The following is a 72,089-nucleotide window of genomic DNA, read 5'->3' on the forward strand; positions in this document are numbered from 1 at the left end:
GCGCTCTTGAGTAACTTTTAGGGTGTATATTTTATTCAACCTCATTTTTCGTTCGCGCATTTACCGAAACCGTGGAACGAATGTCCAGGAAACGACATTTTAATCCTTCATCTTCCTTGTAAACTAGTTCGTGGTCTGCAAGGTTAAGTGTAACCAATTTATCCAGCAACAAAATTATTTTAAGCAGAGGTTGAGATGAAGTGAAGCTGAAAATAAATTAGTTTGGTTTTGTAAAGAGTCAAACTAATCTAGAAGTACCTCTACAACGTGAAACATGTTTGCAATACGAAAGAAATTCCATGAAATTTAAAACGGTCGAATGAACTAACACAAACCAATTGATTATGTTTTGAAAATCCAATGTCCTACACATACAAAAATATAATACACATATAAAAACAATGTTTAGGGACGTTTGAAATTAAGAATACGATGTAGATGAAGAGTTCTTTGAAAGTGCTTTTAACATTATCCACTCAATCAGATATAATTTTCCGGCGCTTCAGGCTCTAGATTGCTATGAAGATGTTATGCGGCACCGAGTCAACTTCGACGTGTCCCCCAGGGGGTACACATACGTGTTTAAGAGTGTGTTCTCTTCTGCAACTACCCTTGGCCGTGGGGATGTCATCAAAGCACTCTCAACTACCAACCTAACAAATGCGGCTTTTCTCTGGAGCGCCTGCGAAGAACGAAGAAGGTAGCGTAGAAAATACGCAACCCGGGTTGACAGCTGTGATTTGTGAGCCAGCATTAATTTATTGATGTATCTTAAAGCACGACTAATTATTGGTTCAATTATTAATTCATTTCTTCGTACGGAGTCTCGATGCAACCGCTCCGGGTATGTTCAACATTGTGTGCTCCCTTTGCGTGGTGTCCATCGGGGTTTTTTTTTATCAAGCATCAGTTATAAACTGCTTTTACGACGAAGAAAACATTCAGAGTGCGTTAAACGATGCTTCTCTGACGGGGAAGGATTTTTTCTGCGAACGATGATAGTTCCAGATCATATTTATATCCCGTCCAAGCTCCTTCAAGCAGCGATTCTTCGGCAGCAGTTGTCACTCAAGCTGTCGTACCTGACATGTTGGAGGAAAAGACACGTGGAATCGGACGCAATCCAGGCGCGTCCATCTCTACCCCCGCGCCGATCAGCAGAATGGCATAAAATATACGACAGCAAAGATTCGCGTTGACCCCCCCTCCCACGTCCCCCACCCACCGTTTCCTTCCTTTTTCCCAGCCGGTTGGGGTTTGGGTGCGGTCCAATGCCGATGACAGCTTTGATTAAACCGGTTTGATGGGTAACTGTTGCAAAAGCAAGCGTCGGTGTTAACGATGCTTCCGTGCAAATGACACTCATTAATTTTACATAATAACTAATTTGTTGCACAGATAAGCCCCTCCCCCCTCCTCCTCCCTTCTCTGCCTTTCACGTGATAAAACGATAGTCGTTTGATGTTTTATTATATGTAACCCAACACCAGTGCATTGGTTCCGCAGCAGAGTGGATCAAAGACAGCTGCAATTGATTTATGCTCATTTTTAATAAAAACTAGAAAAGTGTGTCCCTTGATTATGGCATATGTCGACTCCATTTGATTGAGCACTGTTGCTGTATGAAAAATGGATCGACATGTCGAAGAACTTAGGAATAGTTTAAGAAGTCACTAAAGCTCTCAGATGAACTGGACGTGATTGATATCTTCTTTTCAATTCGGTGCTTACAATCCTCTTAAATATTGTATGTTTTCAAGACGAGCAATGCATGGAGTTAAATACTTAACACAAATATGATTTCCAAATCCATTGTTTCACTGGCTTTATGCAAATCAACTCCAACTTCATATTTGGATCTAGCATCCTGACAGCCGCCCCTCCCCGTCCCTCCGGCCATTGTATCTGTTTGGCATTTAAAAATATTCGTTTCAGGAACCAAACCTGACTCAATTCGCGCAACGTGAGATGCCACCCTTGGCAACCTCAGTGCTCCCTTACATCCGATGCATACGATTACGGAGGGCACGCAAAAACCGGCACACCGGCAAACGGCCATAAATCAATACTGCATTATTTATGATTTATTTTCGCAACGCGTTCCAAATCCCCGAACCACCCGCTAGAAACATGATGCCCCGAGGGCGCATATAGCTCGCCAGTTCCGAGCACCCTGGCAAATTCCCACCCGTGCGCTCCTGGAACGAACATCCGCCGCAGTCACATTCGTTCGCGTCCTCGTCGGGGTACATTTGTGGCCACCATTCACGAGAGGCACCACGCGAACCACGGCGGCAGCCAGCTGGAGGGAGCAAATTGCTTTCCTTAAAATCATACATCAGAGCTCGAGCGTCCGAACCCGGAGCGTGATCTGCTCGAATGCGTGCCATGCAATGCCACTCTCGCGGTGCAACATGCATCCAGCTCAAAGGGAACAAACGAAAAGAAACCAAGAAACACTCTAAGATGGTGTCAAGTCGGAGGAAGCGAAACAGAAGAGAGTGCGAGGCGCACCACACACTCGTGAGTTGGGCGGCATAAATCATGAGGCAACGAACTTCTTTCATCAGCGCCTTTGGGGGAAGCTTGGGAGTGCTGCTGCTAATGGCAAGGAGGGCCCTCGGATTGACACTTGGCTCTTCGAGTGAGGCCAAGTCAAGCGCTGTCGATAAATCAGTTAGTTGGCGAGAGTTTCTCCCCGAGCTAGTGGTGTTACTTCCCGGGAGCTGATTATCTTTGCATGGTATTCAAACCATCCTACCATCAGTATAATTGCTATCATAGTTAGGTTCGGTTTTAGATAGGTATCCATGCAAGGAATAATTTCCATCGTCTAACCTTGGCATACGTCTATTTTCTTACAGGTGTAAGTGAAAGAAACCTTAAATTAAAGGTAGTTTTCTAGACCTCCAGGGTTAGGGCTTATGAGATCTTTCATTGGGAGGTCTCGACTGAGGTGTTTCTGGGAAATTTCTTAGCTATTTTTATTCGTCAGGCATTTCTTGGAATATTTGTTAAATTTGATTGAAAATAATTTGAATAAAAAACTCCAAGGGTTAATAAAAAGTTATCAGGTATAATTATCAAAACATTAGCAATGTTTGTTATGCCGAAAATAATCCCTCCTTTGAACCAGCCTTTCCGAACACCATAATAGTTTGGCATGGAGACGCCCGGTTGTTAATCCAGGCATGAACCATCTAACCCGATTGGATGATGTGTTGAACACAACCGGAGCAAGGTCGATTACTTTTATTGCCATGTTAAAATGTACAGAACTGCGGATTCTGCCGGCTTACCTAATCAATGCATAAGCGCTACCGCGACATAACCAATTGAAACGCAGCGTGGTTTAGCAACACAACATCGGCAGATAGTAGACTAGCCTCACGATTGTGCGTTCAGTTTGGCGATAAACTGACGCTTTTTGTTTTGTAGATTTTCCATCAGACTCCAAGCACCGGGTCCAGTTTCTGCGGGGTACGAAACCAACGGATAGCCTTGTAATTAAATTAATGTCATTATAAACATGCAATTATCGAACACCAGCATATAGATTGAAAATAAACGATTTTCTACATGCCACCTCCGGGTTTGTTTTCGGTATGTTTTCGAATGTGGAGCACCGGGCACCGGAAATCCGTAAAGTAATGGCAGAGCCGTCGAAGCGACCACGCTTCGATCACCGAAAACATGCATTAGCGTCCACGGTCGACACGGCGAGCGTAAAACGACCCATGCTGACCCCGGTAACATGTGATTTAATTTGCGTTTTTGTACGACCACGGGTTGGGAGCAATTTTACAGCGACGCCTCAACTGCATCCAACCACTCCGATCCCTTTTTGTCCGCGCATAATGTTTAGGGGAAATTAATTGACCTCTAAAGTGTAAACAGCCAGTACCGGAGAGGGTTGGGGAACGGATCCGTTGGGGGAGGACCATCGAGCGGTGAACTACTAGACTGGAAAATTTCTAATCTCGTGGTCACGGAACACTAACGCCAGGTGTGTCCGCATTATCATCGGGCTTTTGGGGAGGTACACCCTGTATCCTGAAAAGGACGATGTAGTTTCTAACAAAATTAAAGGTTGTGTTATTGATTAGTTATGTTTTGATTTTTGTGCTTGTTTTATGATCATCAACTGAAAAAGTTTTAGTAAAATTTCTTTTTACTTGTTCTATGCAACTTTATATGTTTCCATGAGTCAAACATGTCTTATAACATAATTATGCAATTGTGAAACATTTTATTATCCTCTTTTTTTCTTCTTCTTCTCCGATTTGAGTTTATATGCTCTGAACATTAAACAAACAGCTAAGTATTTCCTGTTCCTATCAAGGTACAAATCAACATTTGTATGAGGATATTCTTTAATTATGCCTATACAAGCCCTACTTTAGTAACTTCTTTGTCGTTATGAAAGCTAAGCTGTTACGCTCGAACTGTTAATTAAATCCTCCGTCCTGCGTTCGTTGAGCTTCACGGGTATTACCTGAGAAGTAATCGCACCTCTATATACCACGCAGCCACCGATTAGTGTGTGAGCAAATCGATTCACAATGTGTTAATACTTTTACCATGCAAAAATCACCCCCCTCATTCAAAGGAAAAACCCATGGCACGGGTGTTATCAACACGGTGTGCGGTGGATTTGGAACGAGATGGCGTGAACGCAATAACAAAACCCCCAACATGTCGAGTAGCTCAGCGCGCCGTTAATCCATGCATAGATAAACCAGCATATGAATGTTAATTTTTCAATTAATTCCTCCCGAAAAGGCTTCGCCGATCTCGTGCAGGAAGAGTTGAAAACGGTCTTCCAGGCCCGGGCTTATCGCATCATGCACACATGGGAAGGTGAGCGTGATTGCTGAGAGGAAGAAAGGGAAGGAAAATGCGAGCTGGAATTATTTTACGCACGTTAAACCGTCAACAGATCAAAACCATTAACTTTTCGCGGGAGATTCCCTTTCGAAACCCCGGCATTGGTGTGATGCCCTGACATGAGCGCTCTTATCAACGACCTCCTGATCAGTTCATTCCCATCCCGTGGAACATCGTTTGGTCCCATTCAACTCCTCACACGATAGGAAAACCGCTCCTGCTTCCGTAATGTCCTCACGTTTTTAATTAGCATAATGAGCAGAAAGCGTATTAATACGCGGTTACAACCTCACGACCAGCGAGTATGTTGATGATGTGTTCGATGGCGATGGTAAAGGGGTACTTTGGGAAAAAAATTCTTCATGGACTATGAATTTATTTCCATTGCTTCGTGGATTGTGTAGATAAATGCTGCGAGCCACCAAATTTAAACAATTTACAAACAAACTTAATTATCAATGGTTTTCAAATCGCACTATATATTTACACATCATTTTAAAATTATAATACACCATCAAACAGCTAACATGCCTTACGTTAAAGCTAACGAAAGTGTCCGAGGCCATTGATCAAACTCACGGCAATGCAAATTTTGATAAACATTTTTTTCCGCACAAATGCAAATCAGTCTGAAACATTTATTCACCGCCTCTTTTGTCCGGGTGTGATTTGTTTGAAGAAGTTTTTCATCTTTTCTTTTGTTAACCTTTCACTGTTCTTTCCACAGTTTAATGCATTCAACCTAAACTTTTAATTTGTTTCTTTCAACAGAAGTTACAAATGTTCCTTGCGCTGCGCTGCTTATCTGGTGAAATTAATCAAATTATCATTGTCTTAACGGGGTAATTTGCTGCGGGAAAACAAAAGAGCCCCAGCGTAAAAGAACACCCATTAGCAGCATGCCAACTGTCCGTGCATGATTTAGACATCGTGGCTCCGGGTGGTTGCCAGCCCCGTGCCGCAATCCATCTCTGTTCCGGTTAGTTCCGCCCGAAGTTAAAACTCCGGTCGAATTTGGCGTTAAAGTTTGGAGTTTATTGTGTTGCTTCTTGTTGCACACCACGCTGGTGCAAGCGCACGTACGCCTTCCAGACGGATGATATTGCGCCGCGGAAAAAACGTCCGAACTCCCGTGGTGCAAGCGGTCAAAATCAGTGATACGAAACCGAGCGATGCATGACCCCATCACAAAATTTTAAAATGCAGCAACACCGAACCTTAGATAAAAATAACACATTACCCTCGGCTGGGTGTGTATTATTATTGTTATTGCTGCAGTTTTTCGGAGCCATTCCACGAATCACGGAACAACTTCTTCATCTCGGTATCGCTTCATTCCTCAGATTGGAACGAAACGCAAGCGCATGAAAAGCAAAATAAATAATTGCCAGGTTTATCGCGAGACATTGTCCTTTTTTTTCCGACATGCGTTTTAACTGAAAGGGCGTTGTCTATCCGGATGATAAATTGTGTCTGAATTTTTTTTTGACTAATTACAGTCATGAGCCGTGATTAAAAGCTCGGAACGAGAAGGTTGTAGTTATCATCACCGTCCACGGTCACGGCAGTATACGTCTTCGACCGGGGTATATTCGTTACCATGCACCTGTAACAGCGTTCAAAAACAAAAACGTAAACTCTCGACACAGTCTAGTAAAAGTGAATGCATTTTTCGTTCTTTTTCACATACATCCGTCTGTGTGATGACGATCTTGTTTTCATTTTCCATCCATCAAATAGTTTTTTCACTTAACGTCAAAGTGTTTATCGCAATAGACGACATAAGTTACCAAAAAACAAGTTAAAGGGTTGTGCAAAGAGATTGTAACAGAACAGTTAATTCGATTGTACACAAACTATAATGATATTTTGTGATTAAGATGTATTCGTTCCAGCTTATCGCGAGTCCTATCATGAGTATGAAATGTACTAAATAATAATCTGAAAAACAGTCAGGGTGAACAGTAATCAGCAATAAATCGTGTGGATGTAGAAATAAGTTGAACTTTTGTAATTATTAAAGGAACAGCTTTGCAAAAAAAAACCAAGACACATTTAAAACGCAGATAACATTAAAACAATAAAAAAAATGTTTCACGTGAAATGACATAATAAATTGTAAGAATAAACATTTCATGTCATTTTAATAATCATACAACAACGATTCAGAAAATTTTGTGATTTTAAAAAGGAGGCTAAAATATCTGTATATGACGTCATGAAAGTAAGCTTTCTTCTACAAACACAAAAGAAAAACCGGCAATCTCCGGCAACCGACTTCTTCTCATAGACCCTTTTTCCAATTCGACGCCATGCAGTTCATTCAATGTAATAGTCAACATCATTACCATCATTAGTGTAAGTAATCGTGGACCCAAGCGCAGACGGTTTTCCTTTTCTTCCCGAGCATCAAGTAACAGTTTCCCGCTTGTGCAGTGCATCTCCGTCCTGACCATGTTTCCGAATTCGTCCAGTCGAGTTCCTCGCGGTTACGGTTCACGGGAGAGTATACCATTCGTACAAAATGGCGACGATCTTGATGGTGCCGGTTCCAGTTAGAAATGGTGATGGTACCATCTTTAGCACACACGCACACCCCAACCTTCGACCTCAATTGCTCCGCTTTTCCGTTGGCTTGTACGTTTCTTTTCGATGATTTCGTTGCGAAATGCTTTTCGCAATTAATCAACCGGTTACAGAAAGTGTTTAGTGAATACAATCGGATTTTGTGCTGCTCGTAGTGGAATCTGTTCCGTCCGTTGCCCTTTTGGCTCAGCTGTTTAGATGTAGAGTATCAGGCATCATTTACCGGATATCACCATCATTGGCCATGAATGGGTTGAGCTTTGCAATGATAGTTTGCGGTGAAGCGAATGGGTAAGCGGATAGTTGGGAATATGATAGATCATGGATATGAAATATGTTATTTTAATGGGTTTTTCTTCACAATAAACATAAAAGTGTTGCGGTATCGGTGGAAACCGGAATTGTTATGTTTTCTTTTGATACCAATATGAAGATTTACTTTATTGTTGTTATCAATTTTTATATTAGTTTATTTTCTCGTGATACGATTTATTTTCGAAAACTTCAGATCAAGAACTTTACTCATAGGCAACATGAAACAAGTTATAAATATTATTTGCCACTACCGTAGGCATTCATTACTTCAACAATTGGCGTTAGGTGATATTTTTTGCAAAATTCTATCGTAAACGACAATAACTCGACGATAGCAAGGCAACACCTAAACGCAAACGGATGATGACTCATCAAATCTTCCGTTGCGAGAATGATGGTGAAATAAATTCGTATGAAATATTAAAACCTTCCACGTCGTGACAGCTCCTGTCAGCTTATTGCCACAAAACTTTCTTGAGCTGCTTTTCGCTTCCCGCTGCGCCCCGAGCCGCGCTCTTCAGATTTTCCCTTTCTGTCCTGCTACATTGCCTTGATCGTCTCCAGGAACTGTACACCCATTTGACGGTAAGTCTTCCCATGCTGTGTGTTCTGTTTTGTTTTGCTTTTTTTATGTTTCACCTTAAGCTATTCCTTCGCTCATTTCGTCCGTTGCTCCTTATGCTCAAACTTTATAGCGGACGAAGGATATTTCCTGCTCTTTAACTTTTCCTTTTTCTCATCGGTGTCCATTTTTAATACGCCTGCTGCAATTCTAATTTATGGTCCTGTTTTTTTCTGCTGTGCCCATGTAAAAGTACATCACTTGTTTCAAGCGCAGCTATCAGGCAAACAAATTGCTTAATTTGCTATTTCCTTTCCTTACCACAAAAAACACAGATATCGCGTTACAGTCAGGACCAAAATCGCTGAGTATGTGAATTTTTCCGCGCAAAATGCTTTGGACACTGCTCCCAATAATTCATTATTATTTAAATGAACTGCAAAATAATTTATTCTTGATATCTTTCGTTCTATTCGTCGATGCCTTTGCGCCTGTTTCAGATATTCATCTAAGTTTTTTTTCAAGGAATGGAAAAGATGAAAAATAACACTTTAAGAATATGTTTATCCAGGAAATAGCTCTTTTTTATAGAAAAAAAAGATTCTTTCCTGTACGATGGTGCCGACGGTACCGTAAAAATGATCCGATTTAAGTTATATCCTGTTTTGTTCGAGCTTGCTCTAACATTTAATTGTTTCCTTAAGCCACCATTTTATCGTTAGGGCAAGTTCAAAAAATTGTGTCATTTTGAATTTAAGCTAATAAATAATTCCTAGAGCCATGGAGCTTATCTCAAGTAAAGGTTACGAAAACCTTCTTGAAGTGACGGATACATCAATCTCAGCGCGCTTCAGTACTCACACACTTCTCCTCACAATCAGTCAGGTATCATCTTTATACCAACATCCTACCTCGTTGGAGCTAAATCAATGCGGAACCCCCACCCCGCCACCACTCCTCTGGCCAGCCAGTACGACAAATACCGGCTTGCGTCATCAATCAAGGACCGGACTCATGTGCATTTATCTCCAATTGTGTCTTTTAATTGCCATCCCGGTGCCCGCCCAGTGGCATTGGCTCGTTAATTAGCCGTCACCGGCAGGGAGGAAGAAAACCTTCGCGGCTAAATGGACACCCTGTCGCCGGGGAACCTCCTCCACGTCGATGCTCGCTGAATCCCATTGTTTTCGCAACAGTCACACTGCCGGAATTGAAATGTCCAACCGTTTTCGGTCACATTAATGGCCAGTGGGGTCGTGTGTGTTTGTGCGTGTGTCTTTTCTTGAAGTCCAGTATGAAGGTTTCGTCTGTAGTTAAGGAGCGTACGGTAAATGACTTCATTTTCATTCAATTACAATTCTTTTCTTCTCCAGACGGCGACCGAATGAATCTCTTCTCAAGCCGCACGCTCTCGCGCGGCAAGTTAATGACCATCTACCCATTTGCGTACGGGACTGCAACCACTTCCTTCATGATGCACACCCTTTGTGCTCGGGGTTGCATTGGCCATTCCTCCGCATAATGCATCGGAAACCGTGCAGTCATGGGAGTACGTTTCATTTGAATACAATTCCTTAAAATCCGTGCGTCTTTAAAAGTACATCCCAAGCGTTATGTACATAGAGTCGTCTTTTGGAAAAGTGTCATTCATCATCTATGCTTTTAGTTAGGGAATATCCTTGAGATAATTAAGTTAGAGTTATTGTTAGCAAGAGCACAACTTCTCATATTTACGTTCAAGCTGCAAAGAAAAAGCAAATCGAGTCCTTATGCATTAATTTTACTAGTCTTCACTATAAATTAAACCAATTTTTTATACTACTAACGTTATTGAAAGCTAGTTGATTTGACTTGCATTTCTTGAGCGTTTAATAAAATGTTAGTCAGAGATAGTGGAAGAAAAAAAATCTCCTACCAATTTTTATTCAAAGTAATAATTTTTAGCTTTATAAAAGATCCTTCTCACACCAGATAATAACTCTCAATTACTTGCCGTAACAGCTGGCACACACCACGTCCGGTGTGTTCTTTTCAGATACTTTTGAGCTCCTGATGAGCCATGGAAAGTGCTAAACGGGCAGGCAACCGTTGCTATAATCAGCTCGATGGATCGCCCTGGCGCCCACCGTAGAGCCTCTTTCGCAGTGGCGGTCGCTTTCCCGCTTCGAGCAAAGAAGGGGACGAGAAAAAAAGGAGACATGGGAAAATCCCAGTAACGGACACCCTATCAGAAACCGGAGCCCCAAGGAGCTGACAAACGATGCAGTAACAGTTGACCGAAATCGGCAGCAGCCACTCGTAATGGTGGATAATGGCAATTCATTACGTTTAATTAATGACAAGTTTTGTCATCTTTATGGCGCCCATAAATCTCGCCGGCGTTGTCCTCACGTGCTCCAGATTGTGCACCTTGTTTGCTGCTGTGGATATTTATTATTATTATGTTGTGTATATGCCTGTTTTTTTTGCTCGTACGACCTGCCTGCCAGTTTTTCCAAGCCCCATTTTGACTTACTGGGGACCGGCGTGGACACTTTGGGTGGATCTTTCCTGCTGGAGTTCGCGGTTGCGGTCGCCGGCCGGGAAAAGTCTAGCGCCCAGTCTAGGGCAGTCAATGAACAGATTTATCACATCGCTTGGCTCATCGGTCATTGGCACCGGTGTAACGGGGGGGTAGCAGACGGGTGAGGGGACCCGAGTTGCATCTGTGAAAATTGGCTTACCCTGGAGATGGAATTGGAGGAAGTGGTTTTAAATCATTCGATGCAACATCCCGATTAAAGTTTAAACCCATTTCGAAAATGAAATATTTGTTTCTCATATTCAGAATCCTCCAATCTGTGCTCACACGCACACACATAAAATACGCACGAAGAATCATCACACATACAAATGAATATCTATTTCACGATGCATCAAACATTGTATCCTTTCATCAAATTTCATAAGGTTCCTTTAGGTTCATTTAGATTTGCGATTCACGTGAGCATTTCAACACACTCAACAGCTGATAAATTTTACTGCGTTAAATCATCACCATGAAAAATGGTTACGAAACGACTGCTTTTTCTTTTTTCCCCGTGAATCGGCCACCCAGAGGTGTATTCGGAAAGCTTTTCCCACTGAACACAGGAAGCAAAGTCGTGTGCATAATTAGGCTTAATTGAGTTTTAGGGCTGATGTATGACAACAATTAAGCAATCCTGCGCGAAGATCCACCGACGGAGCTTCAAAACGATGTAATGAACACGGGCAGGGGAAAAAAAAGGAGAACAGCACAAAACCCGCTCACTAGTAAAAGTAACATGTAACCGTGCACAGGATTAGCGAGGACCAGCGTTTTGGGGCCGGTTTTCGTTCACCTTCTTTTGGAAATTAACGGACTCCGCAGGAACGTCACTCGTCGCAGTGTCCTTTCGTGTTCGAAGGAAGTAGGATGGGCTCCGGGTGGGCTAGTAATAGTACGGCGTTCTCCCGACGCGCAGATCTCGGGCAATTATCAGAAGCCATTTATTTCGAGGGTGACATAAATTATTTTAATTGGGGTGGAATTAGCACACGCTCCGCGGCTTCACTGCCGATGGCTTCATGTCTCATGGGCAGACGGACTCGAAAGGACACGACGCTCGAGGACTGTGTCAATCGTGTTTCGCGGACCGTGTTGGTATATTTTTCGCTACAGCTACATAATCTCTGGCACTGATTGAGAGTGGTACCGGTTTGACAGGAAGAGAGTTTGGGAGAGGTTAATGATCCTTGTTAGCTGCTGGAAAGTAATCTACAGACGAAGTAGCTAGTTTTTGTACGATTGACTAATTTCTTGGAGTACTTACATTACAAGTAGATTTGTTTTACATTTATAAACCACAGAAACGCAGTGAATTTCAAAACAATTTTACAACCATGTTTAGCACATTCTAATTTTGAGAAAAATTTAATTTTCCACTGAACATTTAAATCCGTTTGTTGTTTTATGAATTTTAGTCAAATATTCCATGAAAATATGATGTTGCTTTCAACTTACAATCCACATCTGAATCAGTTGCACGTATTTTACCTATGATAACTTTTCTATCGTTTTTCCGATATCAATATTCCATGATCATAACGCATTATCCAGTTCATTGTTCTCTCCTCTCGTCCACTAATCGGACGGATGTGACACTAATCAAATCACCACCCTGCTAACAGCCAATTTCCGTCGATCGTCGTCGTTGAGGCCCAACGGAGACGATAAGACATCCCCCCAGCGCCACTGACGGTCGTGTGTGGAAATACCTCCAATCGCCAAGCGTTCAAGAAGAAACAAAACAAACCACCATCGACCTAACCTGACCGGATAGAAGTCGCCACGAGGGAAAACTTTTTCGAAAACAACAAACGCGATTTCACTCTTACCCCCCTCCTCCTCCTCAGTGGCAGAATGGCCAAAAAACTGGCCAATATTTTGATTGTTAATAAAAGCAAGTGGCAAAGTTATGGCGACTCTAATCCGCCCACCCAGGCAGGAACAGAAAGTACCATCGTAAAACGGAATGTTTATCTGCTGTTAGAGATGAGTTGGTCTTTTTGAATGGTACGAGCAGCGGGAAGGTAGGAGGAAAACTGAATTTTCTTCTTCTTCTTTGCTGTCGAAGCACAGATTTAAAAGCAGTCTTAACAAAAATCGAACCATCGTAGTATGTTTGCAAATTTTGTTAACTATTGTATTATGTCATTGGATGGGGTAAAATGTCCAATCCAAAATGAATGGGGCCTCAAAGAGCCAACATTTTTGGAAAGAAAGTTAAACTCATCGTACCCAGCGGTATCTGGTGCACCACTTGTTTATACGTGACTGGCTAAAGCGGTTTTCTTGTTTTTCCTACCACCGCACTCACACCTTTGTTCGATCTCTTGATTCAAGCGTCTTATCATAACGCCAAGACAACCCGTGTTGCATATTTTACGCCCACACTTCGGCCGCACTGCCCTATCTTAATCATAAATTTATTTCAACGCGGTATTATTTTTTCCACAAGCCGGTAGAATAACGGTGTTATCCGGAATGCGAGGGGAAAATAAAGAGCCATTCTGGTGCGAACGAGGATTTGATGGTCGTCGGTAGGAAAGCCTGATAGCGAATGGATGAATGGATTGGATGCTGCATGCTACTCCAGTGTGGCACGAAACTTACCAGTGTGGATCGAGTTTTTATCGAATTAACATTCACACTTAGAGCGCCCCCAGAACCAGGCACAATTTAGGCACTCATTTACACGTGAATTATACCGGCCGAGTAAATCCGACGTTGTAAATATGATAATACGCCGTCGATCGTAGCTCAGCTTGTAACGTAGAACGGCCGGATGTTGCCGTTTCTAGTGGCCGCTTCTTCTATCACGCCTTGTACTGGAAGTGATGAGATGGAGGTTTGTGCTTCTTGTTTTTCGTTTAATGTAGATTTTGGGAAAATTGTTTACTTATAACAACATTTTACAGAAAAGTTTGAACGTTTGCAGACAACGTGTCTTTTCCAACAACTTTAATCACACTCAGACACAAAACAGATAATCTTATATCAGCAGAAATAAATAAAATATACGACAACAACATTCAAAGCCTTTCGATTGTAATCCATAAGAACCCAATGTTTATTACTAAATTGATTCATAATTATGAAATTGATAAGCACGTAAAAATCAGGGTCACAACATCAAGTTTTCTTTAAATTATTGCATCCTCGATTTCTTCAACAATATTTGAAAGTTTTACCCGATGTAAGCTATATTCTGATCTTGTTTGGAAATCACGAAGCAATGTTGCTTGCTGAAAAGTTTCTTGCTAATAGCACAAAATGCTTTTGCTCCGATTTTCCTTCACCCCCAGCATTGAACCTTCCGACCCGCATCAGCTTGGTAAATTTTTCCTTACGATCCTAATTTTTGTAATCAATGTCATTAGCGATACTCTTGTAAGCGTTGTTTATTAGCGGAAAACTTTGGGCTCCCCTCTTACCAAGCCTCTAGTAAAACGATACTATTGGAAAGTGGCAAGGGTGGGTGTGAGTGGTTCGTTAAGGAAAGCTCCTCCTGCCCAAGTGGGACCGCTTGTTTGCGACGGTGCTGCGGTGCTAGTATTCGTTTCGAACGAAAGAAAAACACTGCCCCGCGGGTAGGAAAGAACAATTCAAATCCGATGGCATTCGTTTGCCGAAACCAAACAACGCTTTGCACAAACAACAGAGCATTTTGCGGATCAGAAATTTTCATGCTTTAATAATAATCCACGAACTCGAAAACGCGGCCAGCCTTGAGGGGGGAGTTGTTGTTCTAGCGAAAATCAACCAAATAAATGTTTCAAGGTTTGGTGAAACTGTGTGGCAAGAGGAGATGAAAACGGCCGCTCGAAACCAAATCAAATGGAAAGCCGATCGCCGAGCCCGAAAGTAGCGAAAACGATGTAAATTTTTTTTTCTTTTCCCTCCTTTAACCGTTTTCGAACCCAAACAGATTATCGCTTATCGGATGGAAAACTGTTCGGGTATTCCTTGCGGATGGAGCCTCCGTTGTTGCCGCCCAGCACCGGCGGAGATAATTCCAGTGCAGTGTTTTTTAATAAAACTTTGTTAATCCCGGGCATCGAAGTTTGTTTGAATGAAGAATTCTGGGCGCTCGGATCGTTTAGTGTGTTGGTTTGGGGAGCGACCTCAATTGGGAGGGATGGAAATGTTTTCGATTGTTAGTAAATTTATAAAACAAGAAAAACACTCAAAACATAGAATACTGCAAACGAAGAAAATGATGGGCTTTAAAAGATTCTTTTGGGCTGTACTATATCGAATCTTTTAGTGCATGTTTTATACATCCATTATCATATGTGAAAATGCTTGGCATTCTGATCTCATTGGTTTATCCTGCTTATTTCAATATGAATCTCTTTCTGAGAGATAAAAGACATAATTATTTTGAATTTTAAGTTATTCTATTATTATGATTCTTTATAACCTCAGCCACTCCTGTTTGTATTCAAAGACTTGATAAATTTATGTAAAAATCCTCCTTCTATACCACTTCTGCTCGTTGTGGTACTTTCAAATACCGTATTTTTTCTGATACTTGTGTGATGTGGTGCTTGGTTTCTGCTTGGAAGAATGTATCATATTTATGGTTATCAAATAATATGTAACTTTTATTACAACGTATCCATTTGGTTTCTGTATGAAACATTGTACGCCCAAGGTCCTCCCGCAGAAGGTGATGAATGTAATAGTGGAGAGAAATTAAATAACACCACCCAAAACACTGCACCTTCGTTGCCACGAGAAAGCCACGATTTACACCTGCAATGGTTTACGACGTTTGCCGAACACTTTCACAATTTTCATCGGCGTCGTAAAGTGCTACTGACACAGGGCGCGTTATGCGATAAACATAATCTATAAGTCCATTGCGTCTGATCGGATGAGCGACGAATAAAACGAGGTTTACCATTTTTACGACACTACGCCCCAGAGTAAACCGTAGAGAGACCGCATTACGGCCACATCTAGAATCGATATGTGAAATGCAAATCCCCAGAAGGTGTCCATTGTTGTGGGCTTATGGATGAGTTTTTCCAAATTTTAATACCCACTCCTGGCCGCTGCTCATGTCATCCGAACCGTACTTTCCGCTCTACACTGTCTATATTTACGAGCTTGCGGGATGCGCTTAAAAATTTATGAATCTCTCTTATATGGCTAAAATATTATTGCGAGGCCTTTGTAAACATCAGGGTTTGGGAAAATATTGAACCAGTAGAAAGCATCGGAAGGCACTAAAAACTATTGTAAAATCAACAAACGCATCCAACACTTTATCGCCCGTAATGAATATTTACATCTGCTTTATCTTGTGAATGGTTTACCATTTATATGCGAATCTTTCTACCTCAACCAGAATCGCTAAAACTTTTAAGGATTATCGCTGGCTACCAACTTTTATGAGGTTTCAAACATTCAAGCTTATTCCTTTTTGATCTAAGAGTTTCATGGGAAAAGGGATCGATAAAGATCAAATTTTAATAGCTTTAAGGGTTGATTGAATTTTGTTGAACCGAACGAACGATGCGAATCCCTATCTTTGAATTTGATTTAAATTTTTAAATGTCGGTCTGTCTAAAGCATATACCAATCGTTATTAAGTAAAAGTGTATTCAGATAGCATAACAAGCTCAGCAGACCATGCAGAAAAATTGTAAGACATTAACCTCAAACCAGGTTTGCACCACCGCAACCATAAAGACCACCGAAAACACGCGATTACCATTTCGGTTGACCCATAATTAGTTTCCAGTAGACTGACCACCTCACACTTTGAATCCATCCTGCTGTTTTGAGGGGGTTTCCCACTTTTCTTTGTTTTCACACCATTCCGGTGCAGATGCAGGTTCGAACGAGTACCTTCCGTTGCGGCGCCGTTTGCATTCGGGCCGCCATAAATGTCAGTTAATCATTCTCATTAAACGTCTCACTGTCCGCACTGTCAAGTTTGACGCCGTTATCGTAGTCCGTCGGCGATGGACATTAAGTCAGAAGTGCTTTTTTCTCTCCTTTTTGTAAGCAAAAAAAAAAATGGTGTTCGCAAACAAAACGAGCTTCCTTGAAGCTTTCCGACCGGGAGTAATGGACCTTAATGCATCGCATGCCTCCCACACCCGAGGTTCGGATGGTCCCGTTTTCCGCCTCACTGCCCGACGTTCCCATCCATTCCGCACACGGGCGGAAGCGTTTTGTCACCGAATGATATCCTCAGGGCCTGAAGTGCACCCACAATCGCAAAACCCAATGCCCATGACACCTGCATCCGGTGGCTGGCCTATTGTCCGCATGCTTGCCTCGCTATTTGATTATGCATTTTTGATACACCCTAATGCATCCTAGTTAATTATTCACCGCATCGACTCACTGCATCTTCTACCGGAGGTTTCTCTCGATGCACTCCCGAGCCGTTGAAGCCCGACGATTTCTTTTTGTTTGTATCTGGTTTTTGTTTCTATTTTTTTTTTTGCTTTGCTTTAAATGACCACAACGATGGTGGGGCTAGCAGAACTGTAAGTAATTAAAAATCACACGACACGCTGTGGTTGGTTGCAACCACAATTTGCACAACCCCAACGCAAACTTCCGTGAATCATTTATAAACTGGAAAAGCGTCAGAGAAACTGTGGAATATTTTATTTTGTAATATCGAGTCACATAACAACATGTTTATAATTTATTTAATAACTGTTTTTAGTATTCCCAATTCACTCACTAAACAGTTTTTACAACGAGGAGCCGAAGATTGTTTTTCCCCATTCCCCGGGCAAATAGAAACTGGGCATTATGATGGAAGAGAACTCCAATCGAACAAAAACTTCAAACACAAGCCATATGCAACTAATTAATTGTGCAAAACAACCTGTATTTAAAATCATAGTATTGCAATGTGATTATCCTATTGCATAAAGGGAAAAGCACAAAGTAATACAAATGAAGCACAGCATTAACTTGAAATCACAGACGAACAAAACTCACTCGTTCGTAACAATGTGATGCGCGGTTGTAACGAGCTGCCTGGAGGCTCCATTCTGTGCTACCTCGGGAAATCCTTCCACACCCTGCGGTGGTTCCAGTCCCCGCGGCACTTCCAGTAATCCAGAAATGGTGATACCATTTTGCAAAATCAGTAAATTATGGGCTGCCGGATGTGAGCGATGTGGTTTTTCCAGTGCATAAAAATTTCAACAAAACACATCCCGTTACTCCCGTTTTGCGTTTCGATTGTAACACTTCAATCCTCCCGCGCTGGTAAATTGATTCCGACGCCATTATTTATTTACATCGAACGTTGGTGGGAAAGCCCCGAAATGGGACAGGGGACAGTGCCACCGATGGTTGTAGTCGTCAGCATTGATGAACTCCCCGAAAAACCTGGTAGGGGTTTTTTTTGGATTCCCAAACTTCTCGCCGTTCCCACCGACCGTTATCGTCGCCGTGACACATTTTCCGTTCCGAAACAGATTTCACACATATGCTCGGCAGGCGGTTTCCGATTCCACGCGAGCGGGTGAATCAAATATGTTTTCCCCGGAACAGTTCCGGCGCACAGTCCCGGGGATTGGTTTGAGCCCGCTTTTCCGACCACATGTGCGGGTAACTGTATGAAACAAACAAAAAAAACAATGCTCTCCGGGAAAACCATTCCGGGAGAGCTATTCGGCTGCCGGTGCCAGTGACTGGGTTGGCTGGCTGGTTGGGTGTTGATAATTTATGCTCGTTAATGAGATATTTACATGATGTGTGAAGTGGTAGTGACTTCGGTTATGCTTCACGTGTACGCACGCCCCGAAGGGTGGTTGAAAGATGTCACCGGAAAAAAGGGCCCAACTGGGATACCAGCTGCCGATGGCACGCAAAGCAAGACGCAAGATAGGAAGGAGAAGAAGAAAAAAAACGAGGAGTTAACTAAATACCCTCCACCGGCGTGAGTTTCACTTCTCGGTGACACGGAAAACTAACGAACCATGCTGACAGTCAACACCAGGACCCGCGGGGCACACAATCGGGTAGAAGATAAGGGTCGGTGGGACCTCGAGGAAAATTTAAAAAAAACCAACGACAGGCAACCAAGTGGGAGAAAAACGAAGTCAAGAAGTGTATGATTAAATTAAAAACAACCTGCTGGCAAACGACTGCGACCGAGAAAGAAAGATTCGAATCGGGGCCCGAATTGCGGCGGGTTGAAAAATTGTCCCCAAAATCGAGAGGAGCTCGGGGAGAATCCGGATCGGGCCGGAAAATAAGAAACAAATGCTGCACGTGCTGCACGCTGGTGATGCTTACCGCCAAAGGTACAATTTTTCAATTTCAATGTAACGGAAAAAGTGTATCATTTATCATTTGCCACCGCCTGGGCAGAAACCGTCTGGATGAAATTTCCTGAAGATATAAATACCCTGCCGGCGTTTCTTTTCGGCGCTTGAGAACTACAAATGATTTGTTTTCACATTTTTTTTCACTACTACGAAATGCCGCAGCATCGTAACGTCCAATTTGCCCTCGGATTTGAAGGTAATTAAATAATTCCAAATTAGTAAAAGACACCATCCCTTACTAATTATAGAGGCGAGACAGACAGCGGTTGCCACTCAGCGGAGGATTATATCCAAATAGTTTTTAAAACGATTTATCATTTTTTAAGTGATTTAAAAAAGCCATAAACAATACGACACGTCGCGTTTTAAAGCAGGAACAAAGAATTAATTTAATCAAGATGTTCATTTCCGATAGTTGTCGTTCGCATCTCGAGGGAAAACTGTTAATAATTCTACTTCAAAAACCGTGCGCTACTTTAATCCATTGGGATCACAGCAATCAAACCATTCTTGTGACCCAACTAAAGGCAATTTTGTGCAGTATCCTGTGTTTCCAAACCTATCGAACATCAGGTTTCTGGGTGAGATAAACTAGGAATAGGAACTACCATTCATTCTAATTTAAGGTTCCTACGAAAAACCGCAAGTAAAGGAGGAAAAAGGTCGGTGTCTGGAGGGTGGCCTATGAACCGATGTAATTACGGCACGGGCGGACTGCTTTGGGTCAAGTATCACGCTATGCACATAAATATGAGAAACATCCATAAGGTTACTACCTAGCTTGGATCCTTAAAACTTTTCCACCTACTTTCCAAATATTCTCACTAATGGCGCTCCAAGGGTGTCTAGAATGACGCTGGGGCACCGATAAATACGGAATGAATTCAACTTCTGCCCTTAATCCGCGTGGCATCACCAAGATCAAGGGTCAGGAAGTAATGTGACAATTTATTGAGGAATATCTCGAACCTAGTACCGAAGCTGGAAAAAGAAGAGACATTCCGATAAGATATGAAGAGGTTGTTCAAGATTTACATTAAGCTGCTGCCGAAAATGTGGAGAGGCGTGTATGTGAAATTTAATGCATATTGTAGGTTTCTTTATTCGGCTAAAAACCATCGAATACATCAATTGGCGAATGTTGTTTGAAATTTTATACACCCTCTCTAAAACATCGTGTATGACAATTTACCGGCACGTTTCTCCAACAGACCAAAACATCACATATTTGTTTTATTTGCATAAAGCTTCTACCTCCTCTATCTACTAATCAAGATGTTCCTGTTATTTCTATCTTTGACACAAACCATATATCAGAAAAATTTAAAAGATATTGCCTTCGGAAAAGTCGCCAAAATAAATGCAGGAAAACGCAGACACCCGTACGCAGCCAAGGTTTTTCAGTATCAATATTACCTTTTTCCACTTGTTTTGTTTTTTTTCTCGCGAACGTATGGATTGAATTTTCTCATTTCGAACGCACGGAAGAGGCGATGGAGGAAAATGAGAAATGCATTTTCCCCACGCAACCGACACGCACCCAGCGAAACGCACGAACGCATAAATTTTCCGGAGGACCTTCCCTTTGCGCAACCTTCCCCCGGAAGAATGGAACGGAACGGAATAGGATTTCTTTCCGATACAGTCACCGGCGCGCGGGCCGGGCCACACTCTCTGACGCAGTACGACCGAAATGCCATAAATTATAGCCCGCGGGAAAACCGGGCCGCCCAGGAGAAGAGATGTGTATGGGTTGGCCGGCCCGTTCGATGTCGCCGTCTTGATATAAAAGCGGTGAAGGTGCGTCGAAGAGAGGCGATAAATTCAAACTCGTGGCTCGCGTTTCAACGGCGTGCGTGCGGATTTGACATATGCATTGCATATGCGTTCCCCTACCATGTGCGTTTGTGTGTTTGTGTGTGTATGAGCGGTATTGAAGCTGCCATTTGATTACTTCATAAATTAGTACCACAACGAAGGTTAAAAGGTATTTTAAGATTAAACCAACTTGAATATGCGTTTCTCAGTTCAATTAAACCCAAAACAATGAAGACTCGCAATACCACAGAAAAGGATACTTTATAATACAACTGTACAAGAAGAAAACTAGTTTATCACAAAATTGATTATTCTGTCACTGTTTTGTCATTTTAACAAATCCCGTTCAACTGCCTAAATAAAACCAACAGATTTATAAGTTTCAAATCGATTTTCAATCGATTCTCTGGAACTTCGCTGTTGAAATTGTAACTCAATGCTCGAAAACGGATACAAATTTCACGTCGTGTTGATTATTCAATCCCAGCATGTTCAGAACGAATGTTACCGCACACCCAAATGTACTCGGAGAATGGGGACGCCCAAGAAGCTGACGCATCCGTACGCAATCCCACAACCGTATTACATACAGTGCCAACTGTGTGTCACTGCGGACCGGTGGACTTCACCTCTCCCCCCCGAACTACCCCATGCACGCGGACGCGACACTCGGGTTGGCATGTTGATACTTGTGTAAATTTATAGCCTCTTCTTGCTGTCAAAATGTAATACCAATCTACTCCACTCATCGCTTTGATGTTGACAGTGGTGTCAGCGTGTGTGCTTAATTAAAGTGTATTTGATTTTCATCGTCCCCTGGGTGGATGGGAGGCAGTGGCACCTACCACACCCCGGTACCCGTCCCCGTTGCCAAAAGATTCGATGGATTGACTGTGGTTAGCCGGGGACACTCGAGGACGAATGTCCGAGGTTACGTGTGTGTGTGTGTTTACATTGAAATATCGGATCGACATATCAGCAGCAAGTGGGTGGGCAAGGAGCCAGGGTCCTAAGAAGCAAGAAGGGATGCGCGAGGGGACGCAATTATGCGCGCACGGGCAAGTAATCGGGCCGGGAGAGTGTCACTGACAATGTACCGAGTCGTGTACCGACTCACGATACAACCCGGAAGGAGCCGTTGGAGGCACGTATGACACAACCGCAATCCTTGTTACAAGTTTCTGCCGCAAAACCCGCACCAGAAGCGCCCGGGGAGGGTTGGCAAAGGGTGGTCCTATGGTGGACAGATTGTAATTGAGGTAATACATTATTTATCGATTTATCTATCAGGGAACATAATTAAGTGGATGCCACCGGGTGTCAGCTGCCGCACTTCCCGCACACTCCCGGGAGACAATTGGGCGTCCGCGGGAGCTGACCGGCGCTGACCGGAAGATAATCAGTGTCCAGAAGCGAACACTACCCCCCCACTTGTCGCGACCCTCCCGGGAGTGCGAATCCGGAGGGGAACACCATTCCCGGATGCCATTGGATTGGAGGGATATTAGATTTTCGGACTCTGGTTGCCACACACACACACACATAAACACGTACGCGCACTCTCAATTAATTTAGATGATCCTGGTTGAATGCAGTGAGTACAGGAATCTTCATACTTCAACGCTAGGCATTTGAGTGATTTTTTTCCCTCGTTACACCTTGATGTTTCGTTTCCCTCGGGGAGGGACTATGAATAATCGAAAAAGTGACGTTCCATCGGGCCGGAACTGTCGCAATTCCATCCGCTATTTTCGATCAAAAGCTCATTAAAATTCCATAACATTTTCCACCCGCATGCTGTAACCGTGATGGATGGAATGCAGATTTGTTTTCCTGTTTCGGACAAGTGAACATGAGCCCGTGGTAAGGAGGGAAAGTGTGATGCAGTTCCTGTTTCAGGAAACGAATCTTAAAGAGCACTTTAATGCACCTATTATGAACATGGGTATCGCCACCCTTTGATGTGTGAATGATTTTTTTTCCTTTAAATGAAAAATGATTAGCAATTATATAAATTGGAGCCAGACTGAATTGTACACCCAAACAATTATATCAATGTAATTAATGCGCGTTGGCTGAATGTTTTGAAATATATTTTTGTCTGTATTAATAAGTTTAATTTATTAACATAGTTCAATATTTTGTATGCATGTGACAAACGCGTCTCGTGTAATCAAAAGCTTGATTCATCATACCAACACTGGAACTAAATAATTGAATCCATAGTGACCGTTTATGATCAAACAAATATCCCACATGCTATAATAGATTCATGAGCAATAATTCCATACCTATTGTCAAATGTAATCATTGATAGTTTAAAAGTAATGAAATATTTATAATTTATTTTTTCTAAATTATCAGCAAACCATTTACGTTATCTTCAATGCATCAATTTGAATTGTTAACGACTGTTATAAAAAAAATGTTTTCAAATCTGTTTCAATAGTTAAAAATATTTCATGTTATGCTAAATTCGTTAGCTGGCATGGGAAATCGAAAACTAAAGATTCAACATCTTGTCTGAAGCAAGTATTTAATCAAAGCCTTCACTTCTTCCAAGCGACAAGTAAACATCTAAATAAACCATTTTTACATCCACAAAACAACGGCAATCAATCGAAGTGGCTATCCAAGTGTACTACAAGCACATTACAATCAATTTCTTCCGCTTTCTTCAGGATGTCCTTCCAAAACCATGACTTCCATGGGTAAGCACTTGCAATAATGGAAATCTATCCTATAACTTCCGGGACTTTGTGTTTTCACTCAACCTGAACAGCCCTCGTATATCGCGGCCGAAAATAGCGCACAGGATCGAAAAATCGGAACGCACTCTGAGCTGCAATAGTAATAAAATAAACAGTTCAACAAAACCTCAAGACATGGTTCCATTTCCAAACGCACGGATAAAAACACCCGTTCCGGCCCGAAAACGACACGATTATTTAAGACACTTTGCCAAACAGTTAGCCATCTTGCGAACGGTTAAGTGATTCTCTTGAAGGGCGCCGGTATTATCTCATCCTCGCCGGTTTGCGCAGTGGATAGCCCTTCCCTCGGTGGTCATCGTTCGATCCGACGACAACAACTTAATACTTCATTTGTATTAATAACATGATAATTTTACCATTAAAATCGTAAACATAATCATTTCCTCTCGCAATCCGGTAAACGTACGATCGGGGCATTTCGGTCGTTCAACTGCATCGCCGATAAGCAACGCCCGTGACGACGGGCGCCAGTCCGAAATCCCAGCCGGAGGACGAAGCATCGGCGAAATCGTTCCCCACATGCTCCGAAGGCTTCCTAGCTAATCTACCGCTCACCAGAAGGAGTGGAAGATTGCCATGAAATTGAACCGCCTCAAGTGGCTACCGGGTTTAGGTGTGTGTGTGTGTGTGCGTGTTTTTCCTTTTCTTTCGCTTCGATGGAAACCTGCCTCGGTGGTAGCTTCCCTTCCCCCGCCGGCTAATGGCTAAGAAACGATCGGGAAAACTACACGCCCCGCAAGAGGAAACCCATCCTGGCCTGTAGTCCACACTCAACCACACTCAATCTATATCGTTTCAAACGGTCGTAACGTCTAATGGTCACGCTTTTCTGATGTATCTTTATTGATATTACTTTCCATATTGTCATATCTCCTTTCACGAAGCGATACCAGCCACCGGGCCACCACGGAATGGCTCTTGCCTTACCCGGAGCCGCGGCCAGCATTGGACATATGCGTACAAAACGAACCATTTCCCCGACCCGCTCCCCTCCCGACCGGAGGATGTTGATGTGCGGCCCAATCCGCCTGGAACGGATCCCGGCATGGCCCGATGATTGGACCCGGGAGTTGTGTGTCGTGTGTCGAGGGGGAGTGTCAGCTTGCGCTATCCGATTGGCACACACATGGGAAGAAGCGTGATCCAAAAGCGACCGGCTGGATGCTTCCCATCGAAGGCCGCGCCAAATGTTGTTGATGATGCCGCGGCAGCGTGGTTGGATGCTGTACCGGTAGCCTTTACCCGAGGAAACACGTCGAGGTCGCGTTAGTAGCGACGGCTACCCGTGTTGGACGTTCGAGCGCTCTCTCTCTCTCACTCTCCTGGAGCGCTGCCAGGAACGCCCGGCCGAAGGAACTGGGGAAAATATTTATCACGAAACGAAAAGCAATAACCATATTTCACCCGCATCAATATCAACTTCATTTGCGATCGGTTTTGCTGCGAGCCGGCATCGTTTTCAACCGGTGCCACGCCGATGAATCTGACCACTCGAGGAAACACTCACCGGAAAAACGGGGTACCCGAGTATGCCGTTTACAACCCCGCGCGCGCTACAATGGCAGACGCTCGCTGTCCTTCACGTCGGAGATCGTTTTCTTCCCGACCCTCCCAGCAGCTCGTCCATCGATGATCCCAGCGGACATTCGGACGGCGCAAAAGGAAGCGGATGGCTGGATCGTAAAGCGTATCCCGGGCGCAGTGTCGATCGAAGCCGGACCGCACCAACTATGGGTTTAGTGCCGGGCATAACTCCCGGACGGCAATCTTACGGAGGAGCGGAGACATTCTTCACTTCACTATCGGCGCTGGGCGGCTATTAAAAAAAGGGAAACAACAGGCGTACTTTATTTTCAACACGTTAGGGTTGTGTCCGTTTTCGGAGGGCGTCGTAAATTTGCGAAACAGCGGCTAGGAAAACTTGCAACATTTAGAAGTGCTTTTCCTTTTTAATGGATGAACCGAAAGATTAGGATAAATTTATTTCTTAAACAACGTATACGACGTCTTCTCGGCGTCAGACGGTCTTTTACAGAAAATCATCTTTTTATATCTGTTGCTAAAGAAGGACTTTTCAAAACAACAAATTTTTATTTAACTTGAAGCAGCCTTGATAAGTAAAATCGTTTATCATTAACAAGACTTGCAAACCAAATAAAACGAGATAAAACAATCAATTTGTTGACAAAACGTGAATCAAAGTCTGAACACTTTTTAGTTCTCCCAAAATAATATATATTTTATATTGCAGGAAAACCCCGCAAATCTTACCAACTGTGAGCATCGGAAGGTAATGGCACCGGACAGTAGTTTTGTCTTCGATCGCTTCTTCTCTCGATGCCTTTCCCCACAGTGATCCGTCGTGATAGTGACCAGTTCGATACGATAGGAAAATCGCGAAATTCTATACAAGCAGGAAGCAGGGTGCTTGCATTCTTTTTGTTCTTCCACCGGTTCTGTTACTCCCGAGCCCACTTGATATTTGTGTCCACGACAATGGCCCTACGACAGACGTCAATAGTAAATGCCAGACCATCAACCGGCTCGCCCTTTGGCAGGAAAGCAACGCGCACTGTATGGTGTTCGTTGAATATTTCGGAAATCCGCGCAGCGGGGACAAGGGCCCACGACGACCGTTTCGTCCATCGCTCGGATGAAACTTAACAAAAGCCATAGCCTCCAGGAGCCGGGTGCTTGCCGAGAGCTGAGGGGCTGCAGCGCTAGGTGAGTCCAGTTTGTGTCCTTCTTCGCCAAAGTTCAGGTCGTAAAATCACTTCGGCGATAGTATCGCGACGTTGCTTTATGCGCTTATCGTGACATTTGAGCTAAAGTGTACTGTAAAATTGATTGAATCTCGACGCTGCTGCCACTGCTCGGTGGATAGATTTTCGAGCTGAGGGCCGTCCCGGTTTGTTTTTCCATCGTTTTTCGCTCCTTGGGCAGTACGGTTTACTCTTTCTTTTCGTTTTTCTTCCGCTGTGTGCAACCTTTTCCGTTCATTTGACAATCTCATTTCGATGACAAAATCGTCGTGATCGACGTGTAGTGGAACACCGGGTCGACCGGTTCGATGGAAGCATCGCGCAAAACCCGCCCCCCGCTAGTCCTGCCGTTATTGATATTCTGCACGGCGAGGCAATTAAAAGAAAATGCCCGCTGGTCCCGGATATTGTACCCAATCCGTGGGGGGGGGAGGGGGATGGTTTTCGAGGCCGAACCGACCGAAGCGCGATATAAAGGGCAGAGCATCACCGACGACGACAGCGGACCCGTTGGTACTGATGCTTTAGATTGGTATCGATGCAATTTATCAGCGCGAAAAATAGTTAAACAGATTTTGAGCATAACGAGTGAAGCTCGGTAGCGTTCGTTGTTTGCGATTTTGGCCTAAAGATAAGATCGAACGACAGGGAAGTATCTTTGTTCAATCGTGGTTTGCATAACAGAACTCTTTTCCTTTTTGTTACACTTTGCGAAGATAATTGAACTTTAATTCAAATTGAATTATTTTTAAGATCATTTTCACAACTGAGATTCCTTGATAACATGATCTTCTAACTATGAACTTATTTAAATTAACACTCTGACGGCCGGCTACATCTATAGATGTAATGGCTCCGTTTCAGTTTGCATCCAATCACATCATTTTGGTGTGCTGTCAACTCTGTCACCAGACACGCACCACAGACTACTGAATGTAAACAAATATCAAATGGAAAGTAAACAAATTCCACAGGGCGCGTTGCTGTTCGTTCGTAAATTATAATAAAGATTGAAAAAGAATTATCAAACAGGGCAGCCAGATACGGAGGAACTAGTGCAAACGCGCCGGTCGCAAAGCGTTGTGACACCGTGAATTGTGCGGCCGTCAAAGTGTTAAGGGGAAAACCCAAGGTTGCAACCAGAAAGCGTCGAACATAATCAAAAGCATACAATCGCATTTTTGTTGCATAACTTCAGGCGTACATAGCAAGTACCAACAACCTCTGGAACTACATGCCCATTTTCTCCTTTCTACGAGATAAAAATTATTTAGTAAAATAATTGAACATGCGTGACAAATCTTTGTTTTATAAAATAAGTTCTAATAAATTTCGCATTTAAAAATTGAATGACAATCAGTTCTTAATCGCAAAATAAGAACTGATTGTAAATGGAAATTGAAATGGAAGCCCCATTCTCGGTGTTTTTCCAAAAATACTACCTAATGAAAATTTATAGCCCACCTACTGGGAAACCTGCCCTGTCTCTCCCATCCTCGCCTTTCTCACATCTCTCTAGTCCTCTAAGAATGTGCTTCCGACGTCGTTACACATAATGAAAACCACAAACAAAGCGCATATTGCTCATCGGAAGAAAATCTCCGATGCCGTAACATTTAATTTCGCTTTGTCTTTTAACGATCGCGACTCGGACATCGCCCAACGGGGGCTAGTAATCTTCCGACACTAGGTGGAGATGGAATGCACTGTTACATGGTTAACATTCCAGACGTCCAGCCAACTCTCGGTCCCCATAACTCTCGACGACCCTCTGCCGGACCGGCTTTCTTCCTCCGCCTAGAATGTTCGAACCCATCAACGTCACCGCTGCCGAAGAGTTCCTAAAGATTTCTAGATCGTAAAATCTAGTAGCGAACCGGCCCAGCATCACCGTTGCTACTTGTTTGAATAATTAAAATCCTTCGCATACCAGTCGGAAATGTTCACTTGCTTCGGTGCACTTCCTTTATCCACGCAACCATTGCACACCTAGGTGCAGTTGGTGCATCAGAGCAATGATGATAATTGTGTTAGGTTCAATGGACCTTTTTTTTCTTATTGTACAACGTCTAAAAGCGAAGGAGCGATCCAAGAATCTCACATCGGGGTAGCGCAAAGGTATGTAAACGATTTAAATACACTTCAATAAAAAAAACTGCGAGCGTCCCGAAAACAGCACCAGGAATTTGAGGCCGCTGCTGGAATAAAAACGACAGGTTGTACCTAGGTGCAGGATTGAGTGCCGTCATAGGGAATTCCCCCTGAAGTCAGAGGGTCGTTCTCATTTGGATGTCTTCAAACAGTATCGTGAGGGACCTTCCAAGTCGTGGCACTCGTTCCGTTCGATTAACCACGCCGAGGGGTGCACCATAATGCTGCACATGCTGCGTCATCATCATCACCATCATCATCAGCATCATCATCACCATCTCCACAACGGCCCTGTGCTCGTCGCATCCTCAACGGTACAATGTTCTTTTATGTCAGTGAATCCGGTAATAAATATCAAGTGATGTATGACACCGAGCCCGAGAAGCACCCTCCCCCGTGTGTTTCCTTCTCTCCCGCGAGGGAAAACATTACCACCATCGACGATCTTCGAGGAAGGATAGTAAAAAACAACCCATGGTGTTCATTTGCCGATACTCCCAAGCCCATCCACGCCAGCATCGCGGCACCAAGTCATGTGGATAGATTTTTCATCGTTTTTCGTTATTCATCGCCTATCAACGCGGCAACTCTCAGCATTCCGCTCGGTTGTGTCGCACCGGGAAGCCCGGATTTTAGCAAAAGCGTTTTAGGAATCGCGTCATTTTTATGCACACCAAGCCCAATGCAGCTTTTTCCGACGCTTGGATGCTACGATCCTGTGCTCGGGTAAGTTATAAATATTGTACGGAAAACATTACTTACGCCGATAATCTTAGGAACGGCCTTCACCCGCCGAGCCGTCCCCAGGGAGAGGTTGGAGTTTCCGATCGCTCGAGTCGCAAACATGACGAGTTTATATCTCTTACCGTTTCTCAACGGGTCGCAGGTGTCATTCGAAGGAAAATAAGGAAAACGCGAGGGCGTGTGAAAACCGAAATGACAGAATCGACTCTCATGGGGGATGTGTTTCTGGTGGTTTGATACTAACCACTAACTTCTTATTTAATAATTTATTCTAATTTTTACATTACCATATAAATACTCATACTTTACACTGCATTGTACTTTATTGAAAAATATATTTTTTTTTAAATAAAAAAAGAGTAGTAGAAAATGTCTCAAACGTTGTAAAAATATGGGCAAAGAGTAGGAAAAATGTAATACACTTTCCACAGCTTCCATTCAAGCAAGTGAATGGCCTCCCTGTCATGTAGCTTGTTTGCGAGATGAGCTTTATGAGCCCTCTTCTTGAATGGATATTCCGAACAGTCGTTATAATGAGATTTTTCTCATTCACGGTGCATCGTTGAATCGACAGCTTTACTAGTTTTCATAAATACATCGACACCGAATTTCCCATCCCGTGGAATTCAAATAAAATAGTCTTTATGCGCCCCGAGTGGAAACTGAACGGTGTGGAAGGTGTACAAATATTTTAATGAATAGAATATTTCACCCTGACGGCACCATGACGTTTCCCAGCCTTCACTTGTTCCCTATTTTCCGACCGGAGGGACGCCGTCATTGTTGCGCCGTGGTTGGAAAAGCGAGGGTGCGGTGGATGTGAGCTTATAAATTCTGCCTCCACGGAAAACGGTACACACGTCTCATTAACTGTTCATCGGAATGACGATCCGATGGGAATCTTCCCGGGACCCGGGGTGTAGCTGTGACAAAATGTTGTGCGTGGAATCGTTACTTTTTATTTTTTGTTTTGTTTTTCATAAAATGCTTTGTTTCCAGCATCCCTATTGAAACCACATAAACCTTCATCAGCACACCTCCACTACGCCTCGGTTCGCTTTTACCAACCTCGAAAAGCGTCCCTCGTCCTGAGGGTTGAAAATGGTAATGGAAATTTTACGACTGATTTAATGGTGTTAATTATGATTGCTACCATTCACCCCGAACCCCTTGCCGAAGCCCCTACGATTACTTCCCGTCAATGCAGTGGCATAAATTATTCACAGTTCAACTGTTTCGGTTAACAGTTGCATAATGATAACAACATCCTCGATTAAATAGCTACGAGCAATTCATTTGGGTATCAACAATGTTCGGTGCCTAGAAATTAAAAAAAACACAAACCCCTGAAACACAAAATACGAGTTGACGCCAAACGCAATTTGATGACATAAATTGCCAATGACCAATTATCGTTTGAAAGTGGTGGGGAGGGGGGGGGGGGGGAGGTCTGCTAAATTTATTACATCATCAAACACACGGCCCATCTATGCTTAATTTCTTTGTCTACCTCGCCCAACATGAGCTGTACAATTGGAACAAAGGTTTTTGACATGTTTTTAGAGCGGTATCATAAATTCGGTGCTGGTGCTACATGTTTTTTTCTTAATTGAAGCTATGTTTTCATTTTTACTTCATCCGATGCATTACATGATATTTAAATTCATTCTTCCGTGTGGAGGAATCCTCCCAGCAGTGGGAAGAGAAGGAAACAAGCCGCATCATCATCCTGCTGACTCCAGCGAAAAACGTTCAAGAGCTCGCTGTTGATATGCAAATGAGAGGCGAAATATAGGAATCGTAATTTATGACCAATGGAAGTGGGAAAACCTTACAAGTGGCACTGGCGGAAGTTTACATGTCGGTTTCCCTGCGAAGTGCCCTCAAAAGTCGTGTACCCAGCGAATCACGGAAAACAAGTACGTCCTTACGACGGTATGAATGGTTCCTTCTTTATTTTTATTTTTTCAGGAATGTTGATAAATTTGTTGCTGCCGTGGTATGAAATTTACTTCTATACAACTCTAAAAATCATTCAATCACAGCCCATCGGACTGAAAAGTGGTTTCAATGGGCAAGTGCAAGTCCCGTTAGCTGGCGTAATTAAATGTTAACTCCGCACCTTGAATAAGTTCAAGAGGAATTAGCAGCTAGCAAAACCCCGCAAACCATATCCATATCCACAGTTGTAGGAACCCAGTATGGAAAACTAATCCTCAAACTGCAGATGAACTGCGGGCGAACGTTTCGGTTCAGTGCGTCCGGGAAAACGCAAAAATAAAAAAGTACAGTGAAATGTTGAACTCAGTTTTCCCTCCCTTTCCCATATGACGGTTTTACGACGGTTTCTACTATTTTCCACCCTTCATCACTCGAGATCCTTTCATCACGGGAGCAGTGCAGTAGACTTGTGCGAGATTTTGGTATGTTAAAAATTTTCAAACCAATTCCCTGAAGTGGCATATTGAGTGAATGTGACATGGTATACTGTCAATTTGCGCTTCGAATGAATCAGTGGCGAAGAGAATGACGAAACGGTGACTCAGTGACGGTGGAACGGGAACACTTTGCTGCCAGCAAAATCGTTCAGAATCAGCATATATGCACAATGTGGTGCACAAATTAAACAATTTGCAAAAACAAAATCCCTCGTCGGGTGCATGTACGCTAGTGCTTGTCATAAACATACAAGCAAACGCGAGTACGAAAAACCTCAACTCGAATGATTTGCGCAACAATTTATGTCCTGAAATTGATGCAGGAAAAATACCAATGGTGACATTTTTCAGAGAAAGAAAAAACACAATAAAAAGTTTCCCGATTTTTGCAGCTTTTTTAAAATGAATTTCCGCTTTTTGCTTAACTTTTGCTTTCAACTTCCATGATACCGAAATATTTTGTGTTTTATTTTATTTCAATTTTTCATTATACATCTCGTATGTTGGTTTATCGTTGAGCTAGTAGTCGATAGCTAAAATATCGATTGCAATAAACGTTTGATGAACGCAGTGGAAAAACCATTTCAATAGAGTTCAACAACACTACCATCCCGTGGTACATTTTTTTTTTTATTTTGCTCACCATCATCAACACACAGGAAACAAATCAAATTTATCATTTTCCACTTTCGCTTCCTGCCTTTCGCAGCATCAAACACTTGAGCTTTGATGTTAGTTCCCGGTTCGAATCAATTCGAATCGTTTGAAGCGTTTCATTGTATAACCATGGTTTTACTACCGCCGATATTTAAAATTAACATCATCCTTTTTTGCAAATAAATCAATCGATTATGTTTGCTCTTGTAAGGTTCTTTTATGCTCCCGATGAAAACAACTAGCGTTTTCATAGTTTTCACAGGAACAATGGCAGATAATTAAAATATGGTGTGCACGTGTTAATACATACTACATGTTAAAATCAACATGCCCATAACCAATTCAATTGAACTATCTTGATACAAAAATAATGTTGAACAAAATGAATCAGAACGTGTTTACTCATTAGCGTTTATGTATGCCACATATTTCGTATTGAGAACTGGATGTTTTTTGTTCAGTCCGTGTCACAGTTAATTGATTTAATTGGACAACAACTTATATGTGAATGCCCTGAGTTAAACAGATTTCAGTGAAGTGCAATTCAAATAATTTGCTGGATATAAGATGTATTTTTAATTTGTCTGTGTTTTATAATTCAGACCTTTGACCCTTCTAATGATGTCAAAGACTAAAAAGTGTCTTGCATAAGGAACATACTAACCTTTTGCTTAACAGCACGGCGTAAAATAAAATTAGGTTGCAGTTGTCCTCGGCAAACTCAAGTGCGAGATAGACGTAATTTTACTTCATTTAGTTTCAAACTGTCCCTTGATTGCCATAGCTGTAATTGAGCTATGAGAAAGGGTGTCCAACCTAGATAAAACTCATCAACTGTGAATCAGAATGCAATTTCGCGATTCGTGCTCGATACGGCTGTATCTTTAACACCCATCGGCACCCGCCATCCTCCATCCCGCCAGTCAGAGGAATCGTTCTAATCCCTCCCTGCCACCGACAGCAATTAGTTCGACCCGTCACACCAGCGCGCACCAGATCAGCAGCAGGTTTGTCTAGCGTCATCCAAGCCGCCCTGGTTCGCGGCCCGCCAGGCGGATAATAATCGCGGCATAATCAAATGAAATTACGTCGAAACAATGGCTGCCGGTTCGGATCGGAAGGTGTGCAGGCAAAATTAAATTTCCCGCGTTGTGCCACCACCGCGAAAACGGAGCTCACGAAACCGTAATGGACCGTGTCGTAGCGGGCGTAGGAAATTACTCGCCGGATCGTGAACTGGTTCGGTTTTATGTTTTCTTTCCAGCGTCCAGAACCTTACTAGACATTGCACGCCATCCCTCGGACGTTTCGCTCCCATCCTATTGCTATTTTCATGGAGCGCAATATGTCAGCCGGTTTCTGGTTGAAATGGAGGAGGCAGAGAGGCCTTTGCCGTTGGTATAACTATCTATTTTGTCTCGTTTAATATTTCACTTCGGACTGAAAATATACCTACCATCAAAACTACGTCTCCAAAGCGATATACAGGGATGTTTCTTTTTGTTTACTCCAGGTGAGATATTGCGGAAAGTTAACGTAATGCGAATCAATTTGATAAAAATTATTAGTTCATTTTTGAGATTTTTTTTAGTTTTCACATCGAGAAAACCCTTAAACAAGATAGTAGAACAATGCTTCAAAATTAACAAGATTCAATTTCAGAATAAGTTTTTAATGTTTATGCAGCCCAGATGGTGTATATTATAGGTAGACTTTTCAAATTAATTTTTGTTTATGTCATCGTAAACTCGGATTCCAAAATTTGAAAAGGAAGGAATGATAACGACAGGAATGGAGAAAAGCTGCTTCGTTCCCGGGAGAAAATTGTTCTACACAAAACAAAAATCCTTCCCACTACACACATCTTTGCAATGCACCATCGTTGCGATACTTTTTTATTGCATAGCGGATTGCGAAGCCACTGGAAACGCGTTACGGGCAATGTGTAAATTTTTCCCTTGCCCCTTTTTTCCCCATGATTGAAGGAAGAACAGTGGAAACTCGTTGGATAGTGTATCGTGCCGAAGCTTCAAACCGTTTCCTTCACGCCGGTGAAGACAAGATTCACCAGCACCCAGGCCAGTGCAGCAATTTTGGCTTAGATTTTATTATTATTTGCATTTAAATAACCATTTTTACGAGAGCTGCTCAACAAACAGAGCCGAACGGAAAAAATGTACTCCGTCACCAATCTGCTTCCCGATGGTGGGAGGTATCGTGCAATTGCCATTCTTCTTCTTTCACCACGGAAGTCGCTGGCGTTCGAGACGGAAAGTGATAAGAACCTCCAGCGCCGTGCCGCTTTCTGGCCCATTTTCCGCTTTCTTGGAAACGTATTTTTGTTTCAGGATCCTGCTGAACCGCAGGATAACGCTATCAATGATATGGCAACGTCAATGCAGCAGTTGGATACCATCAGCGGAAGGAGGTTGAAAAGGCATAAATTTTACCATCGACTTATGGTTGCTGTTGCCACTCACTTACCCCCCAGCCCAAGCCCTCGTTTCCGGAGCTGCCTGCCATTCCCACCCCGGGCTTTCCCGTAGGGCGTCACGGGTGGATATCGGGGTTGGCTTTTCTTTCCTGCTACCATTCAACCCACACGGCCCCCACCGTGCGCCATGCAGATGAGACACGGGAGCAGTAATAAAACACCGATCCATAAAATGGCGTGTTTTTGGACGCGCTGGAGGGGGGGGGGGGCAAAAAACAGCCACTCACAAAAGAGGCGCATTGATAAGACGAACCGCGAGAGGCTTTTTTCCTACGCGAAACCAACCGCGACCCACCAGGCCCGGAAAAGAAACGATGGCGCAAAGCAAACCCACCGCAATGTGACGCAGGGGAAAGTAAACATCCTTAGACGAGCCACTTCCGCGGTACACGCTACCCCTGCCTCAATCCCTCCCCGACGACGACGGAAGCTCCTGACATGGCGAAATTGTGCTCATCGAAACAAGCCACCTTGGATCGTATCGGGAAATAAAACGGAACGGTTTCAAAATAAATAACCGCCCGCCGGAGCCACCGGAGCAATAAAGCAGGGGCCCGCAAGACAATCGTGGCGAAGTTCGTCAGACCGATTTCGGGCACCATTTACCAGAGGTGACAAAATTTATCCTGCGCTTCGGCCAGCTATCGGGCGGAATGCGGGAAAATGTGTCACAGTGGACATTCTTATGGTTAATAAATTTGAATTGTTTTCGAATTGGTTAAACCTGGTGCAACATTTCAGCAACATGGGCAACTTGTTCAATCCATTTTTTTCCAATTATCTTGCGAGTTACTTTCTTTTTAAAGTAAGATAAACCGACATTAGTTTGCAGAGTCAAATTAAATCTCAAGAATTCATGTCTTTAGGCTAATTTAAAAAAAATTCGAGGGTAAAGTTATTTTTGTGCTATGCTTTCCAACCTCTCAAATTAAATACTTACTTTATTTTACTGACTTCTTCTGTCATGGACAGAGAATAAAACAGAAGCATATGAAACAATGACAGACCGAACTATAGTTATACCAACGGTGTAACAAATAAAAACAATCGTTTTTACCACATTTTTTACGAAAGGCAATACAAACCTGTTTTGTTTTGTGCAATTTAAAATTGAATAACTTTTTACACCAGCTGATTGAAAATGTATTTAAAACTTGACTGACAACACCATAAAGTTAGAATTTCCCTGTCACCAAACACAAGTCCTCTACTGTTTCCGAGTGCAACTGAAAACTCTCCTTCACTCGTGGACACCGAGCGGAAACGCGCCAACAGGATCGGCAGAATGGAAACCACTTACCAACAGAGTGCCACGGTACTGTAATAAACCATTAACGACATCTCGGTGCTCACCGCAAAGCCACACTGCTCTACCCGGGAGGGAACGGGAAGAAAGACCATTGCATTGCAGAAAAGCTTCCCGTTAAACATTCAACAGTGGAAACGAATCGGTTCGAGGACAAGCAAAAAAAAATTAACACTGGCACTACCCAAAAACCCCCACCACCCAATTCTTCGCGGGTGGATGGTGAAAAATGTAAAATACTTGTGGGAATTGATGAAATGAATTTAAAACAGTTCGTTGTGAAACAAAATTACAGGAAAAAAAATGCTTTCCACTGAACATGCCCGAAACCTCATGAACCGCTACTATCAAACTGCGATTCCGTTCGGGATCCAAACCTGGTCCAAGGGAAACCGAGGTGGAAAAAATTAACCATTGCAATTCGGTGGTTTGGAGGGGTATTGCAAATGGGAAACTCGCGCTTTAGAGCGCACGACCACACGGAAAACTTTCCAGCTCGGGAGCAACGAGCAGCACCAAGTACTACAGCGCGGTGCAGGACATGGCAAGCAAACATAAAAGAAGTCATCAGGGGCATTGGCCGGTAGGAGAAGAGCATCCAGCTCGCGGGAAATTTATAGCCACTCAGGGAAAATGCGATCCACTTCCCGAATCACGGGTGCGGGACAATTTTTCAAGTGATTTCATTTACTATGCAAAACGATCGCATTAAACAAAACTAGTGGTTCGTCGGTTAGGATTCCGGACACTTCCGGTAGGATGCGGGTGCTAGTTTGTGGACGGTTCATGGTTTTAATCAATTTTCGCCAGCGATTTGCGGATAAAAAATAAGCGCACCCATCTTGAGTCCCAAGAGGCCCGCCTTCCAATTGCCGGGACACCCAACTGCGAAGCATTTAATTTCGCTAATGTGTTGTAATTACGGACTCAACTTAACGTGATGCTGGAATTGCGAGCGGGGAAAACCGAGCGTTTGGTAAGGAATTAAAATTCGATTTGTATTTTCCCGCTTCCTGCCCGGGACGTCGTAACGTCTTCATTTCCGGTCGGTTCGAACAAAGGAAACTCTCCGATTTGGAAATTAACTGTGCTACGCACGTAATTGCTGGCTGCAGAATGTAGAACACGACCACGGTGGCGACCACTTTGGCAGGGAAAAGCACTTCAAAGTCTTGTACAAAATACCCCATCGTCCAACAAACAGGCGTACACCCCTTTTTTACATCCCGTCGATTCGCATTGCGTAGAACTTGCAGTCAACATGCTTCCCAAAAACGTCCCCCTCGGCGCAACCCTCCGCCCATTCGATGCCCGTTCCGGTCACCGGCAGCACAAATCGGCATCGAACTAATTAGCATACTGACGCGCGAAAAAGGAAACCAAACGAACCGTTGGCTAATTTGCGGCACTATTCCAAACGTGGCATTCAAACCGAGCCCCAAACGCGTGCGACAGTGTTTCGCCGGACAAACTCCTATAATTGGTTTCGAAATGCCGTGGGAGGGAGTGGGACGGAGGGAGGGCGTTTCCGAGGGTAGGAAAAATGGGCGCCCGCCCCGGAACGGACGATGGGTCGAATCCTTTCCAGAACGCTTTTGCAAACGCTACCGATGGCATCTTTTGATAAGCTAAATGTTAATTCGCGTGAATCGGACGGCGTTATTTTTAACGATTTTCAATTGGGCCTACAACTTCATATGGTGGAAAAACGCTGATTTGATCCCATTACACAACGTTAGTTGCCCTAAGCTTGAGCAATAACTATGTGGCTATGTTATGGGGAAATATTCTTCTTTCTTTTGGATGGAGTAAGTTCTGAAGAAATAAGTAAAATGAGATGCAAGAATGAATAAAATGCATGATATGTCTTTAAAATGGACTTGAAAATCATTCCATTAACAGAAGTTTTGTAAAATTGTGGCGACATCAATGCTAAAAACATGTTTTTGGTGATTAGTATAGAAGAAACAAACATAACCACTGCCTAAGTACTGCCTTAGATTCAACTTTGTGAGTTAAAGTATTGCCATTTTCGCCAACATTAGCTCGAGCCGAAGCCCTGGTCATTGGGCTGCGTTGTTTTAGCCCACCCAGTGTTTCAATTTCTAGAATTATGGGACGGATTTTACGCTGCCTGCCCAGCGAAGCCTTTACCGGCACCGACACCGGAGCGATTAGGCTTTGCTAATGAACCATAATTTGATCGTAATGGCTAAGCTAGCGAGCCAGTGACGTCTCCAACTCCCGCTTGGGCCGGCAGCAGCGAAAGGCAGAAGCTTCAGAACACGCCGAGGACGATTCGATTGGAGAACAATCTGTATGCAAAATCGAAGCATTACAAAACGACCCCACGGAGACGGCGACGCGCGCCGTTCGAGGTCAGTGATTATCGTGAGTAATTTTCATTTTACTCGCCGGCCCAGGCAAATCGTGCCCAGGGCCCTGGGAATGCGTTCCGGAAGGATCCGACCGCCTTTGGTGATTTTTCCCTGCTTTGCCTTGAGACCATCGGGTCCGGAGGATCGAGCGGGTGCCGATCGGTGAACCTGTCACGGTGGCTGCCTCGCCGCTGGCATTTACTGCTGTTTAATCGTTCACATTTAATGCTCATTATGCTGTCCACTGTCCCGTACTTTGGGCGACCGAGGGCTGACAGACGTATCCTGGGCTGCGCGAGAACCGTCCGGGGCGCCCAGTTTGGGATCGGCTTGGCGCTGCGGCACGGTCACGAAGGCCTCGAACCGTGCTGATAATGACGAGCCGTAAGTCAATCAATTACCACTGATTCCACGCACCAGTTTTCCATTTGTATGTGCGCGTTTCGCTGACTCCAGCCGGATCGGAGCCAATTTACCGCTTTGCTAACGGGGGTTTTGATGTTTACACTGTTGTAGAAACTCCCATCAAAGGAGAAGCCAGCTGATGGCGAGGCGAATGACAGCTTCGTGTGAAACTTGCGTGGAGTTGGGAAGTATTTTTAGTTGTAAATTTTTTTAAATACAGCACGAAAAATTCGTCAAAAATATTTCAACAAAAAGAAAAAATTTAAATATCACCTAAACTCCTCAAAGTTTTGATTGTATTTGATTTACATTACAAACCTTGGGTTTAGTTGTTAAGTTTTCTGAAAAATAAAAAGAATTGCAAAAAGTGATCAAGAAATCTCTATTTTTTACAATGTTTGGTACAAGACAATGAGGGATTTACGTTAAGAAAAATGTAAAGTTTTTGGTACTTCAAGTACAATGGCCGTCCAAATATACAATGTAAATGTGTAAATAAAAAAATGAGAGGAAACAATACAAGTTACATTTAAAATCAGGAAAATTTTAGAAAATATTATGCCACGCAATTTCCTTTTTTGTAAATTGTTTTGTGAAATCAATATTTTTGAGGAAGGTATGGAATAACTCTAAGAAATTTTTCTATTAGGCGTCCCACAGTACTTGAAGCTTTATTATTTTGTATGTAGCAAGCTGTATTCATAATGCTGTATTTAAAATTTATTGAAACGAAATTGCGAAATCTATTGAAACTATTAACTAAATTCTATACAGTTCCAATTTAATTAATCTCTTTGTACAACGGATTCAGTTATATATTTGGATTGATGGAAACGAATTGGTTTAATATGTGTATTATTGTATCTCTAACATTGTCCCAAACTAATGAACCTCTCACTCACTGCAGGGACTAAAAAGCGACATAATCCTACCATTGAACTCATAACAAGAAAGGGGTGACGTGGTCGTGTTGACGAGTGAAAGATGGATTACATTCCCGCGCAGCGGCCACGATGGCGGCACAGTCCTGACGGTCGAACACTAGACAAATTTCCCACACCTTTCGCCTTCCAAACGGCGGGGCCTTTTTCAAACGGGGAAATGTAACGAGAGAAATGGGGAACAGCGACAAATCTATAGTTCAGCGCAGCGTTCCAGGATACGGAAGCACTTTCCACGATACACCGCACGCCGAAACAAGCGGCACAAGTCTGAAGGGCAACACCCATCGGGAACACGGACAAATCTTGGCATCTCGGGCGATACACCTCGGTCGATTTGCCGCTACGAGTCACAATGAGTAACGATCCACCGGCTGCCGTGACAGCTAACAACGAGTTGCAATTACTTTGAATCTTTGAAGATCAACCGAATCTCCCGGCGGCGGCTTTGGTGACGGTTCCGTACCATCTCTTATCGTGGGTTTTGGCGTCGTTCTCGTTCTTTTTGGCTCTTTTGAATGACGCCTCTTGTCATCGCGAGCGATAAAAATGGCCGCGCCTCCGGAGGGGAATGAAAGTGTATCCCAGTTTTGCAGGAAACGCGATGTCGCTGCGGGGAGAAACGCCGGCTTGGAGGGAATCATTAATTATAATTAAACTCATGATTGATTTGATATCATCGTGAGTGAAACGAATGAATGCATACGACTTGACGCCCTTAGCGGCATTGCAAAGGACCATATAAAGGAACAAATCGAAAAGTTTTTCTGGTGCCAAAGCATTAAAGGAACCTCACATCAACTAAAAAGAGGGTAAATTGAATGAACTAAATTGTCACCCATTGCAATTAAAACAGTGATACGTAAATGAAAACCACTAGTTTACCAGGAGTGATTTCATTTGAACCATCCTGAATAAATATCTCAAATATTTCTGTAAAGCTGCGAAAGATGTTCGTGGAATTTCTAGGACGAAAGCGACCCACAAAACCTACCCTTGCCCAGACTAACTTTTATCCCGTCCGAAGTACACCAACCCGAATGGCAACGTACTTCAGCTCACGCTAACGATGGCCGTGCCGAAAGGAGGCGGACATCCTTTTACCGAGAGTGTTCAGATGCAACGACGGTTTCCAATCCGAGCAATCTTGGCCGATCATTTTTCATCGTCTTTTGGGCCCCCGGACCGCCACCGATGGAGCCCTCTGGCGGGGACATGAAACTGGTTCACTTTTTCTTTTCCTGTTCACTTCTCTCCTCCGATAGGACTGTCAACGGGGTGTTCCGGAAGGACGACGATCGAATGGTTGGCTGGCTTAGGATATTTACGCCCGTTTTTACTGTTCTGTCTTCGAATGGTGGTCGTAGTTGTGTTTTCTTTTTGTTTCCCTCTTCCGCCGGCAAACGGTTTCTTTCGCTTCAGTAAAACCCGTACCATTTTGTAGCCCTTTCCAATTCCTTAGATGTCAACGAAAATTGCATACCAAATCATTGAGCGCATCGGGCTCGAGGATTTCGCCGACTCCCCAACGCCACACTCCGATGCGGTGGCCACCGAGATGATGATGAACCCGAATGGCTGTAACTTTTAATTCGATGATTAATGATCGTGCCGGTTGTTATTCAAATTAGACTCCAGCCACCGAAAAGGGGTGCAATAAATTAAAACAAACTTTTTCGCGACGCACCGGGTGGCGCCGCGGAGGGGCCGGTGCGGGCGTGTTTCGAATTTTCGCCAGCCAAACCCCCAACAGATCGGCGAACAGAATATACGGCACACACACAAACATACACACACACACACACACACACACACACACAAACTGGACGAACCAGAGCTGGGTTTAAGGACCGTGACGGCGTTTATGTGTCGGAGTCGCAGGAAGTTTTTAATCTGCTCAACAAAACCATTACTCAGCAGCATCGACTGTTATGGCTTACTCTACATTCGTCCATGGGACTCGCGTCCAACTCGCTGATTGAATCATGTTAAAGGCTATCGATTCTACAGCGAGATTCAATCCAGACGAGTTCGATGATCTTTTCAGTCAACAACACGGGTAAGTAAAATATTAAAAATAGTTTCAAAATGTTGTACCAACCTTTGTAAAATACATCACATCATAAATTTTGTTCTCTGTCTGATTGCAAACAATTCAGAAAAACTATGTTATATTACAATCGGTACTCTCTCTTTAAATTAACTAAAATGAAAAGTTCCACGGAATCGTAGATCATATAAAGCTCATGTTAGAACTACGATTGTTTTCTTTTCCTTTCGCTAAGGCAAAGTCAGCCAACATAATCAAAGTGAGCCTTCAATGTATGATAATGTTATTCATAACTGTTCGGTGAAATTTTACTCCAAGCTAAACTTAATCTGCCGACCGGACTGTCCGAAACTAGCGCAAAGAAAGTGTACGTGAATAAATTATCCCCGGTTGTGCGCAAAACCGTTATCCTCCAGGGAGGAAGTACGCGTTGGAAATTTGCAACTTTTGATCCGGTACAGCTCATCCGATCTTGTTTTTCAGTGAGTGTGCATTTCTCTTCCTCCGTTGATTTTTTTATTCGTCAGGAAATTGCAATAACAATATTTTTTTAATTTTTCGTATGCAAACTAACTTTTCACCTTTTCTCCATGTGGCAGATTTTTCTCGAGCGCATTTTCATTTTAAAGCCGATCCCAGCTCCCGGGACCAACCATAGCAGGCGTCTTTTCACGGTGGCAGCAGCATCCATCAAAAGGTGCTCTGCTAGCGAACCGCCTGTCAACCAAGCCCCCTACCCCCCTCTCAACCCCGGTCCAGTGTGGCCCGTTTCGATGGAAAGCTTGTCAAACCGTCGACGACAACAATGGGCTCCGGCAAAGCATGCTCGAAAACACGTGTAACTGTAAAGCGTGCGATCGAACATGGTGCGTGAGAGTGTCGTTTGCGGGCGAGCGAATGAATAAATCTGAATGTTTAATGAATCGTTCCGTGGCGGGATGCAACCCGAGCGAAGGGTTGCAGGCGGGCAAGTAAACCATCTGTGGCTGCTGCCGGTGCGCTTCTGCTACTTCAACTGCGGGACCGAAGCTGACAAGATAGCTCCCTTCCTTCCCGCAAGAACCGTCTTGAGAGCGCTATTTTCCAGCAGGACTCGTAAAGAAGCCATCAAAGGCTAGGAGTGGTACGAGCGAGCCGTAAACGAGCAGCGAGTCGATATCGTGCACCGAAGGCTGCTCTTTTCTAGCGCGTTTGGAGTAATGATAGATTGAACAATACTATTCAATTAGCATAAAAATACGATACTTACAATTTCCGCGCACAAAAGACATGATTCAGCAGATCCAACCGTGTCGTTTATGCGTTTCCGAGACCCCGGAGCGCTTCGAAATCTCGCGGGCAAAAACCACGCGAACCACGCATCTTCCACGCGATGACACCGCACAACAGGACGACGATGACGGCGATGATGATGTTGGTGATGGTGATCCCGCACTCTATTCCACTGGGCGTGGAAGTAATCGCGTGCAGTTCACGTCGGAAGAAGAACCAATGCACGATGCTTAGGGATCCTATATCCTATCATGTCTATGAATTTATGCTGTTCGAGAGTCGCTCGTCTCGGGAGCTTCACCATCCTCCACTGCTCAAAGCACCCTTGCTCGCCACACGTTAAACATTTACTTCTATTGAAATTGAATCTTACGCGGCGTGTAGAGTCCACCCCGCCACCCTTGTCTACCTTCCCCGACACATCGAGCCTCGTCCGAAGCAAGACGATATTCGACAATTGGTCCGCCACGGACTCGCAATGGTTTCCCTCTAACGAGTGGAATCAACTTCATCATAATCATTTACCTCATTGTTAAGAAGGTATTACGTGGCTTTGCGGTTCGGTTCTTCGGCATGAAGGGTTTCACCGAACGCATCTATTCTCCCCCCTCCCGGCACCCGGCATCCTCGATCACCAGGAAGACCAGTATCCTGCCCCGGAGCGTACTCAAGCCATCTTGCCACGCTTGGGACCCGATTGAATGGCGTTGATTTGATTTCGAGTGGCATTGGAAAACATGCCACTCTAGCGCTTACACACGTGTGCGGGCTTGTGTTGGATAGTTTTGAGGGAGCATCGTTTATACTATATCGATGTCAGCTCGCGGTTCCATGCTGTCTCGATGGTTGGTTTGTGTCCGCGATATATTATGATGCCGTCGTGTCAGCTGACTACGTTCGACACATGGCAGGTTTATTAATTTAATATATGATGCTTCAAAACATGTTGTTCACCATTGGGTGTTTGAGGTAATATTTTGGTTACCATCATCTACAATTTAAATGTATTGAAAATAATAAATCGATCCATGGACCTTGACAGAACAAAATCAATTCATGATTCAATCAACTACAAAAATTAACCCATGTAATTTAAGGATTATGCAACCAAACAAAGTTTAAGTTGAAAAGTATTGCCATAGGAACCGAGAAGATGGAAATAGTGTCACTTTCTTTGATGACTTACAACTTTGCCAAACGTCGTAAAAGCAATTCGTAAGAATAGATTCTTGTCAAAATAATGTGTTTGTTTGTCAAAAGAAATGGTATGTTTTTATTATGAAAATAAAATAACCCATCAGCTTCCCTACACTGCTTTACCGTAATAGCTCAGTTTAGCTGAGGCAAACCCTTAGTTGCTTCGGAAGCAATTCGTTTATCTCTTCGTTTAATGTCGAACACTGGGAACCGAAAAAAAAATCGCACCAATAGGCATTCCCCACATTGCTAGGTCTCTTGCTAGGCGACAATCTCTTGCTAAACAACGAACAATAAAAAGTGGATCCTAAAATCGTGCTTTTACTGACCACTTGACACACACCCAGAATGTACTTCAGTGGCCCATAACCCTCTTCCCCCCACCGGTAACGAATTGCCTTCGCCTTTACATGTGTTACCCCGAATGAAATCCATTCGGGTCAATTTTAAGCACCACTGTGTCCACGACTTCCTGCTGCTCTCCAATGATTTTGGCTTGAGTGCGAAACTAATGCCTTGGGAAATAAAAAACTAGTTTCACCATTCGGTTCCCCTTCTTCAAATTTACTTTTATGAAACGATCACGCTGACCCACGTGCTTCCGAAAGCGACCGGAACATAACACGTAATATTTAAATTCGAGGCTAACAAAAACGACCCAAACGAGCTGACAACAGCAATCTTTTCTCCCCACGAAACATTGTTATGTTACTGCTGGTCGAAAAATCATAACAATACTCGGCGCGCTCGGCCACTAACTAACTCCCCGAGCGGTCGGAACTCCTGACACGATCGTAGGGCGCGGGCTGATGGAAGTGACTACAAAACTGCGATGGATGGACGGATGAAATGGGGAAAAACCGGAGGAATAAACATACAGATACACACTCCCCCCGAGCAGGAGCTGCAGCAGTAGTCATAAGCATAACAAATAACTGACAAATTCCTTCCGAGCATAAAACGGCTGCGAAACGGACCAGGAAATAATCATAAAACTTTCTGTCGGAAACTTTTCCGATTCGAAAATTTCCCCTACATTTAATATGCAAATAAACTTCCCAGCGCATCTCCCCCCACCCACCGTTAATTCCTCTCGTGGCCACGCTGGCACACTCACGACGCCACGGCACGCTGGGCCAACTTTCTGAGTGACGTTGACTTCCAGCCGAAGGACGACGAGGATAAATAGACGAACAACAGACAAAAACAACCGTTCGCTCGCACGCATGTTCGCAAACAGGATAATTTCAGCCGCTTGAAAATGTTCTCCGAATGTTTCTTCCGATTTGCAGAATTTGCTTTCCATCGACGCCAAACGCGAGTCGGTTGGAAGTTTGCCCACGAGCTGCGACGCACGGAAAGTTCATCGTTTGCAACTTACCTTGATTCGACGATCGAGGTGTTTGGCAAACATGGCGAGTGGGAAAGTAAATTGGATGGGAAAAATGGAATCGAAAGAAAATAACTACCGCATGTTTTCTTACCACATTGAACAATTTATAGAGGTCAAATATGAACGTTATGCTATTCATGAAAATATTTATGGAAAATATAAATTAATCTCCGGATATAATGTTGGCTATTAGCGCAATGATTACAAGCTTTCATCTCTCCTTATCTTTAAAACATTTCAATTTAATTTTTTTTTTGTAAATTAACAAATGGATAAATAATCCTTTTAGGAAATATTTTTCAATAATAAACGATAAAAATACTAGAATTGATGCTGATTATTTTTCCACAAAAGGAACTTTATGGTGGTATATTCAAAACTTCAAGCAATTACAATGTTCGTATTCGATTGATTAAACCAGAACTCGAATCGTTCCGTTCGCCGCCCTCACGCTAGACACAACCCACAAAACCATGTTTGAAAATCAGCTTATCGATTGAATGACTGATCAAACGACGGATTTCAGCCATTCATTTCATCCAGCACCGCCAACCCCGGGGCACCCAATCCCTGCTACACATCGTAATTCATTGCCTACCGTTCCATCGTTCCATATGGTGAGAATGGCCCTGCCTTTGACCCACCGTGCAGCCGCACCGGTTGGGCGTGGACCGGGGGCCCAAGACATTCGCTGGCCATAAAAATCAAACACAATCCCGGGTGTCACTCCAACGCTCCGGCGCGACCTCGGCGCAACATATTCGTCCCATCGCGTCTCCATTCTTCTTTCTCGGCCGAGTGGCAGCGCCCGGGAGGAAAAAATCCCATTTATTTCCTCTGCCTCACTGAACGTAATTAATGAGACTGGTGCTTTTGCTTAATCAAATTTCGTTGATGATAGTATTATGGGCGATTTCTGGTCCCCGATCGCCGGTACGGCCCGGAGTCCACGAGAGAGCGAGAGAGAGAGACAGTGAAATTGGGGAATTGAAACTGACGCACCGGTGCCCCAAGGTTGTCCGTTTCGTAAAAACCGAGCGAAAAAATCTTAATTCGATTCGAGCATCGGGTCCAGCGGTCCAGTGCGGTGGAAGACGTTGGCCGTAACGAGTTACACATGTTTCGAAGTTCGGAGTTCCCGGAGGACGTTCTACTTTTCGGTTTTATTGGCAACCTTCGACTGGAGCGGGATGGAATTTTCGCACCGAACCTACCGAACGTGGTATAAATATACCATTCAACCTCGAGGAAGTTCATTCATTCGTTCTTGTTTAGATTATTTATGGGGCCGAATGAGCGGGAAGAACTACGGAAACGAATTTTTTTAAAGAAGAATTCAGAGAAAAATGCCTGAACATGACGTACGATGCTAATGCGCCTCTTGACTACGCTTGCAATTCCCTACAAACGGTCTCACACCTGGGGAAAATATGTGTCATTGAAAGGGGCAAACGTGCACCGTAAATAGTCGTTAAGTAGGAAAAATGTGACAACCCGAGTTTTTGGCAGATTTCCGTTGAAGAATGAATGCTTATTGCTAAGTAAATATTTTCTCCTTCAACGATTTATGACTGCAAAACAACTAAAGTCAATTCACAGTAACGAGACTAACTGATTTTTTTAAGAGGTATAAAACTGAGTCATTGATTTAATTCAAAGGTTTGTTACAATAACAATTCGAAATATTTGTTACTTATTTGTTGTTTATCAAAGTAGAGCACTGTTAATCATAATCTTTCACTGGCATGAGTCATGACGCCAGAAGCGTAAATCGAACGTCATCGAAGCACCGACCGATGATAAATAGACATCGGAGTGGTCATGACAGTCATCCCAAAATGCAGCGCGTTCCGAAACGCAACGCTGGTGAGTGCATTAGACTCGCGAATGAAAACGCATCTCCTGCGAAGGGTCCCGTTTGGGGTGCGTTTTCCAAATGGTTCGGCGCCGTCCGCAAACCGTTCAAATTCCCACGATAACGTTTGTAGCGCTAAAACCTCCGTCAACCTCGTCCTCCCGCTCCTGCGCTGTCTCTTCGATTAATAACATTTTACCGGTGCTTCCGTTCCCGGCGCAGGGAGGCTTTCCCTCGCAAATGCTAGTACCACCCGCTTCCGAACGAAAGAACCAACGCCGGTCCCGCGGCCCGAAGAGGTTTAATCTCGTGTACCATAAATTATCAACAGTCGTGCCGGACAGCTTCATTAGAAGTCACTTCTCTTTCGTACCGGGAGAGTCTCAAACAAAACCGCCGACCGACCGTACACCCCCAATCGGCTTTGGAGGGAGCCCATAGGTTCCACGGACCCAAGCAGCCAAGTGCTGATCCCCGCTTTAGTCCCACCCATCGATCCGTCCGTCCACCCTTACCCGCCCGATGATGCCGATAATAAATTATGGCTCCGCACACTCAACCATCTAACCTCATTAATATCAAATTGAAGCATTAATCTACAATTAAATTAGTGCTGGATAATGACAAACTGCGTCAGCCACGCGGACACACACACACACATACACAAAACAGATGCACCGACAGTTGCTGCATTTCGAATTGCACGAATCGACGCTGATGCTGCTCGTTGCCGCTGCAGCAACCGACGGTGATGATGATGTTGATGTTGATGGTGCTGTTTGTGGCCTTTGCAGTTTGCCGCGCCATCACCTTGGGGGAAGGTAGAGGGGGTTTTTTGTGAGGGGAAGCGTGGCACTCCCCAGGAACAACGCGGTAACTATGAAAATCCAATCACGTAAACAAGAGTGCAGCCGCAAAACGGTACATCATTCTGTTGGCGTATAATTTTTGCTGCCTTATTGAAGCCGTGCAGTTATGTATTTCTGTGTACGTTTGAGTCTTTTTTCTTCAACAATAGTAACCGCAACATCACGAGCATGTTAGAGCAAAGAGGAATGCAATGGATGCAGTTGTGCGCTTCATCTCATTTAAATGTACTTACAAAGAGAAGAAGTGATCCAAATGAGATTCAATTAGATTCAGAAAAACAAAAAAGGAATATTCGTAAAACGAACAACTTCAACGAGCGGACTCCAAGAATGCTTCAGACTCAAACCTTCCGCTTAAACAGAGATTCAAATTTCTCGATGAATTTCTTTTATAAAGCAAGCTCTGGAAATAGACCCCTTCTGAATATTGCGTTACATCTTGAGAAAAGTGTTTCGAAACTACTTAAGAATTCTTCGACGAAAATAAGATCCCTTTTAAAAAAATATGAACATTCTCAGTTTTGGACACCAATTTCGAATTTTCACCATTGAAAATGATTCGAACTCTTGGACCAGTTCAAAAACAACACCTCATCAAGCAATTGCGCGACGGAGTTGAGAAAGTTGAAGTGAAAATCTAACCCACAGCAAATTGCAGTACCATAAAGTTGCGCTCTTGAGATTAAAGACTTTTCATCTTCTCCCCCTACGGAAGGTGTTCGCAAAAAGGGGAACACGTGGCTGACAGTCAACAGACGATAATAACCGCTGACGCTGCATTTACGCTCAGCGTTTACCCATCATGCCGCATCATTTATCGCACCCAGTTCATTGATCCCGGTAACTTTTCTTCCCCCATTCCAGTCCAATTCCGGTACATCAACACACCAGGAAATCAACTGCCTACCAGCCTGGTGGAGGTGGGGAGGTGGAAAAGAGGGAAAAAATCCCATCCCCGATAGGATTTTCCGTATCAGCAGCAATCCGTTGCTTCCGGAATGCGCACAATTTCCACTGAGGCGCAAGTGCTCGTTTTGCGTGTTGGTTTGTGAAAATCCGGGATGGCCCGGGATTGTGCTGTTGTTCGGATGCTTGTTGAATATTTTAATCCTTGACTGCCACGGGGGTATCGTTGGGCATCGACCGTGAGTGGCACGCAGGGACACCGGGGTGGGAAAGGAAACATTTAGGGGAAGAAGTTTTCTTTTTCTTCCTATAGGGGCAAAAGGGGAATATTATCCACAACGCAGCCCGTTTCTTATCCCTCGGCAAGGAAGGGGGAAAACGAATCAACCTGTGGGAAACAGGGGTGTGGGGCGGTTTAACGTGCGTGATTTTCTTGAGGAGTTTCTAGTGCCATAGCAGACTCTCAAGATGATAGCGAGAGGGTGACATGTCCCAGCGTGCTGACAGATATTTCCCCTACTGAAACCTTAGGCCTATTTAACGCAGATTGTAAATGATTCCATACTTCCGCTGCCTGTTGTACGTTTTTAACATACTTGGAACAAGTGCATGAAACCACCAAAGGTCATCATTTATGTCCAACCAGTTCCTCAAGTTGTCCCTTTTTTGATAAGGTTTGATATTATCATATTTTCAGACTTTTTCCATCTTCTTTTCTAAATTTGTTTAACATTTTTTGCAGTAAAAAGATCACTTGTGTTGAATTTATAAAGCTCTGGCAACCAACCCACATTTTTGTTATCTTAGACATTGACAGCAAGGTTTCTCTGTTGAGTTGTTTTTTGTTTTAAATTGCTGTAAAAGCCTTCAGTTAGATGAAACTTCAACATGTAGAACCGAGTATCCTTACTGAATCCTATCCTGTTGAATTCCGAACACTCGAGCCACACCGAAACACTTCAGAGCGTTGACGGAGTTTAGAAGCTGCGCTCCACTCGTCGTCCTTGCCTTTTGTCAACAGGCTCCTTCAACGACATCGTTGGCTAAAAATCGACACCTTCACGCTTTTCTTGTTTCCTCGGGTCCTTTTCGCCCTTCTTCTTTTCGTTCTCATCACGTCCGATCCGCGGAAAAACGAAGTCCTGACGGCAGGGGCTTTGCTCGCGGCAGGACGACACCTTGACGCGAGCTGACGAAAGATGACTGTCGCGTCAAGTCAACTCGAAGCTCGGAATGGAAGTAGACTTTTCTACGCTTTCTCTTCCCCATCGGCAGCGTCTTTTCTCGGCAGCCACGGCGACACTGAAGCACCTTCAAGTCGAGGTGTTAAATTATGCACGACCATTACCCACCATGCATGAATGGGTCGAGATTTTTGTAGAATTTTCCCTCTTCCCCACCTGCCGCTCGCCTTCTAGTGGCTTCCCCGCAAGCGGTGTTGAACAACAATTCTGCAAACAATTCCCGTGCGCTCCGTCGGCTGATAGCACGCAATGGGTGTTTCAAGTGGGCTCGTGATTGAAAGAAAAAAAAAACCTTGGAGAAGAACAAAACAGGCTGATACGACAAAAAAAAATTAGAAATATTTTTCCCCGCCCGGAAGAGTGCTGTAGTGGATGGTTTCATTTTCACCGTACAAAAGCATGATTACTCGCACCGAAAGCCCATTGTCCGAAATATGAATGGCAAGATGGCGCGAGAGGATCGCGCGGAGGCAGTGAAAATAAGAGTCCTTCCTGTTCCTGGCGTGTTACAATATGCTGCAATATTACTGAGCACCTATTGTTGAGCAAAAGGTGTTAACTGCAAGTAATGGTGATAATACGGGCCACGAAGATGTCATAATGGACGCAATATTGTGCAATTTTGAAAAGAGCTCGGATTGGCAATGGAGTTTGAAATATTTCAATAACGTTTTCATACTATTGCCATTCCGCATTAAATTTATTGCCTTACTTTCGACGAGCGTCGGTTATATAATTGAAAATATTTTCGATCAATTGTGTTTCTTTATAAATTGAAATGAAAAGATCTGTTGAAAGTTTTTCCGGATCGATTATAAATGTTTTATATGTTATTCTAAATTTACCTTTGCTGTACTTTATAATTTGAGGATATGATATTACATTTTAATTTTTAAATTGCAAAACAAAACAAAGGAACAAGTATTTTACTGAGTAAAATTAACTAAATTGCCATTTACATTTTCCAGGGCATACCAAACAGTGACTTTCCAGCAATATGTCTTCAGAGTGAGGAAACAACCTTAACTAAAAATCATCAACTAAACTATACTTGTTCTAAGACATAACAAAAACTGTCTCTAACTTCCATGCTACCTGATAGCGTTCCAAATCAAACACCACTTAGAACGGAACGTCGATAGGAACAAAGTAAACGGTAAGCTTTCCATTTCCGTTCGCTTCTCCGATCGGAAGTTTCCGTGGAAAATGTACGACGGTAAAAAAAGGAAACCCGTCTTTTCCCATCAATCAGAATAGCCCAGTGTGCCTCGATCATATGCTTCAACCGTGGTGCGGGGCCCACAATCTTCACTCCATCGCCTAAGCCGTGTAGCTTAAGAGCTCTCCAGAGCGCTCTCATCTCGACATCAGTTTCACCAAGTTAAACAATCGAATCGGTTCCGGTCCACGGTCCACTGTCATCGGGCGATGGGAAAACGGTGCGGATCAATGGGCGCTCGGAAAACGGTTCCGGCCCCCAGCGCCGGAAACGGACCATAATCCCACCAGCAAACCTGCTGATAAGGTAACTTTTCCGTCGAGCGCAAGTGCGAAGCAAATCCACACTATCTCTCTACCGGAACGCATCGATCTCATTCCCGGCGTGCCGTCCCTCCGGGGCCATCGACGGACGGCATTAATTCGGCTGATGGGCCGCCGCCCGGTGGTAATGTCCGGGGCCCCGAACGCTGAGAGGACACAACTTTCAACTAATCCTCGGTCGCATCGAGTGTGTTTTTGTTTTCCTCGGCTCCTTTAGGTGTCTTCGAATCATTCAGCGTGATTGAACCACCCGTTTGGATGGATTGAGCGATCGGATCCCGATGAGGTTCCGATAATAAATGTTTCCCTTCTGTTCTCCTTCGTGTTCCCTCTCCTAAACTTTTCCTCAATAAACCTCAATCAAAGCCCCGCCCAGATTCAAATAGTTTTGAAGTTTCAACCTCTTCCTGTTCATTTGAATCCTTACGAGACACAGCATAATTCTGGGGCTATTTCGCTATCCATATTTGTACAGTTTTGCCTCCGAATGATGCTGGTGGTAGTTCCGCTAGAAATAAGGTACGATGGTAGAAAATAATACCAGAAACACCCCATTGTCAGGTCAACACATGCAATGCACAGAAAACTAGCTGAAAGGACAGTTTGCTCCAGCGAGAAAAATCCAATAAAAAAGGGTTTCGAATCCGAACGTAAACTTGCCAAGCGTAATCCAGTGTCACCTTTGTCAAAACCAGTCCCACAGTTCGAACGAATAACCACTAGTCATGCGAAGGTTCCATGTTCCGTTCTAATTCTTCCACTTGTCAAGTGGGTTGCTTCAGTTCCGAACATTCATTCATTCGGACTCGTATTTCGCTTGTTTGCAATCGCCTTCTAATCGCTTGATGAGGAGGGTGAATAAACCATTGGTTTATTTTCTCCCCCGAACCGACTGTTTGACAAACAGTGTTGGCTCAACGAGCTGCTGGATTTTCCCCACGAAACACCATTCGGTCGATCACCATAAGATGGACCGTCCAATGACGTCCTTTTATCTGCGTGGACGGTGAAAGAGTTATGTGTGTGACTCTTAATCTCTTGTCCTTGTCTTTACGACATCGGAGGATGTACGGTTGGTGGGAAAAGTATTAAAAGGGAGTGAAGGGGTATGTGCACAGAGTGGTCTTTATCGGTGTCACGGAGGAGGAGATTTGTGGCAGCTTCTGGGCTAGAGACAAACCAAAGAGATTTTCTCTGCGTGGCTTATCATGGAAAAACCATATCCGAACCGCACGGATAAAAATTATTCTTGGTTTTGTAATTATTTTAGTTCACTGAATTTAAATTATGAGTAAGGAAAACATTTATGACGGTTCAAATATTAATGGTTGAAATTTCTACTAAACCAGTGATAAACACAACTGTTCTCAAATGAAATTGTTCAAAAACGATTTACAACATTTTAAACTAACTCGATGGTAAATCACAAAACTTTCAAACTGAAGTTTGATATAGTTTCACTCCGAACTACCGTTTCGTATGTAAATGTATTTTTTTTATCAATACATATTTCGTTTATCAATAAATTAAATAATGTATGAATTATTCTTCTCATCAATCCATCAGCGAAGAACTCAAAATAAAGTTCTGTTTTGAAACATCCTACACAACATCCTTCCGAACTACATTAGGATTCCGAGAATGCCAGAATGCCAGAATCAGAAGACATTATATTTTTATCTACAGTACTTTTGTGCGCGTCTGTTTATCAATAATAACCACCATAGATTGACATATCTCCAATCGTCCTAGGAAGGTAGTTATGATCAGCACCAACAGACCGGTCATCAGTCTCAATGTGCAGCGTGTCATCGAAGCGCCTAGGGTTCAAGAATCCACCCGAGTGACGCTGATGATCCATGCATTCCCACTCAACCCGTTGCAAACCGTTGGCTGTTCCAAAGTTTTTCAAATAGCCTGCTCCAGTTTAGTCGTTAGTAACCCATACGAATGCCGAAAACACCATTCTCCGGAGTCCCCGGTTGTCTATCTTTTCCGTGCCTTTGATGACTTTGATGTTACACCGGTTTTATTGCAGGCGCCGGCGTGTTCGCCCTAAATGCTACTCATTTCTCTTCACACCAAAGCAAACGGACGTCGAGAAACGAACGTCGGATCAATGGCTCGCTTAGTTGTACTAACCCACATCGTAATAACCGCTTCGCACCCCCGAAACTAACTCCTTCTCGTAGACCGGGACCGATTGTTTATCTTAATGTCTGTCGATTTATTTAATAAAACTCAGTACACTTCGGTACGAACCGGGTTCACGGTGGCCCGTTTCGGAAGGGGGGGTGGCTTTCCCCGTATAAGGTATGGTATGAAAAAATTACTGTCTGCCCGGAATGGATTCGAAGATACGCCGTTGATGGGCAACCTCCTCCCTCTCGGGGCCTTCGTCATCCCTGTGCCAGCCATCAATCGAAAAGGCAGCGAGGGCGAAGACTGAACGACTGGGGCTGGCCATCAAAGTTCACACTTTCCGATAGGATCCTTACCGAACGCTGGCGTGTGGCGTCCAGTTTCGAGAGGCGAACTTAACTTCCGACCGCTTCGCTTTTGCCCATTGATTGCCACCGACAGCACCGACCAGCGGTTGAATGGCTTTCGGATCGAGTGTTTCTGATAAAAACGCTTCTTTATGGCGCGCAACTAGGACCTGCTCTTAGATGCTGTCTGTTAGTGTGGGTACGTATAGCTAAGGACTGCTCGTATGGCCATTTTATGAAACCGAATCCTGACAAAGCTGATAAGTGCCATGAATCGCACATACGAGCGGAAGTGTTGGAAAAGGGATGTGAAAAAAAACACGATACTCCGTATTTTAGAAATGGAGAAAAACATTCAGAAACATATACACTTAAACGAAACCCCAACCTCACTCATCGGTTGTGGTATTCAGCGATCCGTTCGACCGAATCCTGCCGGGAGATAGATCGACAGTTTTGACATCCCTTTTAAGTGTGGGTGGTGTTCAAAATTCCTGGAACACAACGAAAAAAAACACACACACACCCATGCATCCTTTTCAGTACCGTCCGAGCCATGCGTTGGCACATTTTATACGACCCATCATTACGATCGACGAATATCAAACTCAGCAATGGATTAAATTTACGGTAGTTCAAGTATCATCCAATTCCCGTGGGAGGGAGTTCGGCACAAAATGCATCAGCGTTCGCTTGTCACGCTGGCAAGTCAGCCGATCCGTTCCATCTATATGGCGAGAAAACATGCCACTCAACACGGCTTACCACACGGCCGAATCGCGCTAGAGCAGTTTATTTTATTCCACAAAATGTTATCAAAAAAAGATAAACAACCAAACAACCTACCCACACACACACACATGAGCTGGGACCAGGAAATTTCCCATTCCGAACAGGGACACGAGCGTCGTAAAATGGACCGAAAGGGCCATGATGGTCCCGTGGCCGACATTTCGATGGCGTTTCGAGTTTTTCCGGCAGCTGCGAAGGCTTTTCTTTCGCCATCCCAAGTGACTGACAGATTTCATCCGGCTGTCAATGGAACACAAAAGAGGTTTATTTTTATTTTAAACACATCATTCGTGAATTTTTAAAGGAACCTAACCGGCGAGCGTAACCGATGCTGGCAATTTAGTGAAACATGCAATTGGCAAACATTGTTTAACTATCAACCTAAAACGGGTGCTCTTTGTTTAAATTACATAGTAATGAGGAAATTATTAAGTGATGTTAATATAATTTTCAATACGAACGTGAAGTTCTACGTTTTTCGCTATCAAAAATAACTAAACAGCATCATCAAAAGCAACATCATTTGAGTTCAGTATCAAAACTTGTATCAAAACAAAAATAAAGGTGATAAAATTTATTTCGCTAAAATAGTCCTGGACATGGAATTAACAAACATTATTTGATATCACTGAGTCAAAAATTTAAAATTTTTAGTGGGATTTGGAAATTTTCCATCTAATAAATTACAGTAGCACGAGAAAAAGACTACCTTAATGATTTTACTAACTGCTGTGTGTGAACTCTTTAATGTTTGATGTGAAATACAAAACTAAGACATGAATGAATAAAGCGTAAATCAATACTGCATCCTCCGTAAGTCCAAGCCTTTTGTGCATTAATAAACCCACCAACTCGTCCTTCCTGTAGCATCCGAAATTCCCAAATCTCTATGCAAAAGGAAACCCCAAAGTTCAGTCCAAAGTGGACTGAATCGATGACTTCCTGTTTATTGAAACGCAAATCGCACACTCCGGCGGCCGGACTGGATGATTGAAAATCATGAAATTGGAATTCGAATCGTAAACAAACCATAATTTATGTAACACATGCCTCCCACCCCTCTTGCATTTGGCATGCCATCGGGATAAACGCACAATCACATTTAATGCCACATTGAGACGGTGTTGTGTACGGCCGGAAACGATGTTTCGGTGTGTGCGTTTCGAATTTGGCCCTATTTCCGAACACTTACCGCAATCCAACGGGCGAGAGGGCCCACCCGATTCACCTCGGATGGAGGGCATGTTCATGTACATAACCCAATCCGAGAGCCGACCGTACATGGTTATCTGCTGTATTCATTAGAGAAAATCGCCCATGGGCCTCTGGAAAAGCGACATCGTTCCGGTTATTGGCTACACTTTTCCCGAAACCATCAGCCGCTCCCTGGACCGGCCCAATCACCCAAGCCGAACATCCCTGCTGTTACATGACCCTATAGCCTCAAGGGACGAAGCGAACGCGGCGAAGAACGGAGCAAGCAAGGTGGTGGTTTCGGGAAGGAAATGGGCTCCATCTTCTGCCCCGGGCCGCTCGCACCTTTCCGCTTCACCCGTTCGCTTGCGGAGAAAATAGGTTTGCGCTTCACACATAACAAATTCAGGAATCGTACTGTCGCATAATCAACTCGATAGCTGCACACACAAAAATTGATTGGAACGCATCCAGCGTACCTGTACCTTCGGGGCGATGCCTCGGAGGAGTTGGGGCGTGTTTTTACCTACTTTGGATCGAGTGAACGAGAAGAGCATTTGGCTTCCTAGTAGTTGCTGCGTTGGTGCTATCTTTCTATTCTTATTTTTAATCTATGCATAAAGGCGCTAACTCATGAGGAAAGATAACCAACTCAATACACGGGGAACCCAAACCCAAATTAAAGTAGCACAAAACGAAAGCCCTTCTATAATGTATGGAACAAAACATGGTGGACGTCGATTGATAAATTAAAATGAAGTTTAAGAATATGTTTACCGAAATTTGTTCACTTTATGAAGGAAAAATCTCATCATAAAAATATCATTCTAATGTACAAAGAACTCGCTTGAAGCTGGAAAACCCCGCAGTAGGACGTTTTATTTACCCCACATATCCTTTCGTCAGTTTATGATAAAGAAAGTTCAAACGGAGCACGAAAACCTCACCCGAATCGTTCCCGAAATCCACTTAAATAATATTTCAGCTAAAAGGTCTATGAATATGAATAACGTTTATTTAGTCGGAAAGGGAAGTGGATAAGGAAAACTGATCTGACCGGTTGACCGTTCCCTTCCCGAGGGAATGGTTGCGAGCCATCCTAGCAGCTTTTTGTAATATACCCGTATAAGAGAACGTTGCCGTATCCTGGGGCGTGTGGTGTGAGAGATTTGTCTGTTGTCCAAAATTATAACCCCAGCACGTTACTTGCGCACGGCACTTTTGAAGTGTGTAACGTCTTTCACCAAAGTGAATTAAACTATTCAAGACGTCATAAGTTATTCATGGTGCCGTGCAGGATGAAACCCTTTCGTTGCTGTTTGATGTTCGGAAATTAACTTTCCCGTTCTTTTGGCGCACTTTAAAGGATTCGAAAAACCGTAACTAAATTTATGCGAACCCGAACGTCCAAAGGGTTAGCAGACGGAATGCTCAATTGATCGAACAAAATTCGAGTGAGCGAGTGAATATTTTCTTCCTAGTCAAAACCGATCAATCGCTCTCGTTGTTTGATTACCAATGGTAATTTTTGCTTGTAAATTTGGTATGTGGCTTATTGCTCATTAATTCAGAATACCGAATATGCGCCACATTTTCCTCTTTTCTGCGGTGGTTTTTCTGACAATTTTATGCCACCGCCATTTGCCTTTCCGAAGTTTAAAAGTTGGGCCAATCCGTGCGTGGAACGGAACAAAAACACGGAACCAATAATGCGAGAATTGTTGGACAATCTAAAACTTGAATCGAAATGAACCATAACGTATTCACTTTAAAGTGTTTATGAATGGGTAGAGTGGGCCAAAATTTTCCACTTTAAGCTGCTGGCCTACAAACCACTTAAATCTGGGCCCGAATCGAGTGTGGTGTGCCCGAGCGAATGGGTGACATTTCACTTTTCATTGTTGTTTATCCCCGGGACCATGGTCAGAACATGGACACCATACCGCAAGCGAAGGGTAGGATGTTAGGGAGGGCTATAAATTTAAGAATTATAGCAAGCAATTTCTGCTGACCCTTCCCATGACAGATATTGGGAACCGCTGATGCGTGCGACAGCCTGCTGCCTGGTCGGCCATTGTTGCCTTCATTATTCGAGGCTGCCCGAAGCAAAACCACTTCCTTGGATGACCTTTTCGGATAGATAGGTGGCCTTTCGTGACCAACATGTGCAAGGCGACAAACCCAACCGGTATGGTTAACGGATGCTTGTAACGTAATCCTGGAAAACTTGTCCAAACCCAGGTCAAAGTAGAAGAGATAACGATTTCGGACAAAGTTTCGTTGCTTCTGAAAGTATTGAAAAATATTCTCTATTCAACTTTCTCCATACGGAACGAAGGAGAAATGTTTAAAACCGAGTGATTAAGTGAAAATAACTCTGCCTAAGCAAACCCCATAAATAATTATATCAACAGACGAATGGGAGCAGGATCTTGCTTGACGGTACACGACTTTTAACTTTCATAAACATCTGCTGCTTCCTAGCCACCCCAAGATCCATTTCAACTGTTGCCAAACAACGAATCCTCAAACTGATCCAATTAGCCCGACCTCTTCCAAATGCCCTTACGTTTCTGCCTGGCTTATTCTTTCTACGACTGTCCTTCTGGTTTCCCGTCGAACGAGAAGGCAACACCACGGCACCATAATTTGATTCCACATCCAATTTGTAATCAATTCAACGATATCACTGTCCGACCGGCTGTTTTCATGGTGTCCACCAGTTTACTTCCGCAATTAGATCGATTGCCAGGACATCACGGTTGTCACCCGGGTGACGCCCGTAAAAGAAAATGACTTTTCCCTTGACTTGTGCGAAGTTCTAGCGAGCGGTAACGAAATCCAATTCCCCGTATGCTGCAAAGCATGCACCAGCCCGAGCCCGGAAGGCTGGTCGTAAAAAATAAATTATAAATTCCCTAATCTACTTGACCACCGCCAGGCAAACGACGGACACGGACCGCCTCCGGATGTGTCGTAAAAGCTTCCGCTTCCTAGCTCCTAGCCTCGGCAACCGGGGCCATTATGGTGCTTCTCTTAAACGATGTAGCCGCACCCATCCCCAGCGGAAGGACCCCCGGAGGACGTCACACAACAGTGTGCTATGAGAGAGGTGGTGGCCATGGCAAATAATGATGGCAATAAAAGAAGGAATACAATAAAAATAAAAACATTCGATATTGGCATCTCCGGCTCGGGTAAGCCATCTGAGCAACAACCGAACCATTAGGACACTTCCACCTTTATGAGTGGGGCCTATTACAAATTGTCCTACTAATCACCCCGGGGGGTAACAGTTTCCCGGCAGACCCCTATAACCAGGGTACCCTCCTTCTACATGGCGGGCGCGGAAAGATTGACATCCGACACATCTCAACCGTCAGTCCTATCCATCAATAGTTCGCATACCAAACACACATAAATCCCGCACTGCCAATGGGATTTGTGCGCGTTTCGACAAAGAATTTAATTAAGATATGATAACAGTTAATTATGCCTATAAAATCACACAATCTCACAGATGAGTGTCCGGCACAACTTACAAGTCGAACTCTACCCGAATCTAGCCCTTCCGCAAACAAACACTACTTTATATGTCATCAATTTCAGAGGATTCTCTTTCGGCGGAACGATTTCTTTTTCGCTTCGTTTACGAGTTTCGGCTCGAACCGTGAGCCTCAAAATAATGTCATTATCGTTAGATAAACTATTAATGGGCAAATGAATACGGAGCCCATTTATAATGTTGCAAATCACATCTTTTCGAGTTTTGTTTCCCGTCCGGGATGAAGGAACAGATTAGCGAAGGTTGGCTAGTACTGGGCCGGGGACCAGGCAAGGTAAACAAACTATCCGGCGGAGGAAATGTTTATATGATTGCGAGTCGTTTAACAGTGGTGCTCAGTATATCACTCTTTCTAAAGAAATTTATATGAATTGAAAAACTCTTCAGCACAAGTAATGCAATTTGTATATTTTTTAAATCATGCTTATTTTATAATAAAAGGTATTGGTTTGTATTGTGATTATTTTCTTAATGCAGAATGTTTTATTTGATACTTGTTTCTGATTTTCAACTTATATATTTATTCTTTATTTGTATTATAGTGTATGTACTTTAAAACGGACTACCTACTCTTTTACTCTGAAATTTCCAACGGCTGGTCAAACACTGTAGAGTACTAAATACTCCACACAAAAATGATTATCGCTGGTAAGTTTCGCTGGCTCACATCTACTGAACTGGGCTGCCTATGCTAAGGACTAACAGGAGACGCCACCGAAAGATACCCGAACCATAGAGCTCCAATGCAATGGCCCAGCAGTACCGCCCTTCGGGTGGCCGTGGGGCTGGTGTGCCCCTTTTAATTGTTTCTTATTTATTATTATTGCTGTTGGAATTAATTGGACCAAGTTCGGCCCGTTTCTAGTAGCTACGATGTGATTGTTTTACTTTTTTTCTCCCTATACCCGTTGGATCCTTAATTCTCGTCCTTGCTGAAGCGGTAGCTCACATTACTTCTCTCTGTGGCCGAAGGGCGTGTAACGATAGGTGGTAGCGTAGTTTCTTATCCACTTCCGGCTAAAGGGCAATCGTGTGCTTGATATACGAATGAAGTTATTTATGGAGCCCAAGAAACGTTACATGGAAGACGAGTCCATTCACGATATACTTAAGCGTACGCGAGACCATTCGACGGGACCAACTGCTAGTGGTGTTTTTATTCGTATCTTTCGTTTTGTTTCCCTGCCATCGGATGCTTCATCGTCATTGTGGATCATTAACAGACATCCTAGTCGCAAAATTGGTTTCCTTCTTAACCATGGGATGTTCCTTCCTTTACCTTTGAAATAACTTTGCAATCCTCCATATTACAATCACGACCAAATTTTAATGACACGCCATTCTAGCTTTGGTACTGCTAATGATAGCGTGTGACGGATGTAACAGAAAACAACATTTTGATACAGGTGACCAACCCCTCAATCAAACTTGCGCCTTCTATATCCCTTTTTGAGAGAAGCCTTAGTACAGCGCTGGCAGAATCCTGCCCTCCAAAGATGTGTACGTTCAGGTTCGGCAAAGCAATGGACGTGCTGGACCATAACAATGATACCGCGCCAAGATTCTGCAAATCGTAAAAATTTACGATCCAATCAAAATGGACATTACTCTTTGCGGAAACTCCTACGTTTCGCAGTATTTCCGTACCTTGAACTATGACCATTAATGCAGTTGAAATATCGAGTGTAATATCGAATATTCTCAAGCCTGATATTTAAGTATCACTGAACAAATAATCCACTATGATCTTTTCGTTGCATGATAAAAGTAAGTTGAATATGAGATTATAAGATTAATTTCAAATAAACATCCAAACAAAACATGGCACACATTACAACATAAGGAGGCTACTGACAAATTTCTAAACAATGGTGAAATATTTTAATGATTGTTTTATAACGTACCAGACATCCGTGTCTCGCATTATTTGTTGATTTATGTATGCAATTTATTAAGTAACTTTTCATTTAATTCATGAACTATTTCAGTTAATTTTCCAAATGAAATTCGGGCATTTTTAAGGCCTTGTTTAATAGATTGAAAATACGCTTTACAATAACTTTTATCACATATTCATAACCTGGTAAAGTTTCAAGCATGCTGTAATTGAGAATGAAGCAGGAATTTAATCCGGTAAAAAACATTTCCCCCCATTCTCCAACGAGTAGCTCTTCAAAAACTCGGTTATTGCCACTTTGTTCGCTCAACGTGTACTTCACATCATGCACGGCAAATAAGTGAATTGTGTAGCGAAATTTTGCGTTCTCAATAGAAACAACCGTTTCAAAGCCAACCCTTGAAATAACGTGCACTTCATGTTGCAGCATTACTTCACACGAGAAAACACACGGATGCACATGGGTAGGAAGGTTGAACAGGGAATAGTTATCTCACCCAGTTTTCGGGACGTACTAGAAACCCGGTCGGTGCATGCCCCAGTGCAAACGTTTAGCATAGTTTTGAAGTAATTTTGAGAGAGGTTAAATGGTTTTGATCCAACTTCAACCAAAATATCTGTGCCAAAGTAAGCCATACGAGAGGCTTCTTCCCATCACACACAACTCAGAACTAAAATCTGCCTGCTATGTTGACGCTTGGCGAAACTATCGCAGTATTGGCGGTGTTAAGTTTTTTTGCAAAACGCACCATTTGCAACTTACTTCCAGGGTTGGTTAGTGTTTGGCCATCATTTTTTGTTTTTCCCACTTTGTTCAACCAATATAAGACTCTTCCATGCCGATGCATGATTGTGCAGTTGGTGGAAATTCGGCGGGACTGCTTCGGTGTAGTAACACACACCCAACCAATGCACAAACAGGCCACACCAACGGACAGGTTAACCATGAGCTCGCGGGTTTGGGAAAGGATACTATTGTAACATTATATTTCTATTCCATTTTATGATCAGAAGATAAAGTTATGTGAATACAAATTGCTTCATTAGGAAATCATTTCGGTTTGGAGTGGCACCTCGGCTAGAACCGTGCACTGCGTGGCCGTGGTCGTGACTGGAGGCAATGGATACACACCTTTTGCCTTCGCAAAGCACGAGACCAGCGAGCTAGCGAACCACTTCCTTCGGATGCATTCCCCGAGAGTGAGCGTTTGACCCGAGCTTTCCATCGCTCCGGGGGTGGAAAAAAAACGGAAAGGATTTTAGGAGCCAGTCAACAAACCTTGGGTCTCACCGAAAAGGGGGGGTGTATGTGTTTTGCCGAACGAGATTTTAAACTGCACTGTTTAGCCGGAAACGACGGGCCACCGGGTTTCGTTCGGTTCGCTCATCCGATAAGGCGATGGGAGACGATTTTTCGCAAAGTTTCTTTAGCTAAAGGACATTTAGACATGCTCAATGATCGTCCTGTCGAATCCTGTTTGTTTCACATGCGAATATTGAGGTTTTTGAAACCTTGCACAATGCGATTCACACGATTTTTGCTTCCCTTACCAGCGCATGTGTACCCTTTTTGGGGATTTTATTGGTTTATCGTACAATAGAATCTGCAAAATCAGGATTCACCAACTCCTCATGCCACAAAGTACAAACAGATCCGTTGTAAAGATTCCCGAACTTGGTCCCTAAGTTAGAACCCTCCAGATCATCCCGTGGCGAGGTGTTTCCTATGGTTGTTTGTTAAAAAGGATCACAAATACAAACTAAGGAAAACAGTTATCTTCCACTCATCGTTTCTGAAAGTATAAAGTGCGGAGTTTACTATCTTCTGAAAAATCATCGATGCAAGCATTTGAAATTCTATCCAAGCAATTTCTTTTATTTTCGAAAGGATTTAGCTGCAGGAATCCAATGATCAGTTGATGATATTTCGTGCTGCTATCTTTGCTCCGCTCAATGGTTTCCCAAAATAAACGCCACACAGCAATTATAGGCTCGGCATCAGCAAACCCGTTGTATTGGAGCGTCCAAACTAGCAATGCGGGCCATCGTCGGCAGTTTCCTCCGCCCGCGTTACGCACTGTGCACCGTCAGCAAACCTTAATTTCGTAACTATTTGCCAACATCAGCACCACAGCTCCCCAAAAGCGCCCGGGTTTGTGGTGTAACCTGGGTTTCCTTCAATTATCTCCCACCTGTCACACACAATTTCAACAAATTACCACCGACGCGTGGTACCCACCAGCTAAGCCTCGTTTTCGGCACCGCGGGTAAAATAAAAAGGACAGAGGCAAGCGCACCCTACGTCGGAAACGGTGGGGTTTCGATCGGTTAGCCGGCATTGGGTGCGTGCCTCCAGAGTTAAAGTAAACCGGGGCGCGCGAGCCCTCTCCGCTCAGGTCCGATTTAATGAAGATGATACACGCGCGGGTCGTTCACTGTGGGAAGGAGAGGGAGAGCAGAGGGGAAGAGGGACTCTCTTCCAATGCAAAACACCCGTCACCCACAGGGCCGCTTCCGGTGACCATCATGAGCGCCGCGCGGTTCGTCGTCTCTCGTCATGTTCGGAATATTAATTAGTAGCGTTCAATAAGACTAAAAGCATTTTCACGTTATCTTGATGCCATGTGACATTTCTAATGAAACTCCGAGCGAGCGTCGGGAAACGAAACGGAAGCGGCTCGACTTCACCGACGGGCGTATCTTCCTAATCCTATCGGAAAACCGGCGGCTCACCCTCGGCTCCACCAAAAGGGGTTCGCGCTTTCGGCGTTCCCTCCAACCCCCCAATCTCACGAAAAGCCGCGTGTCGCCGATCCGCTCCCGTTGTCGGGGGTTTTGTCATTTCATTTGCATATCCTGTCCAACCCCGCACCACCACCCCCGTCGTCGCCCGTGGGTGACGTTGCCACTAAACGAACGACATCAGCAGAATGTCTGAATTTCAAAGGAAACGTTTGGCTAACATCATTCTTAGCGAGCAACACACGCCGACTCGCCGCCGCGGCAAGGACCAGCACCGGATCTTTACGCACGAACCGTCCATAATCGCATCGATGCGCAGCCGGAAGCGGAAGAACGTCACGCCAGTGTCCACGTGTGTGTTTGTGACCGTATCGATTTGATATGGAGCTTTCAGCATAAACTCAGCTTTGCTTGCAATCTGCCCATAATTATCGGGCGCTTCCGAAATGCATACCGAACGCACCGTGGCGAGGCGACTGGAAGGACTGTGGAGGAGGGGGGAGGGGGCGAAATTGCTCATTCCCCACTCCAACCTGCACCCTCCAACCCCGTAAACAGGCAGGTGATGGCTAATGATTAGACATGACCGGTGTCGGCACTCGGCGTTCGCGCGCCACAACCGCTAAAAGTGGAAAATATGCCACGTCCCGCCAAAACGCTGAAGACGCCCGCTCGGAGCCGCCTCTAATCCCGACCGAACATGCCACTTGCAATTAACCTAATTTTCCGGAATCCTATTCCCCGGCGGCGTTTGGCTACGAGCGTAATTTTCCCTGCCTCCCCGTTCCACGGTTTGTATTGGGCGTTATCGTGTTTCAATAACTAAATCAACTAAGCTAGGACCCGGGAACGAAGCGGAAATCGCTGAATCGGTAGAAAAGGTGGTTGAAAGTTTCACCCGTTTCTTCCGGAGCCGGTATCGGTAGCAGCCCGTCGGCATTAAGTGAACAATGGCGATGAGGAAATCTTTCCCCTAAAATTTCCTACAATTTTCCCGGGAGCTGCCACGGGAGAAGGGGAAGGATTTGTGTATGGGATATTGAAGTTTTGCATAAAATTTTAGCAGTCATTTATGTCACCAGCGTCCTGAAGGAAACGTTGGGATTTGAAAGCAAACCTTTGACGTTGATATTATGTAGCACTTAAAAGTAATGGTGATTCTAAATCAATGCTAGCGAGTATTATGTGAATATATTCACGCTTGAACAAATTGCTCTGGAGTAATGAATGCATTAATATGTACGAAACATGGTGATACAACGATATGTTTCACCTATGCAAAAAAAAAGTTTATTTAGATAATTTAGTTGACGCTTCTAATATGCGCAAAATATTAAAAATAATAAAAACCTATTGGTCAACCACCATGAACATAATTGTTATTATGGTAACTAACTGCATTTCTATACCTCTTTATCATTTGTCAATAAAAGTTCAAAATCTAATGAAATTTTAATATCTTGTTAAATGAGACATTAAATAAAATCGATAAAATTACCCCATACAACACTGAGTAGATGTTGTTTTTTCATGACAATTTTTCGTATACTGTTTTCGTTGACTCGTTCATTCTATCGCATCCCTTCTCACTCTTTTTACATCCAGAGGCGGATCGTAGGGTAAGCAAACTAAGCAGCTGTTTGTGGCCCCGAGTTATCGAGTTTCCCGTTCTTTTTGTTCACATGTTTTAATAATTTTTTATGAAGAAATGTGTTTTATTATTTTTTCAAAAAGTTTCATGTCTTATCAAATTCGTGCTGAATTTGCGAATGAATTTGCCTTGGTTAAGAAAAAGTCACCAAACGTCACATTTTTGTGTTTTTTTAGTTAAAATATAAAATTTTGAAATTCTAATTTCTGCACTAACTTATTTATATAAAAGCGATCAGTTTAAAGAGTTTTATGTAGAGGAGGAAAATTCTTCGAATAGTTTGAGGATAATGGACATGGGTTAGCAAAAGTTATGGCCTGCACATTTCCAAACATAGTTCTGATGTTTTGCAATGCACCAACCTTTTCTTTTTCGAATTTTTTACTAAAAATACACTATTAGGTTTTTGACACTTTATAACTTATTGAATGAAATTGATAACAATTAAATTACTCGTCAATTTTGTTTTTAGAAAAAACTATTCGTGAAAAATTATTCTCTTGGAAAGTTCGCAAAGATAGTTTCGCATGAAATATGGTTTTAAAAATGAAGCAATTGGCATTCAAAACATAGAACAATATTGAGGTTTTTTTTTTAATTTTCGGAAAATAAAGTGGAATATTGAGTGTAATGTATGTTTTTGGGGCATTCAAGTTGTAGCTGCTTAGAGTCTCTAGAACACTTAATCCGCCTCTGATTACATTCATTGAAAACATTTTCCCCATATATTTTAAAGTTCCTTAAAGACAGCTTTATTGCGAGCATGGCTCATCGATTTCAGCTTTTGCCAGGAACGATCCTTGTTTGAAGCTACCATCGAAGCGCACCGCACGTTGAAAAGCACTTACTCACGTCGGTGGATCCCCGAGTTCATAATTTAAAAACGACTCTGCCCCCAAAAGGCTCCACCGTTGTGTTGCGTTGGGCTTCTGAAGGATCGTGCTTGTGTTTATTTTTTCACCGAACGCCTTCGCGCGGTTACTGCGGAGCAGGTCCAAAATAGCTAGATACATCCTCATTCCAGCGAGTGCCGGGAGCCAAATCAAATTTATCAACTCATATCTCAGCTGCTTCCGTGCTAATGTCCTTTTTTTCCGCCCGCCCAAAGCTGCATGGAAACGGGATCAACCGAAACCATCCTATGCGTGCTTGTATGGATGTTTTGTTGTTCTTTTGTCTCACTCCAGCTGTGGGCCGATTTCGAAAATTTGCAGACAAATGTCGGATGGCAACAACATTTATTTGTGCGAGCACATGAGACTGACGTGCCTTTGAAAAATGCACACACACAGGAAGTACGCCCTGCCGCAGGAGTTATTAATATTTATAGTATTCATCTTTCTTGTCCACCCCCGCTCGTGTATGTGGGTGTATGTGTCTTCGGTGCCGCGAAGCGTGGTGATAACGATTCACGCCTCCAGCAGCTATAACTTACAGGAATGAAGCGCTCGGAGCGGGAAAGCCACAAACGTATCCGCTCCGTGGGAACATCGCGTGTCAGGACGCGTCCGGATATCTGGCACACAGAGCTCACTTCGTATGTATGAGCGATCATTTTAACATTCATAATTGAAACGAATGTTGCTGCTTCGTCTTCCTCGTGCGAGAACGGCGCCTTTTACGATTTCCGCTGCAAGGAATGAAATACTTTTATTACAAATTGCATGCGTCACTAGATCATTCTAAACTTTGGCAAGTGCGATGCTATGGTTTTGAAAATTAAGTAGAATATTTACTTTGTCATGCGTATCTTGATTACTTTAAGATAATAACTTCACATGTGGACATTTTCTCAGAAATTTTAGGGGTGCCTAATAAAAATCCTACTGAACGCTTGGAAATAGCTACATTTGCTTCACGTCGTAAATCTTTCGGAGAACCTTATTCCTCCCCCTTAACCGAACGAACCGAGGACAGCGATATCAATATCCATACAGATTAATTCCTGCCACATCGAATGAAAAATAAATACCTTTTTCTTTATCAGCGTCCTTGCACAATAGCGCACATTAAGCGAACGGTCCCGCTCCGTCCCTATTTCCGGTCCGGAGACCGGAGTGAAAAGAATAACCCGGAAAGGATCCGCGATGCTGGCAATAAAAGTATCGTAAAAAAGTAAAACCGTTGGGAGTGGTTTCGGGGGCATCCGAACACGCACCGAAATGAACTCCCTCGGGTCAGCTTCGCTCTTTTCTTTTGCCTGGCCTGCCCCCGTTTGTGCACCGCAGGGTTTCGCCGACGCCATATCCTTCCATCATTGCTAGAGCCGTCGATATAGACGCCTGCTGGCCGCAGGTGTGAGATTTTTAGCATCCAGCACCTTCCCATCGAGCGCCAAAACATGCTGACGACCACGGCTGCGAAGGCGAAGCGGACGGATGTGTTTGTGGGACTCCCCGGGAGACTGGCTCTATTTTATTATGATTGATTCGTCGTGTTTTATTCTGATTTATGTACACGATTGTATAATGACATTTTTTTTCCGATACACCGCATGTCATGTATAGATTAAGTCGAAGGTATTTTTTACGAAATACAAGCTCCTTAGGCGACATAGGCATCCTATCGGATGAAGGTAGAATAATGGTTCTATCGATTTTTTATTTGTCAAGGAAACAGCACCGAAACAGAAAAGAATATAAATTTTACATAAACATAATTTTCTGAGCCGTAGGATACCATTACTAGTTACAGTAAAAATATTTTCTAGTTGGAGCTGTTCATCACTGAAGTTGTTACAATTTGTAATAAAAGTATACAAACATACTTTTATGCGTTTTTCTACATACGTTCAAATCACGAAACATTAAAAGATGAAAATTAGAAAAAAACGATTTAGAGTTGTCCAAAAAAGCTTTCGCTCTCGTTCAATGATGAAAATGTATTATAATTTTACTGTTGAATGCCGTGTTGCTACCCAGGTTCATTTCCGAGTCAAAATGTTTGTAAATGGCACGTCTTAAAGTGCGCATTTCAATGGAAAACTCCTGGCGGATGTCAGTAAATAACTCAACCGACGGTTCACACTGTTCAAATTGAATGAAGACACCGGTATGGGGAGGCCACAAAAAGCCAAATCGACTTTGTGTCGCGGCTGGGAAATTGCTTTCCATCGCTTGAACCACCAACCGTCTCAACCCAGCCAACCAACGAAACCCGCATCCCGCGAGGAATCGGAAAAACCGGAAGCAGTTCGTTCGTTCGCGTTTTGCTATTGATTCATTTAGACTATTAATCAAAGCATGCGGCCAGATCCATTTTCGTGGGTGTGGGGTTTGATATAGTAACGCGGGAAATGTCCTGAAGATTTCGAGACCCCCCCCCCCCCCCCCCCCACCTCACCACGGCAAAACGCCCTCAGCGCGACGAGGTCGATGGCACTTTTTCTTGTTCAAACGTTACACGCCACCTTCATCAAAAAGAGGAAATTTCCGTGAGTTTTTGTGAGCAGAAACGAGAAAAAATAGATATACTGTCAACATCACAATGGCTCCAGCTTGAGGCTACTTGGAACGGGGGGAAAACGGAGCAAAGAAAACACGGGGTGACGGCACCGATGGTGATTGTGGCGTGAAAATCGACTTTTCACAAGTTTTATCTTTCACCTGTTTTCCGCATCCGGTGTTTAATTCAAATTACTTCGGCGAAAAGTTTTTCCACCCAACCTGACTGACAGTTACCACGTGCGCGGAAAGTGAGGAATGACAGTAAGCGGAAACTCAAGGTTTTCCACGGTTACGTTCCACCTTGAAAAGTTGTGGCAGGGGGGACAAAAAATGCTCCACCTACACCGACGTGGGTGTTCTTCAACCGATCGAAAGCGGAAGCATACTACCGTCGGCTCGTCAACCAAGCCCGTGAAGAAGTTCGTCCTCACCGACATCAGCAGCATCGTCGATGTTGTCTCATGTATTTATGATGGCAAAACCGCTCCAAACAGAGGACTTTAGTGGCAACAGGGCCAACGTGTGGCGCGGGTGGGAAAAACCAAATTTTCCTGTCCCACCTCCGAGCACATGCATACAGACATGCACAGCGTTGCTAGCCGTGGAACGCACGATAATAAGAGCAGGTGCCAAAGACAGTACCCCTGGGGGTATGCAAACCGGCTAGCACGGGGGAGCACGCTGCACAGGAAAGCACACGCCAAGGGGTGGCAGTAATTTTGGCGGAAAAACGATCCACGCTGGCGAGCAACAGAAAACAGCAGCGTGCTGTATCCGGGCGGTATAGGAAAGCAGTAAATAAATTATCAACTTTGTTTCGTGCTCCGGCGTTACAACCGGTGAGCCGTGCAAATGATTGGTAGCGAGAAGCGACTTACCTTAGATCCTACTGACACGCAACTGTCAGCTTGACAGCTTGAATTGGTGCGGCTCGGAATGGCGAGGAGTTTAATATTCCGCCCAATGGCAAATTGTAGCAACAGTCATGCTAATTCCTCTGAAGCGGATCTAGTTTTTAGGGCAAAGCTAATCATCCTGAGCAAGGATCAATGCGAGGTTCTTTTCTGTTGGATTACGGTGAGGATTTAAAAACATAACACGCTCAAGCGAGCTCACACTGCCAACCGTAACGAAAGCTTGACAGCTAGCGCAACGGTTCATTTTAACAGTTTATTTATTTTTTAAACTAAGGTTTAAGCATCCTAAGCACGAACGGAAACATCCTACAAAGGTTACACGCTCGGCACTATCTTTGTGGAAACCCAACCCCTGGAGAAAATCCAATTTCAAAGTTAAACTATACGCCAGATCAAATTTAATGCTACATTTAATATAAAACAGTACTCACAATGTTTCTCCTTCCCAGGGAGCACCCGGAGCCGCTCCTTCCGCGTGTGCAACCCCCGGTTAGGAAACATAAACGCAAAACCCAACAATGGGGCTTGCGCTGGTCCCCAACACCGATGGCACTGTGCGAGCATAAATCAAACCAAATAGAAAATTACCATCTTCCGAAAATGTACAGAATGAAACTTCACTTTTCTATTCCGAAGCTTCACTACCAACCGAAGCCAAAATGCATCTAACCTCTTCCTAGAAATAGTTCGCATCGGTGCAAGTGTGGCAGTAGTCTCGATGCTTCCCCCATGGCGCCGTGTCTGCACCGGTAAATTTACACTCTATTTTGCTCGGTTGCAAGTGCAAAGCTTGCTTGAGATGAAAATCCTGCTAGACAACGATTTCGTGACTCTGTTTCAAAAGTTGGTCTGGGAAAAGTGGTTCGTACCACAATCTGACAGAATGCAATGGTTGATAAATGAAAAGGAATAGAGTCGATTGTCAAACGAATGCAAGTCTCCCTCAGGAATCAAACCATTTGATTAGAGCAT

The sequence above is a fragment of the Anopheles ziemanni genome, chromosome 2, assembly GCF_943734765.1.
Source record: "Anopheles ziemanni chromosome 2, idAnoZiCoDA_A2_x.2, whole genome shotgun sequence".
Taxonomy (NCBI): domain Eukaryota; kingdom Metazoa; phylum Arthropoda; class Insecta; order Diptera; family Culicidae; genus Anopheles; species Anopheles ziemanni.